The sequence below is a fragment of the Nicotiana tabacum genome, chromosome 13 (assembly GCF_000715075.1).
Source record: "Nicotiana tabacum cultivar K326 chromosome 13, ASM71507v2, whole genome shotgun sequence".
NCBI lineage: Eukaryota > Viridiplantae > Streptophyta > Magnoliopsida > Solanales > Solanaceae > Nicotiana > Nicotiana tabacum.
In genome coordinates this window covers 131,060,779-131,132,867 of record NC_134092.1, presented here as the reverse complement: position 1 = coordinate 131,132,867, position 72,089 = coordinate 131,060,779, and the positions used below count along the sequence as shown (strand labels likewise).

Here is a 72,089-nt window from a genome sequence, read left to right as displayed (position 1 = left end):
TTTTGAATTTTCTTTTCAATTTTGAAAGAAGTATCAAAATATTTTCGGATTTTTTTTTTTTAAAAAAAACATTTTTATTATTTTTGTTTTATCAACAATGGAAAATAAAGATATTTATATTATTTTTTGCAAGACATATCTTTTTTGGAATTTTACTTTGAATTTTCTTGGCAAGACAAATACTCTTTGCAACAAATAAAGATATATATATTTTTTGGAAATAAAAAAACTTTTCAGATTTATATATATATTTGCGACAAATAATGAAAGACTTTTTTTTTATTTTTTTATTTTTTGCATTTTCATAAGCAAATAAATAATAAAAAAAACCCATTTTGAAAATAAGACTCTTTTCATTTTCATTTTCATGGCAAGACAAACTATATATTTTTTCTATTTTTTTTTTGAAAAACACAACAGAACAACGACTCTTTTTTTTCTTTTCTTAGCTTTTAATAAAACAAACTAATAAGACATTTTTTTTCATTTTCTCAAAATTTCGGCAGAGTTTTGACAGTATTTGGGCATTTGTTTTCTTTTCAAAATAAACAATCAATTCCCTAACCACTATTTCTTTTTTTTCAATTTCAAAATATTATTCCTGATATTCACAAGTCAGTCAACACACAAGTCCGAATCAAATTAATGCGCAAGTAGTAACAAGTAAGATGCATCAGGATGGTCATTTTCATTTTTGGTGCACCTGTCCTAGACAGACCCAACCCCTGTGTTGAGCCTCCAAAGTCAGATGCACGTGATGCAAACAAACGTTCCTACTAGGGATCCGGCATGTGGCTTTGTTATACTAGGTTCAGAACCTGGGTGTTTGTTCTATACCTGGCTTACCCGAGCGGACAGCTCGAGCCGAGGGGGGTAGCGTACCGGGAATACAGAAGCTTCACCGGCTTAGCAACTTGTCCGAACCTCGTTCTAAATTGGGATTTGACACTATACAGAAAAGAAGTCGTACGAAGTACACCCTTCTTCATGATTTAGAAGACTCAGAGAGGAGATGGGTTTCGGCACAGTTTATACACAGTTCACGTAATATCAAAGCGGTAAAAGCAGCATTTAGCACATTAGGCTCAAACATGTAAAAATCAGATAAAACCAAATATAACAATTTATATGAGCTCGAATTTCTAACCCTGAACCACTGGTTCTGGGCTAGTCCCCAGCAGAGTCGCCAGAGCTGTCGCACCTCCTTTTTCCGCCCCCGCGAGGGTGCAAGGGAGTTTTTCCAATTAAAGGACAATCGAAACGGGATTGGTTTATTTATTTCAGAGTCGCCACTTGGGAGATTTAGGGTGTCCCAAGTCACCAATTTTAATCCCTGAATCGAGGAAAAGAATGACTCCATATTACAGTCCGCGAACCAGAAATCCGGATAAGGAATTCTGTTAACCCGGGAGAAGGTGTTAGGCATTCCCGAGTTCCGTGGTTCTAGCACGGTCGCTCAACTGTCATATTTGGCTTATTTATCTGATTTTAATACAATTATGAACCGATGTGCCAATTTTAACTCTTTACCACTTTATTATTATTATTATTATTTTTAAAAAAAAATTGTGAACATCGTTTTAAAACATGTCTTTGGATTACGTCACATGAAATGCACCCGCAATCCGGAACACATTTTTATTCAATGTTTTAGGATTTAGATTTGGGTTGCATGAAATGCGCATCCGAGTTTAAAAAGGTAAAATTAATTAAATCGCGCCTAAAGAGTCTAGCGTATCATTATTTTGGGTAGGGCCGTGAAATTTGCTAAAACGGCTCCTCCCTAATTCTAAGCGATTAAATGTACATTTATTGAGGGCCCCGCAATCTATACATTTCATTAAGCGAGACTCATCTCATTTATTTGGACAAATCTTAAAACGACTACATTTTTCAATAAAAATGAGTCTCTAAAATAAAGAAAGAAAATTCTAATTTATTACTAGCTTTTATTATTTAAGAAGACATGACATGCTAATTGCTTGATTAATACAAATATTGATGAAAAAAGAATTTCACTCTTAATTTCGAAATTATAAATAAAATAAAAATTCAACAACTAATATTCAAAATAAACAAATATAGCTAGATTAAAACTCAGCATTGTTATTTTTTTAAAAAAATTATTGAGATTAATTATTCACAATCATTTGAAACTAGATTTAACCATAATTACTAAAGCTTATTAGAAAGTTTATTAGACTTAAACGTTCTCTTAATCTTGCTTAAGCTCAAGTCATGCCTTAATGCCTAATTTACGATGTTTAATTTAAATTCGTGTCTTAGCTAAATTTAGCTACTTGTTCATGATCAACCTATAATCTTGAAGCCTTCATAACTAGTGAATTAACCTGTTTTGCCGAACTGATTCATTAAAGACTAACTTATGTTATTTTTTCTTATTCCAATTATTATTTAGTAATACATGAAATAGCTTAAATACAATCAACAAAATGAATAAAGAAAAACGAAATTAAAACTTCAAAATTTCATTCTTCATATGTATTCATGCTTCATATTTCGGATTACAATAACCAGCGTGTCAGTTGTGTACCTGATATTGGAAGCAAAAGAAAATGAATATGAGAATCAGCAACAGCAGTAAAATCAGTACAACACAGCAACAATAGCCCAGCAACAGTAACAACCCAGTAACATACCGGTGGAGTAGTAATCCAAAAAAAAACAAAAGCTTCCAGCTTTTATGAAACAACAATTAATTCTGATTTCAAACAACAAAAGAAAACAGAATATATTTTTTTAGTTTTTTTTTTATATTTGAAAGCTTAAATATTTTTCGGAATTTTCTATCTCTTAAATGTTCAGCCCTTTTCTCTCTCTCTTATTTTCAGATTTGTTTCTCTCTCCCGTTTTTTTCTGTCTGTGTATTTCTCCTCCTGTATTCTTGTTCTTTTTTCTTCAAGACTTCACATATATAACACATCTCATAAACCTTTTAATCAATTAAATCAATACTTTTTCTCTACCCAACCCATTATCTTTCCACTCATCCCCATTACATTAAATAAACATATCACACCACCCCATTATATTTTGTCCCCCATGCTTTATTTAAAATAATGCAAGATTCCCCTTTAATTTAAATCTTGTCCCCCCTTTATATTAAATAATCATATCACAACCCACCCCATTTCATTTTGTCCCCCATGCTTCAAATAAACAATTTCAAAATGTACAATTCCTAAACTACCCCTTCCGACCTTACTGAAATTACCAAACTACCCCTAAACGTACTACAAATTTACCAAACTAACCATCAGCTATAACACATCAATTAATCAAACTTAACCAAAATATAGACAATATGATCAATTTCTAACAATGTTCAAACAACAATATGAACATGGATGAACATCATAACAACAATATCACATGAACACGATTTTAACAACATTTCAACAACAAATCACATGAACACGAATTGAACAACAAAGAACAACTAAAATTTGATTGAACAATATTTTAGCAACAAACAATCCTATTTTCGGATTCAACAACAACAACAATCAAAGTATGAAGATTTCTAAATTCAATCATATTGAACTTAAAATCAACTCTAACAACATTACAACAAACAATTCTTATATTAAACTTAAAACAAGATTATGAGAACAATTCAAGCAATAATCATAAATGGTAAACAAGAAATCAAACTATATAAAATTCGGATTCAAGATCATCCAAACAAAGTATGAACATGAATGAATCTATTTTAAGACAACAAACATGACGGATTAAACGATTAAAACAATATATTCCTTTAATACAACTAAATTCTTTAAACAAATAACAAGATCGACGAAGAAACAATTATGAACTTAAACTTGAACTTAACAATATTAACAATTTCTAACAATACATAAACACATGAAACAAATTGAAGAAATAGTTGATTAAATTTCAATTTGAATCTAACAAACATCAAACTAACAAATACTTACTTAAACAATAATACAAACATGAAATAAACATGAAAACAACTAATTAAACTTCTATTTTGAAATCTGAAAATTAATTTAACAAACAACATGAACACAATAGAAAATTATTTCAAAGATGAACAACGAACAAAACAAGGATTAAATCATTTAACGATTTTGGATCCGGAAAATATCAAACAAAATATGAACAAAAATAAAACTCAAAAACAACTAACCGGAGATGAATCAACGACGAACTTTGATTGTAAACAAATCTGTCCAAGCCTCGACCAAAGCTCGAACGAAGGACGACGAAGACGAAGAAGAAGTAGAAGCAGCGGCGGAGGAAGGAGGAGCAGCGGCAGCGTCGCGGACAGCCATGGCTGCTCGTCGCAGCTGGACACGGGCAGCAGCTGGTCGTCTACTGCTGCTGCGTTCAGCAGCTTATGGAGAAAATGGAGCAGCAGTTCGGGAAGCCATGGACGACGCAGAGGCAACAAGAAAAAGCAACAAACATGGCGATGGGTTGACGACGAAGACGCAGCCATGGACGAGCCTTTTGAGCTTGACATGGAGAAGATGGGCTTCTTGGTGGTGTGTGCGCTTGTGTCAAAGGAGATTAAGCTGCTGGAGCTTAGCCATGGCAGCCATGGATGTGTGTTTTAGAGTTTGGAGAAGAAAGAAGAAAAGAAGAAGAAGAATGATAGGGGGGCGGATGACTTAGGTCATTTTTAGGTTTTTTTTTTTTTTTTTTTTTTGTTTTGTTTTGTGTCTTTGAAATGCAAGATAGGGGTATTGGGTCTTTTGGGTTATGGACTGGGTCGACCCAGTTCGAAATGGACTGGGTCGTAGGGAAGATTGGGCCATTTTTTGGGCCTATGTCTTGAAATTGAAGAAGAGGCCTAATTCCGACTTTCTTTATATTTTCGCTCTCTTTTCTTCTTTTATTTTTTCTAAAACTAAATTATAAAAATACTTAAACTATTATTAAAAACTAAATTAAGTTATAAAAGTGCAAATTAACTCCCAATAACAATTAACGCACAATTAAGTATTAATTAAGCATAAAATTGTATATTTGGACATTAAATGCTAAAAATGCAAACGATGCCTATTTTTGTAATTTTTAATTTTTGTAAAACAATTTTAATTACTAACAATTGTAGAATTAAATACTACATGCAAAATGCGACATATTTTTGTATTTTTTTATTAATTTAGCGAATAAACACGCACAGACAAATACAAATAATTCTTCAAAATATCACAAAATATCACAAAATTACACACCAAAGAAAAATCATTTTATTTTTGAATTTTTTGGGAGTAATTCTCATATAGGGCAAAAATCACGTGCTTACAAATCTCACTTCATTTAGTAGGCTGCCTCGTTATAACTTGCAGCAATAGAATAAATAACACCAGTTTCCATTTCAGCCTTATAAATGTTGGGCCTGAGTCGAATGAACTAACAGGCCCTTATCGGAAAAGGAATGACCTAGGTCCAGTCAATACAGTGTGCGCTGGGCCCGGGCCGTAATATCCAAATAACTGCCCATATACGCGTTCATGTTTCGGATTTTGCAAATCATATTCGGAGCCCAACTATAACTAACTTGTGAGCATGTAAATAAAGTTGGACCAGTTTTCTTCTTTCATTATTAGAGACAAACTTAATAGAAAATATAGCCACTATAGGACGACCTTTAAAAATAAAAACGAGACAAGCCTCGCCAAATAAAACTCACAGATTGCGGGGCCCTCACAAAAATGTATGTGTTAATTACTTAGAACTCGGGATAGGCCGCTTAGCGAACTCCACGGCCTTACCCAAAATAATAATACGCTAATCGCTTTAGGCGCGCATTTTAATAATCTTACCTTCTTAAACTCGGGTGCACATTTATGTGACCCAAATCCAAATCTCAACAAAGTTGAAATGTGCCAACAACCACGGGTGCATTGATGTGACGTGGTTCGAGACGTATTTCCACGATGTTGCAATTCTTGATAAAAATAATAATAATGACAAAAACGGTTAAAAGTTAAAATTCGCACATAGGTTCAACATGTATTAAATCAGATAATCAAGCCGAATATGACAGTTGGGCGACCGTGCTAGAACCACGGAACTCGGGAATGCCTAACACCTTCTCCCGGGTTAACAGAATTCCTTATCCGGATTTCTGGTTCGTGGACTGTTAAACAGAGTCATTCTTTTCCTCGATTCGGGATTAAACCGGTGACTTGGGACACCCTAAATCTCCCAAGTAGCGACTCTGAAATAAATAAACAAATCCCGTTTCGATTGTCCTTTAATTGAAAAAACTCCTTCACCCCTCGCGGGGGTGGAAAAAGGAGGTGTGACAGCTGGTCCGTCGTGGGCTGGTGGACGTGAGGGAGCTGGTTGCTCCGACGAAGAAGAAGGCGAAGCAGAATGGGTGGTCGACGGAGCAGCTGGGGTTGTCGGTAGGACAATGGAGGTCGACGAAGAGGGGGGGTGGTTCGCTGGTTAAAGAAGAAGGGAGAGGGGGCGGGCAGCCATGGGAGGTGATGGTGGAGGGGGAAGCAGCGAGGGCAGCCATGGGAGGGTTGATGGGGAAGGGGGGTGGTTTGGAGAAGGAGAAGAATAGGATGGGGGCGGGTGTTTTTTAGGGTTTTGGGGTGGAAGAATGAAAAATGGGAAGGGGAGGGGGTAACTCGTTTGGTTATGGGGCGGACCGGGTCGGGTTGACCTGGTAGGGGTTTAGTTAAGGGGTTATCCGGTTTTGGGCTTGTGGTTTAGAATTGAAGAAAAGGCCCAATCCGATTTTCTTCTTCTTTTATTGCTTCTTTTTTCTTCTTTTATTTTTTCTTAAACTAAAACGAAATTCTAAAAATCCTAAATTATCCTATAGAACTAAATTAATTTATAAAAGTGCAAATTAACTCTTAATAACAATTAACACACAATTAAATAGCAATTACGATAAAATCACACAATTTGGACTTTAAATGCTAAAAATGCAACGTACATTATTTTTATGATTTTTGTTCTTATAAAACAAACTTAATTGCTCCTAATTGTAGAATTAAATCCTAAATGTAAATGTGACATATTTTTATATTTTTTATTAATTTAACAAATAAACATGCACGGACAAATACAAATAATTATCAAAAACTGCCACGAAAATTCTCAAAATTGCACACAAAGAAAAATTATTTTATTTTGAATTTTTGGGAGTAATTCTCACATAGGGAAAAAATCACGTGCTTACAATTATCATGCTTATAGTTATAGCAAGATACATATGTGCACAAATTGCACTTAGGATGTGGTACTTCAAGACCAAGAATTGTATATGCTTTAAGCAACTTATATCCTTCATGGATTGTCATATAAGTTAAGTCATATAAGCCATCTAAAGAGACTTTAGATGCATATCAAGTTTTCATGTCATGCTAGACATATAAGATATCGAAAACTGATTGCACATATCATTGACTTTATACTTTCAAGTGTTTGAACTACAGGTCCAAAACTATATGTCTTTCATATGGAATCAATTCTACTTGAATTGTTTCTCTTCCATTTGGCCAATACTTTTGTATCTATATTCGATAGACTTAAGATCCTCATCTATACTTAGCGCTATGATAGATGTCGTCGACGAACATTTTATATCGGTTCCAATAATTTTTCATAAAGACATAACATAGAGATCTCTTCATTCATATATTCAGGTACCTAAATCTCTCATGAGATTTTATGAAGTGTTATGTTATGTGATCTTCTAGATTACTTGCCTCCTTTATTATGATCATTTTGATCATTTGCTCATCTTCTTTATCAAGAAGTTTATTTGAAACCGATCTGTCTATACGCTTTAAGCGTACCATAGACTTTGTCCTTCTAGGCCTTAATATGAGCATTTGCAATAAGAATATAGTTACTTTCTTTGGGTCAGCAAATGCGCATGACATGCTTTGCAATATATTGCGAATGAATTTTTTTTATGAACTTCAAGTTCATATTATCGTATTCGAGGATCTAGTTATACAAATGTAATTCATTCCACGTAACTTTTCTCTCAATTGTTTATCATATCTTCCCCTCATGTTAGAAAAACTAACTTGTTTCTTCAACTTTGAGAACCCATCTTTGTGCGTTATGGTGTTAATCAAAATGTACACCGCACATCAATAATAATAAGATGGAATTATTTGGTTCCTGACCCTGAACCACTTGTGAGGGGAGAATGTACTATACTTTCGTATATAACCTATATCAAACTTATATAGATAACTTTGTTCTCATAAGCAATAGTTTAGCTATTAAGTGGAGGCACTTAATAAATTATTTTGCTAAAACAACTGTAATGTAAACCAACTTATCAAGATGGACTTCTTGAATAGAAAATATAGAAATTATGCTCAAAATTAAATTATTGAGCAAGTTACCTCGCAAACACCGGCCATGTTGCGGGTTAATAATAATCGCACATGTAACCATCTCATACATGCATCTTATGTGGTATACATGGCAGGTGAATGAGCACATATTCACCTTTGATATTTCCAGCATTCATGGGATTCAATCCCAATTTTAGCTGGTCAATTAATTAATGAGAACAAGCAATATAAGAGATTTCGTAAAGAATTTTCTAGTTCTTTAATATTTACCCATGTGAATTCTCTATTATTTTTGCACATCATACTTAAATTGGTATGGCTAAACTAATTATTCAATTGAATAAATTATCAATATTGATAAACTTCAGATTTACACCATGATGTGTGCAATTATCAATAAACTTCAAGTTTATTATGATATGGGTTTTTATATCAATAAACTTCTACTTCATTGTGGCATTCTTTTATTTGTGTAGTACAAAATGGAGAATAAAGCGGGTAACTTTTAATATACATATTACCCCGCTACAAGTTATAGTAATAGAAGATATTAAATCTTTCCTTTATTTATAGACTCAATATAATCAACCGCTTTCGCGTATACTTTGGAAACTGAATAAGTTTCTTTAAGACTTACTACAACATAATACTTTATTGGTAATCAATTGTGTTTCTCCAAAATAGTATAATTGGCTCTTCTAGAGTTCTCAATTAATTTGGTACTACCACATATTCATCAATATCCATATGGTGAATATCTTTTTTAAAGAGAAAGTTATACCATTATAGTTATAGTCAAAATTATATGCAAAATATGTTTCTTGCATTAATGCTATTCTTTAATAATCACATTACCAAAACATTTTGGCGTGCAATAGGTACATAACCAATGACCATTCATGCCATAATAATGATATTATTTTCTTATATCATCTCAAACCTCCTTCTGTAGGTGAGTGTGGTATATTCACTACCACCAGCACGTTCATATTTTTTCAAGAATGAATATGTATTCATAAATCAAATGTTGTCACATTCACATCATGAATGGACCATAATCATCTATATGTACTTTATAAAATCTCATGTTAAATCGATGACAAATATTACTTTCACAGAGTGAAAGATTATTTTGAGAATTCTTATTATTCTCATTATCACAATGATGACGATTATAATTTCGTTTATTCCCATATCCACATCCATTGATACATTCATAGTAGTAATTTTGTCTTCTTTCAGACTTATCACATACTGCTATCACATTCTCTAAAGGGAATGAGAATGGAGCAAATTCAATGGGACGGGTTTTCAATTCTTTGCCCACATTCATACATGAATTTGATCATGACAAGACATAGAAATTTTACCACTTTGGGTGGTTATAATTTCTTTCAAACTCCATTAGAGTTACAATCAAAATTTATCGTCTTCATTTGTATTTAAAATCAAATTATAGAATAAAAGAGAAAAATATGGTAAAATACATACCTTAAATCCAGAATTTAATCACGAAGGAAATTCATGGAACAATTGACAATCATTATGCTCAATCCCAAAGCTTCTACTCAATTGTTTAGAGTCTCGTGCTGATAACGTGTTATGAAACTATAAAAGAAGAAGAGTAGTATTGCAGAGAAAAGTAGGGAGAGAGAATTCTTATTGAATTTTGGGATGAATTACAATGGAATAGAACCCTCTATTTATAGGGAGAGAGTGACTTAGCCACCAAGTAATAAACCCTAGAATCTCTCTAAATATGGACATTCACCATAAATAAAATTCTATTTATAACACAAGCATTAAAGTCCAAACTTGTATGAATTTTATAATCAAATTCATATATATGTTTTAATTAATTAGTAGAGTTTTTTTATATTATTTCAAATATGCATATAAATTATGTTAATTAATGAATTTTAATTAACATTCATCAATGTTAGGAATTTACACTATTTTCTTTAAATTCTATTTTGTAACTCAAAATACAATTCCTAATTTATGTGGGTTTTTAAAATCTTTTACTCAGCGCCACAAGGTACACGCGCAATGCGCGTACCATAAGACTAGTAAAATAAAAATGATAGATTTTAAAATGCCATTAGTCCCTCAATCTAATAGTGGCCATTCACACTAGGCACAACTCCATCACGTGAATCTTCTAACAAACGTAAAAGGAAAACTCAAGAGCAAATAACAAAAATGGTCCCTTAAACACATTCCTAAGAAGTATTGAGCTATTAAGTTTGTCAAAAGTGAATATTTTGGGTCCTTGTCAAATATTTAACAAATTATGGTATGAAAAATATGATAAAGACACCAAAACTAGATTTAACGGGCACTTTGCTGACCAGAATACTGTGCCCCCGCCGCGTAAAAATCGTGAATCCGCCTCTGGATCACTATACAGACACTAGCATTAGATTAAAAATATTTAAATTTACACCTTGAAAAGCTGCAACAGAATCCAAAAATAGACCCAAAAAAAATAGCAAAAACTGAAAAAATGCAAATTCAAATGTGAGTTCATATAAAATCATACATATTTTTCTTAGTTCCAATCAAATCTAACAATCAAAGTTGAGACTAAACTGCTCTCCTTTTACAAATTTAAAGGGCCGTTTGGCCATAAAAAATATTCCTTTCCTTTTGATTTTTTATTTATTTTTTTCTAAATCAGTATTTGACCATGAAAATTTTAAATTTTATTTAAAGTTGAATTTCAAATTTTTTTCGAAATTTGAAAAACTCCAAAAAACCGTTTTTCAAAATTTTCAACTCAAAGCATTCACAAAAATGTAAAAATAGCTCCAAATTGTTGTCCAAACACACAAAAAATCACTTTTTTCGAAAATTTACTGTCCAAACGCCCACAAAGTACCAAAACTATAGTTAGGGGTATTCATGGTTTGGATTGGATTTTCCCTAAAAAGAAACCAAATCAAGTAAGTCAGTTCTTTAAATATTGGAATCAAACCAATTAAGTCGGTTTTTGTCGGTTTTTTAGTTTTTTCGGTTATTTATCAGTTTTTTCTTAAATATGAGATATACACTAACAAATACATATTCCGACGACTACATTTTCAGCGTAACACTATCAAACCAATTACTCTTTGAGAAATCTATCATTTACCAAGGTATATTAAAGATAAGTGAACCAAATAGTGATAAATAATTTAAGTACTCAATTAAAAATCGATTATTTTTAACATAAAATAAATTCTTGTACTTAGCGAAAGAAGACTATAAATCAAACTAGAATATAAAGAATTAGATTATTATAGTAGCAAATAATTAGACTGAAAATATAAATGACTAATATGTACCATAAAATTTTAGAAGCTTTATATATATATATATATAGGTGTAATAATTGTCGCACCTCCTTTTTCCGCGCCCGCGAGGGTACAAGGGAGTTTTCTCCAATTAAAGGACAGTCGAAACGGGATTTGTTTGTTTGTTTCAGAGTCGCCACCTGGGAATTTTAAGGCGTCCCAAGTCACCGGTTTTAATCCCTGAATCGAGGAGAATATGACTCTGTCTATTTAACAGTCTGCGCACCAGAAATCTGGATAAGGAATTCTGTTAACCCGGGAGAAGGTGTTAGGCATTCCCGAGTTCCGTGGTTCTAGCACGGTCGCTTAACTGTTTTTATGTATTGGCCAAGGCCATGGGACAGGCAAGGCGCGCTTAGCAAAGGCTTGACAAAGCTGCGTGGGCAAATGTTAGGGCGGCATGGCACGACATGCACGCCAAAGTCAGTGGCACGACACTTTGGGTTGTGGCAGCTAAGGGCAGGCTAAGCTAAGGCAAGGCGGAAATACGGGATGATGGCAAAGGCTTTCAATAGCTAAAACAAAGCTATGTGAAGGAAAATACAAGCAATGGCACGAGGGAAATGAAGGTTGACACGGGCAAGGCAGGAACTCGGCCAAGGCAGTGTGCGTGCGGCAGCGACGTCGGGCATGTGCTGCAAAATCATGGGCGGCGGATTGCGGTCATGGAATTGGTGCGGAGAAATGTCAATATGAGCCAAGGCTGGGCGCAATGCCAACCTTGGGCATGATTTAGCTGGGCAAGTGAAGATGGCACATGCAATGCACATGAAAAGTAGTTTGGCAGTTACCTTGTCATAACCTCTTTGTACCATGACTGATTTATGCTTGTATAATTATACCATTTCGTGTATATCATGTCCTAAGTAGTTGGGGATGTCAACTACATGTTAGGAACAGATTTAGTCTTAGCCCGACAAGTGGCAAAAGCTGTAGACGACAAGTGTCATTGTGCTGTCAAGTTTTAAGGGTTGCCTATATGTTATAAATAGGGCCTTTGGACTTAGTCAGATGGGTGTGGATAATTTTGTGTGAAATTATAAGTGGAAAACAAGAGCGAAACGTGAGGGTTTCAAGGTGTTTCAAAAGGGACTAAGGCTAGGCTTGGGCAGGTCTTAGTATTGGCCAAGAACGACTTGTATTCTTCGTCAAGAGTGGGCTGTGAACGACTTGTGTTCATAGCAAAGTGAGGGGTCCTTTGTATATTTTCAAAATTAATGTAAAGGTTGGGATTTTCCCGTATTTGCTGGTGTTCCTATTGAATTGCTGCCTAAAAATCGTTAAGGCCGAACTTGCTGAAAATTGGCTAAGTGTTTAGGGAAGGCTGAGTCAAGTGCGCCACTTGACTGCCGCGCGAGTATGACTTTGGACTGACCAAAAACTCCCCCGTGACAACTGGTATTAGAGCGGAGCAGGTTCGTGGCAGTGGCAAGACGATCGGTGGCAGATTTCGTTGGGCTATTTGAGAACATGGCTGGTGGCACAAATGCTGAGCTGCGTCAAAGGGTAGAGCAGTTGGAAGCACTCGTTGGGCATGCTCTTGAAGTAGATGGCGATTCTTCTGTTCTTGCGAGAATGACACGTTTGGAGGCAGATTATGCGTCGAGACATGAGACAACGCTGGCAGAAATGGCCTTGGTACGCAAAGAAAAGAAAGAACTGCGTGAGGAAGTGGTTTAACTTTGAAGGGAATTGCAAACTGTTGCCCCTAAAAGTGATGAACGCACAAAATTGAGGATTCCGGAGTCAAAGGCATATGGGGGTGCAAGAAGTGCCAAAGAACTGGAAAATTTCTTGTGGGATATGGAGCAGTATTTCCAGGTTGCCCGTGTGCCGGATGATGAAAAGGTAACGATCACACCAATGTATTTGACTAACGATGCAAAAGTGTGGTGGTGTACACGAGTGGCAGAAGTGGAAAGTGCTGGACTGCCCAAGATCAAAACTTGGGAGATGCTGAAGAAGGAATTAAAATCCCAATTCCTTCCAGCTAACGCGTCATGGATTGCACGAGATGGACTGCGTCACTTGAAACAAAGTGGCACGGTGAGGGAGTATGTCAAGGAATTTTCGTCCTTGATGCTGAATGTAAGTAATATGGTAGAGGAAGACAAGCTGCATTACTTCATGAGTGGACAGAAGGGAGTTGAGAAGGCAGAATGTTCAAAGCCTCTCTACTGCCATTACTGCGGCAGATGCGTTGGCTGACCTAAACATAGGTGATGACCCTGTTGAAACTTCGCATTCAAAAGCTGACGGGAAGAAAGACAAAGCTAGGGAATGGAAGAAAAGTGGGAAAGGCCAAGCTATCGAAGATGAGGGATTTGCCAAGAATGTGAGACAGGAGATTCACAATGACAAAGAAAGGAGCGGCAAGTTCAAGGCTGCTTTACTTATGGGGGACCGCACTTATATAAGGACTATCTAGTGCAGGCTAGGGTGAACACTATACTGGCTGCAGAAAAATAGGAACAAGTGGCGGAGGCGAATGCCATTGTGGCAGATGGGAATGGAGCACCAGGGGTGATGTATGTCAACAACCCCTTGGGGCTGCTTCATTGAGTTGGCTCGACGAGGACGTCGATTGCAAAGGGTGCGGGTGGTTTGTTAGGGCCTGACTCTTTGTCATCGAGCGTGGCACGGCTGTGGCAAGGATTTGGGCGTGATGGCCTTGTCATTGGCCTATGTGTGGGCAAAACGATCATGCGGACGACGGACAAGATATTGCATTGAGGGCTGTTGTGGGCAAGTATTTACCAAGGCCTTGAGACAGGCAAGACGCGCTTGGCAAAGACTTGACAAAGCTGCGTGGGCAAATGTTAGGGCGGCATGGCACGACATGTACGCCAAAGTTAGTGGCACGATACTTTGGGTTGTGGCAGCTAAGGGCGGGCTAAGCTAAGGCAAGGCGGAAATGCGGGATGATGGCAAAGGCTTTCAATAGCTAAGGCAAAGCTATGTGAAGGAAAATACAAGCAATGTCACAAGGGAAATGAAGGTTGACATGGGCAAGGCAGGAACTCGGCCAAGGTAGTGTGCATGCGGCAGCGGCATTGGACATGTGCGGAAAAATCATGGGCGGCGGATTGCGGTCATGGCATTGGTGCGGAGCAATGTCAATATGAGCCAAGGCTGGGCGCAATCCCAGCCTTGGGCGTGATTCAACTGGGCAAGTGAAGATGGCACATGCAATGCATATGAAAAGTAGTTTGGCGGTTACCTTGTCATAACCTCTTTGTACCATGACTGATTTATGCTTGTATCATTATCCCATTTCGTGTATATCATGTCCTAAGTAGTTGGGGATGTCAACTACATGTTAGGAACAGATCTAGTCTTAGCCCGACAAGTGGCAAAAGCTGTAGACGACAAGTGTCATTGTGCTGTCAAGTTCTAAGGGCTGCCTATATGTTATAAATAGGGTCTTTGGACTTAGTCAGATGAGTGTGGATAATTTCGTGTGAAATTATAAGTGGGAAACAAGAGTGAAACACGAGGGTTTCAAGGTGTTTCAAAAGGAACTAAGGCTAGGCTTGGGCAGGTCTTAGTGTTGGCCAAGAACGACTTGTGTTCTTCGTCAAGAGTGGGCTGTGAATGACTTGTGTTCATAGCAAAGTGAGGGGTCCTTTGTATATTTTCAAAATTAATGCAAAGGTTGGGATTTTTCCGTATTTGCTGGTGTTCCTATTGAATTGCTGCCTAAAAATCGTTAAGGCCAAACTTGCTGAAAATTGGCTAAGTGTTTAGGGAAGGCTGAGTCAAGTGCGCCACTTGACTGCCGCGCGGGTGTGACTTTGGACTGACCAAAAACGCCCCCGTGACACTAACTATAGTATAGGCCTGGGAACATTTTAAATTTGTTTGGGGGACATTTCTGTCATTCTCTCAGAAAATCTCTGTAAATATCTTTCCTTAAATGGCGACAAATTCGCTGTGCTGTGTTGACTTTTGTGTACTCTTTTAGCAGATGAGAAGAACAGTAGGAGTAGGCTCGTCTCCTCCGGCGATATTCCGCTGTGAGTTGCTTCACCTTTTTCTCCTTTGTAAAAATATGTTATTTTATACTGTTTGAGTTTATTTGTCGGGAACAAGAACAATCAATAATCTACTAAATTGCTCAATCTAAATCGGTCTCTTTTGAGGAAATGAAAGATTGTTACTAAATTCAGGTCAGGTACATCAAGTTGTATATCCAAATGCATTCAAGGATATGGCCTAGTAATCAAATTGCTCGGAAATTACCCTTCTTTTTCTTTGTAGCTTCATCTGCTTGTACTTTTAGCTATCCATTGTGTACATATTACAGGCTTACAGTGGACTAAAGAAGGGTAGTTCCTACTTCCTTATATTAAAGTTCAAAGAAAACAAAATAAATTCAAATCAACTGGAGTAGAGCATTAAGAAGAAGCTTCACAATAATTTCCTACCACATTAAATATTACAGTATGTATCAGTTGACTCGGTCCTATACCAATAATTCTATGGAGTATAGCCCAACTCATTCAAATTTTTCTTATTTGAAGTGGCTACTAATTGTTTATTTCTTTCTCTCCTATTATCATCAGTTTATCTCTTACCACAACACTACAATTTATCCACGTTTGGGTTATTTTTTCTTTTCAGATAATTAATTGAATCAATGGCATCATCTTCTGCTTCTGGTACTTCACAGTTTCCTCGATGGAACTACGATGTCTTCCTAAGTTTTAGAGGTGAAGATACTCGGAAAACATTTACGAGTCACCTGTACGAAATCTTGGATATCAGGGGAATAAAAACCTTTCAAGATGATAAAAGGCTAGAGCATGGCGCATCCATTTCGGATGAACTATGTAAAGCTATCGAAGAGTCTCAATGTGCAGTCATCATTTTCTCAAAAAATTATGCAACATCGAGGTGGTGCTTGAATGAACTAGTGAAGATCATGGATGTCAAGACTCAATTTGGACAAACTGTCATACCGGTCTTCTATGATGTGGATCCATCACATGTTCGGAACCAGAGGGAGAGCTTTGCTGAAGCATTTTCCAAACATGAAACAAAGTATAAGGATGATGTCGAAGGAATGCAAAGATGGAGGATTGCTTTAACTGCAGCGGCCAATCTCAAAGGTTGTGATATTCGTGACAAGTGAGTTAAAAACACATAACTGCTTATAAATATGGAGTAATTTCCATTCAGTTTTGGATGATTATGTGAAGACTAATACATATTCTACTATAGAACAAAGAATCTATACCTCCAAAAATGAGTTAAACGGAATCGACACTAAGCTCTCGTTTGGCCATATATTTTGGCTAGTTTTTTTAAAAAAAACATGAAAACACTGTTTATTTCATGGAACATGACAATTTTTGAAACAAATTTAATTTTTTTTCAAGTTCCCAAAAACTGGTTTAGGACCCCCTTTTGGTGAATTTTTCTCTTCCACGCACAAAATTTCAAGTTTTTTTTTCAAATAAAATGCATGTCCAAACACAACTTCAACTTCTAAAACTTATTTTGTAATTTTATTTTTTCAAGTTTCAACCAAATCTATGTCCAAACTCTAGCTAAATAAATCTATCATATTTACAAAAATAAAAATTAAAAGGCGGAAACATAATATTTTGATTGGTAATTCAAGAGATTGATTTATGTGCATAGTCCTTTTTATCATAATTCTGCACTCTACAGTGTGAAATACCTCTTGTAATTCTTGACTTAATTACCTGTATATATCGGCAATCTTCTTATTTTTGTAGGACTGAATCAGACTGTATTCGACAGATTGTTGATCAAATCTCGTCCAAATTATGCAAGATTTCTTTATCTTATTTGCAAAACATTGTTGGAATAGATACTCATTTAGAGAAAATAGAATCCTTACTAGGGATAGGAATCAATGATGTTCGGATTGTGGGGATTTGGGGCATGGGGGGAGTCGGTAAAACGACAATAGCTAGAGCTATGTTTGATATTCTCTTAGTAAGAAGGGATAGTTCCTATCAATTTGATGGTGCTTGTTTCCTTGCGAATATTAAAGAAAACAAACGTGGAATGCATTCTCTGCAAAATATTATTTTCTCTGAACTTTTAAAGGAAAAAGCTGATTACAACAATAAGGAGGACGGAAAGCACCAAATGGCTAGTAGGCTTCGTTCAAAGAAGGTCCTAATTGTGCTTGATGACATAGATGATAAAGATCATTATTTGGAGTATTTAGCAGGTGATCTTGATTGGTTTGGTAATGGCAGTAGAATTATTATAACAACTAGAGACAAGCATTTGATGGGGAAGAATGGTGTAATATATGAAGTGACTGCACTACCTAATCATGAATCCATTCAATTGTTCTATCAGCATGCTTTCAAAAAAGAGGTTCCAAATGAGCATTTTAAGAAGCTTTCATTGGAAGTCGTAAATTATGCTAAAGGCCTTCCTTTAGCCCTCAGAGTGTGGGGTTCTTTGCTGCATAACCTAGGACTAACTGAATGGAAAAGTGCTATAGAGCACATGAAAAATAACTCTAATTCTGAAATTGTTAAAAAGCTCAAAATTAGTTATGATGGATTAATAGAGCCCATACAAGAGATTTTTCTGGATATAGCATGCTTCTTCCGAGGGACAAAAAAAGAGTACGCCATGCAAATTCTTGAGAGCTGTCATTGTGCAGTTGAATACGGATTGCGTGTCTTAATTGACAAATCTCTTGTGTCCATCTCTGAAAATGATCAGATTCAAATGCATGACTTGATGCAAGATATGGGTAAATATATAGTGAACTTGCAAAAGAATCCGGGAGAACGCAGCAGATTATGGCTCGACAAGGATTTCGAAGAAGTGATGATGAACAATACAGTAAGTAAGCTAAACAATGTAATACTAGTATTTATTTCTAATATTCATATTCCAAAAACATATAGGGAAGTCAATTCCAATTATTTGTTCATCTTACTTCATACTCTTGCAGGTACAACATTTTAGTTGTTCCCTTTAGTTAGGAGAAGCAAAAGTAATATTAATTGCCTAATTAGTAAAAAAAGACATTAATTGCCTATTTCGTTAAGTAGACTCTTTAATTTACATTGTCTAATTCGGTTTTCTTATATTTTTAAGCGATGGATTAGTCTAGTGGCCACTTAATCTGTTTGATCCAATGTCATTCTTTGGATTAACTTGAAAATTTTATGACATTTTATTACATAATAACTCAATCAGATATTCACTTTACCATTATTTTTTATGGAAAGTTACAATTTATTGGTATTGTTTCAATTACAATTACTTTCTATCACAATACGAAAAACTTATACACTTGACTCTAATGAACTTCTAAGAAAAATGTAATAATAGAGAATAAAACTATAGAATTAATTGCAAAAAGTATTTTTCTGAAGTAACATTAGTATTTCTTAAAAAGAATCTAATTAATATTGCATCTTATACTTTGGCGTTGCAAAGCGTGAGAAAGTAGTCATATTAGCAAGCGGATTTTATACAACGTTTGATATTATACTTTGTAGACTAATGATCTTCTTACCAGGGGACCACGAAAATGGAAGCAATCTGGTTTCCTTATTACCATTATGTTACATTACGCTTTGGCAAAGAGGCCATGAAAAATATGAAAAAGCTTAGGATATTAAACATAGAGATGTCGTGGCCTTGTGATGGTTCCATTGAGTATCTGCCCAACAGCTTGCGTTGGTTTGTCTGGACTGACTATCCTTGGGAGTCGTTGCCAGCTGAATTTGAACCCAAAAAGCTTGTTCATCTTGCACTCAAATCCAGTTCACTGTGTTATTTATGGACGGAAGCAAAGGTACAATTGTTGAGTTCTATTTTACTTATATATTTCTCTCTAACTATTTTTGTCCTTTAATTTAGTGATAATGAACAAATATTATTGCTTTTTTCACGTATTATTTGAGGTACTTCCTATTTTTGCTAGAATTATGATGCATGTCTTTGAATGGACAAAAGTTATTAATTGCATAAGCTCAAATTAATGTATTTCCATCTCCAAAAAATTATTGTATTTTGTATTATTTATGGTTGTTCTCATTACTATTGTAAGATCTTTATGTCTTTTTTTCTCCAAATCTTCCCATCATCATTTTAACTAAGAAGCTCAATTTAAAAACTCATTCAATTATTTCTCATAGTAAGATTAGATTCATATAAAATTTCATCCTAGGTTGTACATAGTGGGACCGAAGGAATACTTATTAGTAAAACAAAAGGAGTTTATTCTGTACAACTATTTTCTAGAATGATGTGTACACATTCATACATTGCTTCCGGATTTAACATTTAGGTTTCCCCATTTTATATCACCCTTCTTTGAAGCACTTTTCTTTTTGCTACAGGTTTTTTCAATCAATTTTAATTGAATTTAGCAATATTATTTTAATTATAATTTACTTTTACTTAGTTTCGAAACAAGTAATTTTCCATATATAAAAAATAAATTTCTGATTTCATACAAAATAATGTGTTGCCCCTCAAATGCTATCATTCATTTGTTGTCGAGGGAGTAATAAATGGAGTACTTTTTAGGAACACTAGCAACAAGTAATTAAGAATTCAAGAAAACAGAGGTCATTTGATGCCCACAAATACAAATGAAAAAACAAAATAGTTTCTACATTCATAGATAGCCCCACTAGCCAAATATTTTATTATTGGAATCCAGCGGTGTTTAATCCAAAAATAGATTTCTCGGTCAAAGTCATTGTCAAGAAGAAATCGGATTAATGATAACCAAAATTACTTCACTTTCATGGTAGTCCGAAGAATAAAAAGAATAATGAAAATAATAGACAAGGAAAGAAAACTCAAAGTAGACCGCTAATCTCTCCCAAAATTGCGGTTTGAACCTTTTGAATAAAGTAAAAGAATAATTGCATATATTGATAAAAATTTCAGATCCCATTACAAATGAGGACCGAGTCTTTATATACGGGTACATAATTAAAACAGTTTTCCTACTTAATTCTGGCTTGTTAATGACATTAATTGCCTTGATTACCCGTTACCATATATAATTGTAACGGCAACATTAATGACTGAGGATTTCTCGTAACCACGATCAGCGTCGATATCTCTTCCTTATTTATAACAGATTCATGTACCTTCCCTCTTTATGGTCTTTATCCATTTCGTACCTATATCTTCTTTTCCAGCTGTCAGGGCCGGTACCCTTTTCTAAAGAAACACCGGGGGTGTTTCTCCTGCGCCTTCTTGAATTCTTTAATTTTCTTGATTGAAAGTGCCACTTGTCACCTTGACGGTAGTCCACGTGTCATGCCTTTTTTCCACCAATACAAGCGGAGCAACAAAATAGGTTCTTTTTTTTCTCTCTCTATCTCATTATGTTTGTATTCTGAACAGCAATTGTCGTCTCTACGGACGCTAGATCTCAGATACTCTGAAAGCCTAGTGCGAACACCAGATTTCACAGGGATGCCAAATTTGGAGTATTTGAATCTGGAGGAATGTCGTGATCTTGAAGAGGTGCACCATTCCCTGGGATTTTGCAGAAAACTCATTCGATTAAATTTGGAGTCTTGTGGACGCCTTAATTGGTTTCCATGTGTTAACGTGGAATCTCTTGAATATCTGGATCTAGATTTTTGCTCTAGTTTAGAGAAATTTCCAGAAATCCATGGGAGAATGAAGCGGGAGATACAGATTCACATGAAACGCTCTGGGATAAGGGAACTACCATCATCTATTATTCAGTACCAAACTCATATTACCTTCCTAGATTTGAGCGCTATGAAAAACCTTGTAGCTCTTCCAAGCAGCATCTGTAGGTTGAAAAGTTTGGTTAGTCTAAATGTGTCGGGCTGCACAAAACTTGAAAGCTTGCCAGAAGAGATAGGGGATTTAGAAAACTTGGAGGAGTTTTATGCCAGGTATGCTCTAATTTCACGACCTCCGTCTACCATCGTACGCTTGAACAAACTTAAAATCTTGAAGTTTGGAGGCCTCCATGATGGAGTGCACTTTTTGTTCCCTCCAGTGGCTGAAGGATTACGGTCATTGGAACATCTGGATCTCACTTGTTGCAATCTAATAGATGAAGGACTTCCGGAAGACATTGGATGCCTATCTTCTTTGAAAGAACTGTATCTCAGTGGTAATAATTTTGAGCATTTGCCTCGAAGTATAGCCCAACTTGGTGCTCTTCGAATCTTGGACTTGAGAAATTGCAAGAGGCTTACACAGCTGCCAGAACTTCCACCAGAATCAGATACAATATATGCAGATTGGAGCAATGATTTGATCTGTAATTCGTTGTTTCAGAATATCTCGTCAGTGCAGCATGACATCTCTGCTTCAGATTCCTTGTCACTAAGAGCATTTACCAGTGTGCATCTTGGGAAGAAGATCCCAAGTTGGTTCCTCTATCAGGGAATGGATAGTGGTGTATCAGTCAATTTGCCTGGAAATTGGTATATACCTGATAAATTCTTGGGATTTGCTGTATATTACTCAGGCAGCTTAATTGACACCACAACTCAATTGATTCCCGTATGTGATGATGGGATGTTGTGGATGACCCAGAAACTTGCCTTATCCAACCATTCAGAATGTGATACAAAATATAATATTAATTTTTTCTTGGTACCTCTTGCTGGCTTATGGGATACATCTAAGGCAAATGGAAAAACACCAAACGACTATGGGCTTATTAGGCTATCTTTTTCTGGAGTAATGAAGGATTATGGACTTCGTTTGTTGTATAAAGAAGAACCTGAGCTTGAGGCCTTGTTACAGAATATTGCATTGGAGGAGCAGATATGACAATGGTGAACAACATGACTCCGTGACCAGTGAAGCCAGCTGCTTCGCTTCTAAGAAACAAAGGTCACATTTCTAATATTCATTGGAGCTCTGTCTTTGATAATCTTCAGCAACATGTAGACTGGCCAGCTCTTCAGAAACATTGCAACTCTTTCCTGCAAACCCAGGATTTTAGCTCATATACAGGTATATACCTCATGCCTTGTTTTTTCCCCTAGTTGGTGTTGAAATTTGTGTTTTCTCTTTTTATGTAATTCTCTCCTTCTATTAGCTACTAAGTCTTCTTCCAAACCAATATATTTTTTCTTCTCATTCTTTCTTACTTTTTCCTTTTTCGTTTTCTTTCCCCTATTTACAGGAGCTCATCAATGGGTGATGTAGATATCAACAATGAGTTTTTGTCTATTGATTCTCCATCTTAACCATGGTGAGTTAAAGGATTCCAACAAGTATAACTTTTTATGCTCAAATCAGAACCTGAAATTGTGAATCCGGAGAAAGCTGAGTACGAGATGAAGTTGAGGTTCGTTCTCCCTCATGATCTCTCAGGCCAGGAAGTGATTTATGTTATTAGACAACCTAAGACTACCATCTGTAACTGCCTTTAGTAGGTGGATTTCGTTTCAAAAGTTAATTGGAGTGATGAAAGATGTTATCCAAATAGTATTGAAATTTGAATAGATTGGTGGAAGTTTCTCCTGACTTGTGAATGATGCTGTAAGATGGATTCCAACTAATGCAATTTTGGATAAACTGATGAAGTTGATGTTAGGTTTTGATGGCTTGTGACTCCCCATGATAGCTAGGTGAATTTTCATTAGCTCACAAAACTGCTACAAAGAGAGTAACTTTACTTTATTTCTTCTTGTTGTTATACCATTCTTTGTCTATAACACCAAAAGAGAAAAAGTCAATAATGTATATGAACTGTTGTGTGCATACTTTTTTGTATTTGTGGACAAGGATGCTTCATACTTTTTTGTATTATCTTATCACAAACGAGTCAGTTGATTCAAAGAGGCAAATTACTTTTAGCATGAACTATCTTTGGTGACATATTTTTGTTTGTTTTGTTAGTACTATTCATTCTTTCTGGTTTTTCATAACCAAGTTGGTTTCGTTATGTAGGCATATTATATTAATTAAGCTACTTTTGGGATTGTTCAACTCAAGTATCAATTTTAAGATATGTGTGTATAGCCCAAATTGCTACTCTATTGCAATTTTGCTCTTTCACCTCTATTGCAATTCGTTTGGCTTCTTTAAAGCTTGTGCCTTGATTCTTTCTTGTTTCCTGTCTTTGTTATCTTACTTCCTTTTCTGGTGTTTTGCCGTGTATTACCTTAATGCCAAGTTCAACAGCTTTGTTGAAAATGCAAGTTCAGGCTCAGAGATAAAAACAAATTTCGAGTATCCTTGTCTCACTCCTAAACTGATAAACGCACAGAGACCTGATCCTAGCAGTTTTTCCATGCAGGGAGAACAGTTCCAGGTGGTTGCATTTCATCAGTTAATTTTACTGGGGTTATGTAGGGCGATTCTTTGACGCATAGTAGCTGCAAGAAAACTCGGGCTGTTTCGATTTTTGACTGACAAGTGCAGATGAAACACTTTTGAATAAGTATGTGTACATGCAAAAGAAAACTTATGCTGCAGTCAAATTTACATAAAGAAGGCAGAATTATTTAAAAGTGGTTCACGTAGCTCAGCTGGACTGAAAATCCTTGTGTGGTTCGAAACCACATCCACTTTACGGCAAAGAAAGAGAGTATGGGGTAGAGAAATTGGTCAATTCCTCAGGCTCATGACCCGAAGATTGCAGGTTCTAATCCTGCCCCCGCCTAATGAGTGGAACATTGTTCACCAGGATAGAGGGAAAGTAATGCCATTTGACAAAGTGACGTTAAGCATCCCTAGCGGTACAAAAAGAGGGGTCGTGATAATATCATCTACGTCTGTACTGCTCTTTGTTGAGTAGATTCGATAAGACTTGACTCGCTCCTAGCCACTCCGGGGTACCATAGCATGTCGGGAATAGGAGAGACATACTCGATGTGACCACTCTCTTTGTTGGGGGCTTGTCGCCCTGCTCTTTGAGTTTTGACAAGTATCCATTCACTATTTCTTAACGTGTCAATACAACTTATGTAAAATCATGCGTATGCCACTGGTTGAATCGTTCTTTTATGTCTACTAAATTTGGTCAACCTATTTCAAGTTTTGCTTAGTCTTTTGAGAGAAAATTATTGAATTATAACTCATTTCAGTCTAATTTGATGAAATGGAAGACCGCCTGGACCAAATTACTAAATTCAGATCCATCAAGTATCCAAATGGTATATAGGTAAAGTTAAATTTGTTGTATGCCAAATATAGCTTGGGTTTGGACAGTTTCTCACCTCAAAAATTATGAATTGAGTTCCTAAGTGTGGAACAAGATTATGAACTAGTTAAGAATTTAGGTTAGATTCATGAATTTGGGAATTTGGATGCTGAACATTTATATAGAGTTTGAATAAATTCCACCATTTTTTTTTTGGTTTCCCACCCGGTATCTGGTACCCGCATTGGAGCCCGATTATATTCGGATTCGCACCGCGTAGGGGCCCATTCGAGGGGGAAGGGGGAGCGCTTCCTACCAAAGATTTTTCCATACACTAGACTCGAACTCGAGACCTCTGGTTAAAGGATTTGTTGGTAGGGAATGTAGAAAAAACATGAAATTGAGAAATATTGTTATGGATGTGATGGGAAAAAAAAGTGATACTCCCTCTATTCAATTTTAAATGTCGGTTTTGCCCCAAAAGTGTTTCAAAATATCCGTCGCTTTAAAAAATATAACAATTTTTTTTCTTTCAATTTTACTCTTGCTATTGAAGAGATATGAAAGTAATTATTCCATCCGGTCCACTTCAAAAGGGCCAAAAATACCCTGAACTATTAGAAATACATCACTTTTACCCTCCGTTAGTTTTTGGTATCAAAAAAGTCCTTGCTGTTTGTTATTTTGGGTCACTCTTACCCCTCGCATCAACAGACCTCCAAGTCATATTAAAACTCACATAACAATTTTTTTTATTGTCTATTTAGCACGAAGTCAAAAAAAAAAGAGGAAAAAGGCCGTGCACCATTTTTTTCAACTTTGCAGCTTGGAAATAATCCCTCGTAGACCCAAAAAAAATCTCAACCACTATAACTCCGCCATATCTCCAATAGAGGCGGGATCCAGGATTTAAATCATATGAGTTTAACTCTTAAGGTTTTTTAGCATTGAACCCATTATGCTTTTAAAGTTATGGGTTCATATCCACTATTTTTGCAATTTTAGTGAATTTTTATATATAAATTTTTACATCGTGTCGAAAGTTATGGATTCAGTTGAACCCGTTCGTTGCTAACTACATCCGCCTCTGTCTCCATCATACTTCAACTTTCTCAGTTTTTCTCTCCCTCACCTCTCTTCTTCTTAATTCTTCCTCAAATTTGGTCGCTAGTTTAATTTGATTTTGATGAGTACTTTTAAATTTGATATGAAAAAGTGGAATGCATAAGATGATAACGAAAGTGGTTACGTACTAGAGTCTGTTTGTTTATGTCCTAGTGAGCGTATTAGGTTATTCATCTTTTTTATTTATACAGACAAATCGATCAAATGGAAAAAGTATAATAACTATAACTAATTGACGCAACCATAAGACTTCCAACAATAATATTTATATTATAAATATACATCATCTATTTACAATTATCCTTGACGAGTTTTCATATTTTGAAAACGATCCATAATGACATCATTACTTACATTTGTGAATACATCACGCTTTATGTAACAAACTAAACAATCATTTAAATATTGGTCACCCATGCTATTCGTTCTTCATTCTTTATGTGCTTCATGGATGAGAGGCAGAGAGAAGAGAAGAGGTGGGAGATGGAATCATCAAGTTTTTATCGTTATTTAAATAGTTGAGAATTGGTTCTGGTTTATACATGAATCTTGTTTGAATATTGAAACTAATTTTGTTTTCAATTTCATCCAAAATATTGAAACTGATTATCGTGGTAGGTATATTGTTTAAAGTATCTCTAGTTATCACGTTTGCAGCAACGAGGTAAAATTTGTGAAATTTGTCCAAATAAGCATCCACCTCAGCAAGTATATTATTTTAAAGTTATTTTCAGTCCAAGTTGGAGGTCCGTTAGTTTGAGAGGTAAGAGTGGGCCAAAAAACTAACGGCAAGGACTTTTTTTATACCAAAACTAACGGAGGGTAAAGGTGATTTATTTCCGATAGTTCAAGGGTATTTTTGCCTCTTTACCGTTGATTTTTTGACCTTTTTTTGTGGTCCATAATTATTTAATTTTTTTAAATATCAAAAAAGAATTAACGTCATATTTCCAAAGTTGTCCTTGGCCTAGGAATATTTGTTGTATTTTCAATGAACAAATTATGGTTAATATTTTCAGTGTTAATTAATGCTAAAAGATGAATTGCTTAATATGTGTTAAAACAACCAAAAAATCAATTAAAGGGGACCGGAGGGAGTATCATTTTATAGTCAAGGAAACAAATAAGGTTGATTCAGTAAATTACAGCTAGTACTTAATAATGTTTTCTTAATAAATTTAATTGATGATTCAATTGTATTTAACACTCAGAATTTATTGAGATTTCGGAAAATGGGCGGCATAGCTAGAGGAAAATGCACTGCAATTTTGCAACAAGCGACAAAGGATATAATGCATACATTAAAATTGCTTCTTCTTCCCAAAAGGAAAAAGTGACGATATAGATTTTCAAGTCATCGACATGTACTTTACAAAGGTAATTTTTGTTAAAATCTGCTTCCTCCTCATTTTTTTTTGTTTTAATTAATTACAGTAGTTAATTCTTTTATATAAAAAATTTGAGAAAAGTAAGATTCCTTCACATTTATGGACCTACATTTGTTGTCACTTTCTATATGCGCAAAGAAAAATAGGATCATAGTACTGTTTTTTATTAGTGCAACTGTTGTCTGTGACTAAAAAAATTATCGGGATATTACCCTGCATTTTCGTTGTAGCATCATATATCGGCTTGTACTTTTAGCTGTCCCTTGTGACATATCACAGTGGAAATTGGTGCAGGGAGGGTGGGTGGTTTTTGAAGGAATTTCCTACTTCCTTTTATTACAGATCAAAGAAAACCCTATAATAATAATAATAATAATTCTGATCAACTAGAGTAGAACATTAAGAAGAAGCTTCACAAAAAAATGTTATTAAACTGTATTTGTAAAATAATTCTGGAAAATATAAATAAACATAAACAAAAACAGAATTTTAATTCGAGCCCAATGAATTCACAGTTTTTCCTTAAGGAATTTAATCCCCTCCTAGTACCCAAGGTTATGAATTATTTCCTCCCAGGATAGAACGAATTACACACTGGTGTAGTAGTACTTCAAACTCCAGTGTTTCAGCGAACACAAAGTTCGGTAGCAAATCACACTTACTGTTGCTTTCTTTGAAGTTAAAATATGCAGAAGGAAGGAGAAGAACTTAGAAAATTCGTATGGAAATTCTGAGCAGAATAGTCTTGTATTTATAGCCAAAGTTGGGCTGAAATCTGAAGAGGTACAACTCTTCAAAATGGCTGTTTATGCAAAACGGCCATAGCATAAATGCCATAACATAAATGGCTATTTACTCAACAATAAAGAGGTAAAATAAAGAGGGTAGTTTAATTTTCAGTTACACAACTGAAAAACGGATTGGATTTAATATTAATATTTATTTTAATTGTTATTAAAATAAATATTTAATAACATTTCTGTTAATATTTTACTATTAACAAATAAATTTGGTCCAAAAAACCGAAACTTTTTAGCATTCGGAATGCTCTTATGCAATCATTTGACCAAATCCGAATCCGAATCCGAGCCGAGCGACGACGACGACGATGGCGCGAGGCTTGCCTTCTTCTCAACTCTTTAAGAGCTAGAAGAAGAGCAATTGCTTCTATACCCATAAAAAACCTCTTCCTCTTCCAATATGGGACAATGTCCCTTTGCCAAGGGGGAGAACTTAAAATTTCACTCAAAAATTTCATTTTCCTCCATTTCCCATTCACCATCTTTTACATATTTAATATATTTAAATACATAAAACCCCAACAATTCCCCACATGAATGGGGAATGACTATATCACGGAAATATGTATGAAAAAACGGTGTGATTCACAAGCAAGGATTAATTGCATCTGGATAAGTAGGTTTCCCTTTGAACTTTCCGAAGTGAACTTATGTCGGATATACTCGGTCAATCGGTAGATTTGATATCTTTGAACCGTCGAAATTTGGTGTATACCTAGACGACCATAAGTCACACAACCAACCATTAACCGTTTTTGGTTCTCATTGTTGTGTTCATTTCAGCCATGAACACCGCCTGGTTTCATAAGTGCATAGAGAACTGGCCTTGCAAGATTCTCCTTGAAGCGGCTAACCCTTCACACTTACATAGGTTATTCCTAAATGTGTCATCCCGTAGATACACTATTTGATATACCCCGTATCAAATTTAGAAATCATTAAAAAACCTTAATGTTTTATCCTTGGTACTAAACATTATCTCATCACGAGAATGGACAAAAAGTTTAGTTGACAATGTTGAACCGTCATTAATGACTTTGTTTGATCTCCTTGAACCTAGATCTTGGGATCTCCAGTCTTCTAGGTAGAGTTACCGCCACTATAACTTTTTCTCGGCCACAGTCTCATTCCCCTTGATGATTTCTCAACTACCTCTCTAGTTAGGTCTTTTGTAAGTGGATCCGATACATTATCACTTGACCTTACATAATCAATCTTGATAATTCCTCTAGAGAGTAATTGCCTAACGTTTTTATGTCTTCGTCGTATATGACGAGATTTACCATCATACATAACACTCACAGCCCTTCCAATTGCCGCTTGACTATCACAATGTATACATATTGGTGCCAACGGTTGGTCCAAAATAGAATATCTTCGAAGAAATTCCGGAGCCATTCGGCTTCTTCACTGGCTTTATCTAAGGCTATGAATTCAGCCTCCATTGTAGAGCGGGCAATACAAGTTTGTTTGGACGACTTCCAAGATATCGCTCCTCCACCAATAGTGAATACATATCCACTTGTGGACTTGGAATCAGTTGATCCGGTGATCCAATTTGCATCACAGTATCCCTCAATGATCGCAGGATATTTACTGTAGTGCAAAGCAAAGTCCTGGGTATGTACTAAATACCCCAAAACTCATTTCATGGCCATCCAATGAGATTGACCTGGATTGCTCGTATATCGACTCAATTACTTATAACACAAGCTATATCTGATCGTGTACAATTCATGATCTACATTAAGCAACCCAACACACGATCATAATCCAATTGTGATATGCTTTGGCTTTTGTTCTTTGCTAATGCAAGATTCACGATAATTGGAGTCTTTGCAACTTTAAAGCCTAAGTGCTTGAATTTTTCAAGTACTGTCTTAATATAATGAGATTGTGACAATGCCAGAGGTGACGAATGAGATTGTGGGGGACCTTTCCCTTAAGATTGGTATATTTGGTAATTGAAATGCCTTGTACGTGAGGTGACGAGTGCGTACTTGTGCTAATTGTTGAAAATCCGATTTTCTTTAAGTAATTACTAGTATGTTTCCTTTCATGTTTCTATTACTTGTACTATTAATCCTGTTGTTAGTTTAGGAAAGCATGTCTATGTGACTTAATTGCTTTATTTGCTCAACCTGCCTTACGTGAATTCTGTGCAGCATGCTAGGCTAGAATCACTTGTTGCCTTAATATGAAGTTTTGCCATTTATGTATATTTTCCTGTTGCTGCTGTGTATTTATTTTGGGACTACGAATTTGGGATTCCGGTAGCTCCCCCTTGTCTGTTTATTTTGGGACTACAGATGTGGGATTCCAGTAGATCCCCCTACACAGTTATATGGAACTACGGGAATGCACCCGGTAGATTCCCTCAGTACTAGGTATTTACATTTGGGACTACAGAACGAGATTCTGGTAGATCCCCGCGCACTATGAGTTGGACTACGGGACGGAATCCCGGGAGATCCACTGGATATGTATATATGGGACTACAGGACGGTATCCTGGGAGATCCCCAATTATTATTATTGGTGCTGAGCTGTATTTCCTTTCCGTGTTTACCTTGTTTCTGTATAGTTGTTGCTGTCCTGTACATCCTGTGTTATTTTACTACCGTACTTTTTATACTGTTCTATTTTATATTGTTGATCCTTATATTTTATTTAACCTCAGTAGGGCCCTGACCTTCCTCGTCACTACCCAACCGAGGTTAGGCTTGGTACTTACTGAGTATCGCTGTGGTGTACTCATGCCCATTCTGCACATGTTTTTCATGTGCAACTCCAGGTACCGCTACGCAGGCCTACCATCCTTGAGGGAGGCGATTGCTCTAGAGACTTCGAGGTACATCTGCCGCGTCCGCAGACCGAGGAGTCCCTTTCTATTCCAGTTGTTAAACATTGTCCTTATGTATTTTTCATTCTTGTTAGATATTCTGGAGTTAGACTGTTAGATATTCTAAAGGCTTGTGGCTCTGTTAGTTTTCGGGTTTTGGATGTGTATGCCGAGCAACACTTTTTAACACTGTTTTTATCACTCTTCATTCTATTTTAATTTGTTTATATTCCGCATTTTGGTTATCTTCCGCAATTTATGCTTACTTAGTTGTAGAGGACTAGGTGCCGTCATGATAGTTCACGGAGGGCGAACCGGGGTCGTAACAAGTTACCGCCACTATGACTTTTTCTCGGCCACGGTCCCATTCCCCTTGATGATTTCTCAACTACCTCTCTAGTTAGTCCTTTTATAAGTGGATTTGACACATTATCACTTGACTTTACATAATCAATTGTGATAATTCCTCTAGAGAGTAATTGCTTAACGGTTTTATGTTTTCATCGTATATGACGAGATTTAACGCTTCCAACCCTTCCAATTGCCGCTTAACTATCGCAATGTATGCATATTGGTGCCAACGGTTTGGGCCAAAATAGAATATCTTCTAAGAAATTTCGGAGCCATTCAGCTTCTTCACCGGCTTTATCTAAGGCTATGAATTTAGCCTCCATTTTAGAGTAGATAATAAAGTTTGTTTGGACGACTTCCAAGATACCGCTCCTCCACCAATAGTGAATACATATCCACTTGTGGACTTGGAATCAGTTGATCCGGTGATCCAATTTGCATCACAGTATCCCTCAATGACCGTAGGATATTTACTATAGTGCAAAGCAAAGTCCTGAGTATGTAATAAATACCCCAAAACTCGTTTCATGGCCATCCAATGAGATTGACCTAGATTGCTCGTATATTGACTCAATTTACTTAGAGCACAAGCTATATCTGGTCGTGTACAATTCATGATGTACATTAAATAACCCAACACACGAGCATAATCCAATTGTGATATGCCTTGGCCTTTGTTCTTTGTTAATGCAAGATTCACGTCAATTGGAGTCTTTGCAACTTTAAAGCCCAAGTGCTTGAATTTTTCAAGTACTGTCTTAATATAATGAGATTGTGACAATGCCAGACCTTGAGAAGTCTTATGGATCTTAATTCCCAGAATTAAATCAGCAATTCCCAAGTCTTTCATATCAAACTTGCTAGTTAGCATACACTTAATAGCATTTATGTTGGCAATGTCATTACTCATTATCAACATATCATCCACATATAAGCAAACAATGACTATGTGATTTGTAATATTTTTAATTTACACACATTTATCACATTCATTTATCTTAAACCCATTTGACAACATTGTTTGGTCAAATTTCGCATGCCATTGTTTGGGTGCTTGTTTTAGTTCGTAAAGGGACTTAACAAGTCTACATACCTTCTTTTCTTTACCTGGAATCACAAACCCTTCAGGTTGTTCCATGTAAATTTCTTCCTCCAACTCTCCATTTAAGAAGGTTGTCTTAACATCCATTTGATGAATTTCAAGACTATAAACTGCAGCTAACGCTACTAACGTTCGTATGGATGTAATTCTTGTAACTGGAGAGTATGTATCGAAATAGTCAAGACCTTCTTGTTGTCTATACTCTTTGACCACAAGTCTTGCCTTAAAATTTTTAATAGTGCCATCATCTTTCATTTTCCTCTTAAAGATCCATTTAGAACCCAACAATTTATTTCCAGGAGGAAGATCAACCAATTCCCATGTATGGTTGTTTAGTATAGATTCTATTTCACTGTTGACTGCCTTTTTCCAAAAAAATGATTCCGAAGAAGACATAACTTCTTTAAATATTTGAGGATCATTTTCCAATAAGAAAGTTACAAAATCTGGTCCAAATGAAGTAGACGTTCTTTGACATTTACTATGTCTTGGATCCTCCTAGTTAAGTGTACATTCTTTTGTTTCTTCCCGAGGTTGTTTAGATCCTTCACCGATCGACTCACATTCCTTTTTATGCGGATATATATTTTCAAAGAACTCAGCATTATCTGATTCTATAACCGTATTATTATGAATGTCGGGATTTTCTGATTTATGAACCAGAAATCGATATGCTTTACTATTAGTCACATATCCTATGAAAACACAATCAACGGTTTTCGGTCATATTTTTATCCTTTTGGGTTTAGGAACTTGCACTTTTGCCAAATACCCCCACACTTTAAAATAATTCAAGTTGGGATTCCTTCCTTTCCATTTTTCATATGGAATGGATTGTGTTTTGCTATGGGGTACTCGATTTAGTATTCGTCTAGCCGTAAGAACGGATTCCCCCCACAAGTTCTGTGGCAAACCAGAACTTATCAATAATGCGTTCATCATCTCCTTTAATGAACGATTCTTTCTTTCTGCAATCCCATTGGATTGAGGCGTGTAAGGGGCCATTGTTTGATGAATAATTCCATATTCTAAACATATTTGTTTAAAAAGAGATTCATATTCACCGCCCTTATCACTTCTTACCATTTTGATTTTCTTATTAAGTTGCGTTTCAACTTCATTTTTGTATTGCTTGAATGTGTCTATTGCTTCATCTTTACTATTAAGTAAGTAAACATAGCAATATCGAGTACTATCGTCAATAAAAGTTATGAAATACTTCTTTCCACCGCGAGATAGTATTGACTTCAAATCGCAAATATCTGTGTGAATTAAGTCTAAAGGATCTGAATTCCTTTCAACTGACTTATAAGGATGTTCAACATACTTAGATTCCACACATATTTGATATTTTAATTTATCGCATTCAAATTTAGGCAATACTTTCAAATTAATCATTTTCCGCAAGGTTTTATAATTAACATAACCCAAACGTATATGCCATAATTCATTTGACTCAAGTAAGTAAGACGAAGTTGAAATATTATTATTGTTTTCAACAACCATTACATTCATCTTGAAAAGACCCTCAGTGAGGTAACCTTTTCCTACAAATATTTCGTTTTTACTTATTATAACCTTATCGGAAATAAAAACACATTTAAAACCATTCTTAACAAGAAGTCCAGCAGAGACTAAATTCTTCCTAATCTCGGGAACATGAAGGACGTTGTTCAAAGTCACCACTTTACCGGAAGTCATTTTGAGAAATATCTTCCCACATCCTTCAATCTTGGCCTTTACAGCATTTCCTATGGAAAGCGTCTCATCGGGTCCAATAGGAGCATAAGTTGTAAAAGCTTCTCTAACAGCACAAACATGGTGAGTGGCTCCAGAATCAATCCACACTCTTTAGGATTTCCCACCAAGTTGCATTTGGAAAGCATGACACATAAGTCATCAACATCATCATGCTTTTCAACCATATTTGCTTGACTCTTCTTCTTGTCTTTCTTTGGTGCACGACACTCCGTAGATTTGTGTTCGGCATTTCCACAGTTGTAGCAATTTCTACTGAACTGCTTCTTGCTTGGGTTGTATTTTGGTCTAGAAGCCTTCTTCCTCTTTTTGTTCTCTTCAACAATATTTGCTCCCATTATTATTGAGTTTACATGGTGTCTCTTTTCAGCAGCTTTGTTGTCCTCTCCGATTCTCAACCGAACAATGAGATCTTTAAGGGACATCTCCCTGCGTTTGTGTTTCAAGTAGTTTTTGAAGTCCTTCCACAAAGGATGCAACTTCTCAATCATCGCTGCTACTTGGAATGCTTTATTGATGACAAGACCTTCAATAAAATTTCTGTTAGTAATTACTACTCTCAACATCAATATTAATTTAATTTATACCTTCAGCAAGGAGATCGTGAATAATCACTTACAATTCCTAGACTTGTGTAATAATAGACTTGCTATCTACCATTTTGTAGTCCAAAAACTTTGCAGCAACGAACTTCTTCAACCCGACATCTTCGGTTTTGTATTTCTTTTCAAGCGCAGTCCACAGTTCTTTTGACGTTTCTATGCCACTGTAGACGTTATACAAAGCATCCTCCAGCCCGCTTAGAATATAATTCTTGCACAAAAAATCTGAATGCTTCCACGCCTCAATCACGAGAAAGCATTCAATTTCTGGAGTTTCATCGGACAACACAGGAACATCTTCCTTGATGAACTTCTGGAGACTTAAAGTATTCAAACAAAAGAACATCTTTTGCTGCCAGCGCTTGAAATCAATCCCGAATTTTTTTTGGGTTTCTCCGCCGGTGCTAATGCTGCCGGTGTTGTTCGGCTCGTTGAGGCATTGGCAGTCACCATTGGAACATCTTGGTTCACATTATCGTTAGTCATTTCTGTAAAAGAATGTCACAAACGTTAAAATTACGTAGATTTTAATCTCCAATAGAGTACAAACCACAAAGATTTTACTCTCCAGAAAGAGTGAGTACAAATACAGAAAATATATTAAATTCCTTAAGCTTGTTAGTAAACTGTATTTGTAAAATAATTCTGGAAAATATAAATGAACATAAACAGAAATGAAAAACAGAAACAAAATTTTAATCCGAGCCCACTGAATTCACAGTGTTTCATTAAGGGATTTAATCCCCTCCTAATACCCAAGGTTATAGATTATTTCCTCTCAGGATAGAATGAATTACACACTGGTGTAGTGGTACTTCAAACCCCAGTGTTTCAACAACACAAAGTTGTGTAGCAAATCACACTTACTGTTGCTTTGTTTGATGTTTAAACTATGCAGAAGAAGGAGGAGAAACTCAGAAAATCGTATGGAAATTCTGAACAGAATAGTCTTGTATTTATAGCCAAAGTTGGGCTGAAATCTGAAGAGGTGCAACTCTTCAGAATGGTTGTTTATGCAAAACGGCCACAACATAAATGCCATAACATAAATGGCTATTTACTCAACAATAAAGAGGGAAAATAAAGAAGGAAGATTGAATAGGGTAGTTTAATTTTCAGTTACACAACTGAAAAATGGATTGGAGGATTTAATATTAATATTTATTTTAATATTAATATTCTGTTATTAAAATAAATATTTAATAACATTTCTGTTAATATTTTACTATTAACAAATAAATTTGGTCCAAAAAATTAATCAATCAATCATTTGACCAAATCCAAATTCGAAGCCAAGCCGAGCGAGCGACGACGATGACGGCGCGAGGCTTGCCTTCTTCTCAACTCTTTAAGAGCTAGAAGAAGAGCAATTGCTTATATTCCCATAAAAAACCTCTCCCTCTTCCAATATGGGACAATGTCCTTTTGCCAAGGAGGAAACTTAAAATTTCACTCAAAAATTTCATTTCTCATTCACCCTCTTTTAAGTATGTAATATATTTAAATACATAAAACCCCAACAAAAACTCCTACTATTTACTTTCTATTAGCGGTAGAACGAGGTGGATCCAGGATTTTGCGAGGATGAATGCATTATTACGGAAAGGTAAATCTAGGATATAAATTTACGGGTTCAACGTTTAGTTCTTAGTATTGCATCAATTACGCTTTTGGAATTATAACTTCAAAATTATTATTTTTTAATAGTAATTTTCTTACATCTTTATTCATACTCCGTGCTAAAAATGTTGGAATCAGTTGAACCCAATAGCATACTATATGTTGCATCATCGACTAGTTTAATATGCACATTTTATTTAATCATATAAGATTTTTCGGTGACAAACAAAAAATTGGAATTTCAATTTTTGAAATTTTTGAAAGAATAAATCAAAAGAAAGAAAGAAACGAAATGTACTTAATTAATATACACCATGTGATGCCTAGTTTTAGAAGAAAAAAGAATTGACATAAGATTTGAACTCACAATCTCACTTAGAGAGTTGCATCCAATATTATATATGATCTAGCGAGAAGAGTATGAGTTTACGCCCTTAGAAGTAATACTCAATGAAACCCTACCACATATAATGCTACATTATCCAATAACAATAATTGTATGGAGTAGAGCCCATCATTTTTTAGAAACTTTTTATTTTTGGAGTGATACTTATTTATTTCTTGTCTCCTCTTTATAACTTAGTTGGAAATATCATCAATTATCTTACTACAACAACCACAATATATTTATACAGTTTTCTTTTTCTTCTTTTAGACAATTAAGTGAATCCATGGCATCTTCTTCTGCAAATGTAGAATGCTCTTTTCTATTACTATTTAGTACTCTTCAATACAACACTTCTTTAAAAATTAAATAGAAAAGATTTAAATCTTAATAAACTTCAATAAAATAGTTGAGATGGAACGAGCTAACCCAGACAATATAGTCATACTTCAAAGGGTAATTTGTATAATTTCTTTATTTGGAACTTATCTCTGAAGAGCAAGGCAAACTTATATTTCTTTACAAGCAATTACTATATTGTTCTCTGTTTTAACTTTTAAATTCACAATTCCCGTAACAATAATACTTTTTTCGTTGCACCATTAACTATATCGATTTAATGGGATAACTAGTGTCATGTTTTTCATAACATTTTCTACCAACACATGGTGGAATTTACTCAAAATCTATATAAATGTTCTTGATTACACTACAAATAACCAACTTCTATTTCATAGCTCAAATCAGATCGTATTTTTGTTTAAGAAATGAAAATAAATCACTTGGAACCCATATAAGAGAAATCTAAATTGGAAATTGTGAAAGTTAGACCCCATGGAATTCATATCTACGACTAAAATAATAGAACAAAACAAGCAAGAGTTATTTTGAAATTTCAAAATATTTTTAACAAATTATAGTTATTATGTTACTATTGTTTATCCACACTCGATGTTCATATCAAAAGATCAATAAAACTTATACTTTATAAACATTGTGACATTTCACTATTATCATTTCAAGATAAGAAAGGACAACAGAAAGGACTAATATGCTAGGCTTCACTAATTTTTTTTTTTATATGTATAAAGAATTTAATTTTAAACTAGGAGTATTATATTGAAACAAGAGGAAAATATTTGTGAAAATTTTCGCCCAGAAGGGTCACACTCATCTAAGCTCACAGGAAGAGAAAAAAAAATTATGTAGCTCTAACAAATATTTTAAAAAGTCAAAATATAATTATAAATTCATATTTAAAGAAAAAGCTATTAAGAAAAGTCAATGTTAAAAAAAAATTCTCTATCATTAAAATTAAAGAAGAACTCTCTCTCTTAATTTATTTATTGCAAATTTTCACGCATTTTAAATATCAAAAAAATCAGTCATGATTTTAAATGCGTTTTATGTAGTTTTTAAATATTAAAATCTTATTTAAAACTAAAATAATCAATATCCGAGTTATCCAAATTTTTTAAAAATTCAATCCTCATACTCAAAACCCTGCTCTATTATTCAATTTTATTTGTGTTTGTGCTTTGGAGCATATATTCTACCTTATTTAAAATCTTATTTGTGTTTGTGCTTTGGAGCAATAATTCAATTCAATGCATCCACTTGATACATCCTATCAATTTGATTCCTTGAGGATATTAAAGAAAACAAATGTAGAATATATTCTCTGCAAAATATTCTTCTCTTTGAACGGTTAAGGGAAAAAGCTATGTTTGTGCTTTGGGATAGGTAGACTCTTTCTTTCTAGCTTCATCCGCTTGTACTTTTAGCCGTCCATTGATAACAGGGGTGGTTTTTGAAGGAATTTCCTACTTCCTACTATTAAAGTTTAAAGAAAACCCAGTACCAATAATTATTCTACAATTTATCCACATACAGGTAAGATAATTAACTGAATCAATGTCATCATCTTCTACTTCTGCTAGTACTTCACAGTTTCCTCAGTGGAACTACAAAGTCTTTCTAAGTTTTAGAGGTGAAGATAATCGAAGAACATTTATAGGTCACCTCTTCAAAGGCTTGGAAAACAGTGGAATATTCACGTTTCAAGATGATAAAAGGCTAGAGCATGGCACATCAATATCAGATGAACTCTTGAAAGCTATCAAACAGTCTCAAGTTGCCCTCGTCGTTTTTTCAAAGAATTATGCAACATCGAGATGGTGCTTAGATGAGCTAGTGAAGATCATGGAATGCAAGGATCAATGTGGACAGACTGTCATACCAGTCTTCTATGATGTGGATCCATCGCATGTTCGGAACCAGAGGGAGAGCTTTGCTGAAGCCTTTGACAAACATGAAACAAAGTATATGGATTACGTTGAAGGAATGCAAAAGGTGCAAAGATGGAGGACTGCTCTAACTGCTGCCGCAGATCTAAAAGGATATGATATCCGTGACGGGTGAGTTAAAACACATAGTAATTGTATATAATAAAAAAGAAGAGAAAACGACAAGAGAGGGTCTGCTCAAGTGTTAAGCACCCTCCAACTCCAACCCTTAGGTTGCGGGTTCAAGTTACCATAAGAGCAAAGTGAGGAGCTCAAAAGGAATATTTTCCTTTCAAATGTGGTTGCTTATGTGAAGACTACATATTTTACTATAGAAAAAGAATCTGTACCTCAAAAATGATAAACAGAAAAGACACTAAATAAATTTATCATATTTACAAAATAAAAATTAAAAGGTGGAAGCTTAATCAATTTATTTTGTTAGGAATACTGCTTACACAATCTAATTTCATTGATTGTCATTTAAACGTTAAAAATATTTTTATTTTTTTTTCCGAAAAAATGATGGTTATTATATATGATACTATCAGTAAGAAGGTATCGTTCCTACCAATTTAATTAGAGAGAATAAATAAAAAGTTAAAAACCATCTTAAACTATTCATATTTTGCAGTTATCCCTGAAATCTGAAGTGTTGTCAAAGGCACGCTTTAAGCGTGCTTGAGCCTTGAAGCGAGGCTCAAAATATGTTGAGCGCTTCGCCTCGCTTAGCGGGCACTTCAGTGTCATCATCAAAGTTCTAAGGCATATTTTTTCTTGCCAATGAGTATAACATTAAAAAAGCGACATTAAACAATTGATATTTTATTTTATCATAATTGTTTTTTTTCAATTTTCTCGTTCATATGTTTGCCATTTATGCTTATAATTATTAGTCTTGGACTACAAATACATATTTGTATTTTTCTCCTTTTGCGCCTTTCTTTAGTAAACCACATACTGTATTTGCGCTTTACGCTTATAGCCCCAACGTGCCTTAGAGTTTTTTGCGTTTTTCGACTTTGATAACACTGATATCATGTTTCCTATTTAAAACCCTCATGGAGTGCCACTGAATGGAGAGTGGCATCACTAGAGCTTAAAATTAACCTAAAAACTGTTATCCAATTTGTATTGATGTAATAAACAATAAAACAGTAAACTTTCTCAAAAAAAACAGAAACAGAAAGTTAGTAGAACCAGAACGATAAAATAAATTATGAAAAATAATATAGGAATAAATCGAGCCTACTGAATACACGATGTGTCCTTAAGGAAATTATTTCCCTCAAGTACCCGAGGCGCTGGAATACATTCTCCCACGATAGAACGATTTAACTCATCAACGTATTGGTACCAAAAACTCCGGTGAATGGCGAACCACTCAATGGTCGTAAAACACACTGGAAAATATTGTGCAGAACAAGAAGAAGATAATTAGAAAATTTAGTAAGTAAAAATTCTGGGATTTAAGGCATATTTATAGCCCATTTGGTCTTGTTTCTGAAAAGGTTTGCAACCTTTCAGAACAGCCATAGCTGTTGGAACATGTGAAAATATTGCGGGAAAATTAGAAAACGGATTTAAATTAATCCGGAAAATAAAACGGACCGGAGCGGACTGCGTCACGGGTCATGAGTTATTTCGGATTGAATTTTCGTTAATTAATTTAGTCAATCTGTATTGCTGTAATAAACAATAAAACATTAAACTTTCTGGAAAAATAGAAATAGAAAGTTAGTAGAACCAGAACGACAAAATAAATTCTGAAAAATAATATAGGAATAAATCGAGCCCACTGAATATACAGTGTGTCCTTAAAACAATTTATTCTCTCAAGCACCCGAGGTGCTAGAATATATCCTCTCAGGATAGAACGATTTAACTCACCAGCGTATTGGTACCAAAAACTCTGGTGAACGGCGAACCATTCAATGGTCGTAAAACACACTGGAAAATATTGTGCAGAAGAAGAAGAAGATAATCAGAAAATTTAGTAAGTAAAAATTCTAGGATTCAAGGCATATTTATAGCCCATTTGGTCTTATTTTTGAAAAGGTTTGCAACCTTTCAGAACAACCATAACTGTTAGAACAGGTGGGAATATAGTGGGAAAATTAGAAAACAGATTTAAAATAATCCGAGAAAGAAAATGGACCGGAGCGGACTGGGTCGCGGGTCATGGGTTATTTCGGATTGAATTTTTGTTAATTAATTTAGTCAATCTGTATTGCTGTAATAAACAATGAAACATTAAATTTTCTGGAAAACAGAAACAGAAAGTTAGTAGAACCAGAACGACAAAATAAATTCAGGAAAATAATATAGGAATAAATCGAGTCCACTAAATACACAGTGTGTCCTTAAGAAAATTATTCCCCTCAAGTACCCAAGGTGCTGGAATGTATCCTCCTAGGCTAGAACAATTTAACTCACCAGCGTATTGGTACCAAAAACTCTGGTGAACGGCGAACCACTCAATGGTCGTAAAACACACAGAAAAATATTGTGCAGAAGAAGAAGATAATCAGAAAATTTAGTAAGTAAAAATTCTAGGATTCAAGGTATATTTATAGCCCCTTTGGCACTATTTTTGAAAAGGTTTGCAACTTTTCAGAACAGCCATAGCTGTTGGAATAGGTGAGAATATTGCGGGAAAATTAGAAAACGGATTTAAAATAATCCGGGAAAGAAAACGAACCGGAGCAGACTGGGTCGCGGGTCATGAGTTATTTCGGATTGAATTTTCGTTAATTAATTTAGTCAATCTATATTGGTGTAATAAACAATAAAACATTAAACTTTATGAAAAAACAGAAACAAAAAGTTAGTAGAACCAGAACGACAAAATAAATTCTAGAAATAATATAGGAATAAATCGAGCACACTAAATACACAGTGTGTCCTTAAGAAAATTATTCCCCTCAAGTACCTGAGGTGCTGGAATATATCCTCCCAGGATAGAACGATTTAACTCACCAGCGTATTGGTACCAAAAACTCTGGTGAACGGCGAATCACTCAATGGTCATAAAATACACTGGAAAATATTGTGCAGAAGAAGAAGAAGAAGATAATGAGAAAATTTAGTAAGTAAAAATTCTGAGATTCAAGGCATATTTATAGCCCATTTGGCACTATTTCTGAAAAGGTTTGCAACCTTTCAAAACAGCCATAGCTGTTGGAACAGGTGGGAATATTGCGGAAAAATTAGAAAAAGGATTTAAAATAATCCGAAAAAGAAAATGGACCGGAGCAAACTGGGTCGCGGGTCATGGGTTATTTCGGATTGAATTTTCGTTAATTAATTTAGTCAATCTGTATTGCTGTAATAAACAATAAAACATTAAACCTTCTAAAAAAACAGAAACAAAAAGTTAGTAGAACCAGAAAGACAAATTAAATTCTGGGAAATAATATAGGAATAAATCGAGCCCACTGAATATACAGTGTATCCTTAAGAAAATTATTCCCCTCAAATACCCGAGGTGCTGGAATATTGTCACAACCCGGATTTCCCACCATCGGGTCTCGTGATGGCGCCTACTCATGAAAACTAGGCAAGCCAAGTATTATAGATTCACTAACTCTTTTATTTAGCCCTTTTTTTACAGTTTTAAAATAATATGCGACCAACAGTAAAATATTAACAATAATTAAATACACGCGGAAGACGTAATCTGATAACTTAGCCAAAAACAAGTATGACAATACCAAGTACATCTCTACTCGGAACCGGTGTCACAATATCACGGACTGTCTACGAATACTACACACAATTGTCTGAAAAGAAATATACAATCTGTCTCTGAAGTAAATGAAAACAGAATATAAAGATAGAAGAGAACGTCAGGGCCTGCAGACGCCTGCAGGACTACCTCGGGATCTCTGACTGGACTGAAGGCAGCCACCCAAAACTATGGTCCAAAAGTTGCCGCTCCGGGATATGCACACAGTGCAGAGTGTAGTATCAGCACAACTGACCCCATGTGCTGGTAAGTGCCTGGCCTAACCCCGACAAAGTAGTGACGAGGCTTGGACCAGGCCACCAGATAAACCTGTGCAGTTATATAATATACAACGAAAAATAAAACAGAAATAAACATGTAAAGATGGGAGGGAGACATGTTGCAGTGGAATATCACTTACCAACAGTAATTTAAGAGACAACATAAAGAACAATTTAGAATTCACAGCAAAATAATAAAGAACTCGTAACCAACCAATAAGCACTTTTATTATCTATTATTGCGGCGCGCAACCCGATCCAAATCATAAAAATACTGTTGCGGTGTGCAACCTGATCCATATCATTTATCACTGTTACGACGTGCAACCTGATCCAGATATATTATTGTTGCGGCGTGCAACCCGATCCAAACATAATATTGTTGCGGCGTGCAACCCGATCCAAATATAATATTTTTGCGGCGTGCAACCAGATCCACATATGCAGTTCAACACCAATCACAAAGAGAGTCCCGGCAAGGGATCAATGAAGAAACAACACTATCCCGACAAGGGAATCGACAGTTTAAGTAAATACGTCCCAGCAAGGGAAAATCAGCTATAACCAAACTTGTTCCAACCTCTAACTTCCTCAACTAGCACCAATATTCAATCATAAGTAATTTCCACGAGAATAATCATAATCCTTGCTCAACACAGAGAATCAACAACTTAGGCATTCAAAGTATTTGTTAAGAACACAACAATTTCAATTTAAGACTCACGGTCATGCTTGACACTAACGTATAGATACTCGTCACCATGCCTATACGTCGTACTCAACAAGTAACATGTAGCAAATATGACACAACTCCTAATCCCTCAAGTTAAGGTTAGGCCAAACACTTACCTCGAACTTCCACGACCAACTCAAACCTCAAACACCACTTTTCCTTTAGAATTCGTCTCCGAACAACTCGTATCTAGTCCAAATTGATTTAACAACATCAATAAATGCTAAAAAATTCATACCCAATGCTTAATTATAGATTTCCTATCATTCTTCCCAAAAAGTCAAAAATTGACCTCGGGCCCGCTTGGTCAAAATATGAGGTTCGGACCAAAACCCGATCACTCATTCACCCACGAGCCCGAATATGTAATTAGTCTCAAAATCCGACCCCAAAACGAGGTCCAAATTCCAATTATACAAAAAAAGCCCTAACTCTACCCAAATCCCTAATTTTCTACCCTTAAAAATATGATTTAAGCCTAGAAATCTAATGAGTGTTAATGAAAATTGAAAAAAATGAGTCTAAAATTACATACCTATGAATTTGTGGTGAAGTTCTCTTTAAAAAATCGCCCAATTTGGAGTTTGGAAGAAGAAATTATTAGTTTTGGGTTAAATTCCGTTTCTGGTACTGTTTTAAAATCACTGGGCAGACCTTCATCGCGTTCGCGAAGAGCATCCTTCCTTAGGCTTACGCGATCGCGAGATCCTCTACGCGTTCGCGAAGGATAAGCCCTCTGGCCTTCACGTTCGCGGACAGCAGTACGCGTTCGCGTAGAAGGAATGACAAGTCTCCAGCCCACCTCCATTTTACACTACGCATTCGCGATGAGCAACCCCCCCAGTGCTCCACGTTCGCGACTGTGACTTCACGTTCGCGAAGAACAAATGCACCCCTGCCCAATTTCCCCTTTCGCAATCGTGTGATAGGCTTCGCGATCGCGAAGCATAGAAGGTCTGTGCATCAGAACAACAGTTTCTGCAATTTTTCTAAGTTCAAAAACCTTCCGAGACCTATCCGAAACTTACCCGATCCCTCGGGGCTCCAACCCAAACATGTACACTACCTCAAAAACACCCTACAGACTTATTCGTGCATTCAAATCACCAAAATAACATCAACGACTCAGAACTTCAAACTTTCCAATTTTCTCAAATACGGTCCGATTCACGTCATTTCAAGTCCGTTTCTCACCAAATTTCACAGACTCAACTTAAACCACATATAAGACCTGTACTAGGCTCCGGAACCAGAATACGGGCCCGATACCATCAAATTTTAAACACATTTCATTCTCAAATGCTCATAAATATTCCGGAAAATAATTTTCTTTAAAAATTCATTTCTCGGGCTTGAGACCTCGGAATTCGATTCCGGGCATATGCCCAAGTCCCATATTTTCCTACGTACCCTCCGGGACCGTCAAATCACGGGTCTGGGTCCATTTACCAAAAATATTGACCGAAGTCAACTTAAATTTATTTTAAAGTCAAAATTCATCATTTTCATAGATTTTCACATAATGGCTTTTCGGTTACGTGCCCGGATTGCGCACGCAAATCGAGGTGATGCTGAAAGAGGTTTTTAAGGGGTCGAAACACAGAATTTATTTCTAAAATAAGTGATGACCTTTCGGGTCATCACAAATATATCATCCCAGGATTGAACGATTTAACTCACCAGCTTATTGGTACCAAAGATTCTGGTGAACGGCGAACCACTCAATGGTCGTAAAACACACTGGAAAATATTGTATAGTAGAAGATGAAGATAATCCGAAAATTTAGTAAGTAAAAATTCTGGGATTCAAGGCATATTTATAGCCCATTTGGCACTGTTTCTGAAAAAGTTTGCAACCTTTCAGAATAGCCATAGCTGTTAGAACATGTGGGAATATTGTGGGAAAATTAGAAAACATATTTAAAATAATCCGGGAAATAAAATGGACCGGAGCGGACTGGGTCGCGGGTCATAGGTTATTTTGGATTGAATTTTCGTTAATTAATTTAATCAATCTGTATTGCTGCAATAAACAATAAAACATTAAACTTTCTGGAGAAATAGAAACAGAAAGTTAGTAGAACCAGAACGACAGAATAAATTCTGAAAAATAATATAGGAATAAATCAAGCCCACTAAATACACAGTGTGTTTTTAAGAAAATTATTCCCCTCAAGTATCGGAGGTGCTGGAATATATCCTCCCAGAATAGAACGATTTAACTCACCAGCATATTGGTTCCAAAAACTCTAGTGAACGGCGAACCATTCAATGATCTTAAAACACACTGGAAAATATTGTGCAGAAGAAGAAGAAGATAATCAGAAAATTTAGTAAGTAAAAATTCTGGGATTCAAGGCATATTTATAGCCCATTTGGCATTGTTTCTGAAAAAGTTGCAACCTTTTAGAATAACCATAGCTGTTAGAACATGTGGGAATATTGTGGGAAAATTAGAAAACAGATTTAAAATAATCCGGGAAAGAGAACGGACTGGACCGAACCGGGTCGCGGGTCATGGGTTATTTCGGATTGAATTTTCGTTAATTAATTAAATTAGTAAATTAAATAATTTAAAGGAATTTTGTCCAAAAAGATTAATCAGTCAATCGTTGACCGAAGCCGAAGTCGAGCCAAGCGAGGACGACGGCGCGAGACTTGCTTTCTTCTTAACTCTTTAAGAGCTAGAAGAAGAGCAATTGTATATATACCCATGTCCTTTTGCCAAGGAGGAAAACTCAAATATTTTATTTTTCCTACATTTCTCATTCACCCTCTTTAAGCTACACCAAGCTTAAAATTAAGCTACACCAAATTTAAAGCCCAACTAAAACCACAACCACTGACATTTTTCCTTTATTATTTTTCAAATTAATTATTTTTTCTTTTTTTTCTTGTTCAATTTTGTTGAAGTAAACCAAGTTGAAATTCGTAGCCCTAAAATAAGAGCAACACCAAAAACAAAAAGTTGGAGCAATGCTCTAACTGCTACCGCAAATCTAAAAGGATAGACATCCGCCAAGGGTTGACTAAAAGATATATGCAACAATTTATTTAAAATGTAGTACTTTAGACGTCAGAAATGTTTTATTTTAAACGATAACAATCCAGTATAATCCTGAGAATTGACTAATATGTTTCAGCGAGAAGACACTATAGTTCCTATCACTACAATTCCTCAATAACATTCTCGCACATATGTATTTTGATTGCTCCTTCAAGCGTTTGTTTTATGTGCATAGTCTTTTAATTATATCTATGCACATTAACAATGTTTAGTAGCTGAGTTGGTTGGCGATTCACCAAGTTGATGAGAGTTCGATTCCTCATCTTGTAATCTTCACTCCTTTTAAAAATACAAATACAAAAATATTATGAAATGCTTACTAATACTTGATTTTCTTACATTTATCCACAATTAATCTTCTTATTTTTGTAGGATTGAAGCAGAGAATATTCAGCAGATTGTCGACCAAATTTCCAAATTGTGCAATAGTGTTACTTTGTCTTCTTTGCGAGATGTTGTGGGAATAGATACTCATTTGGAGAAAAGTCCTTACTTAAGGTTGGAATCAATGATGTTCGGATCATATTGGGGATCTGGGGCATGGGCGGTCTAGGGAAGACGACAGTAGCAAGAGCTATTTTTGACATTTTATCTCATCAATTTGAACCTGCTTGTTTCCTTGCGGATATTAAAGAAAATGAAAAACTGCATTCTTTGCAAAACACCCTTCTCTCTGAATTGTTAAGGAGAAAAAATGATTACGTCAATAATAAGCATGATGGGAAACGGATGATTCCGGATAGACTTTGCTCTAAGAAGGTGCTAATTGTGCTTGATGATATAGATCATAAAGATCATTTAGAGTATTTAGCAGGTGATATTGGTTGGTTTGGTAATAGCAGTAGGGTTGTTGTAACAACTAGAGACAAGCATTTGATAGAGAAGAATGATATAATATATGAAGTGACTACACTATCTGATCATGAATCCATTCAATTGTTCTATCAACATGCTTTCAAAAAAGAGGTTCCAAATGTGTGTTTTAAGGAGCTTTCATTGAAGGTAGTAAATTATGCTAAAGGCCTTCCTTTAGCCCTCAAAGTGTGGGGTTCTTTGTTGCATAACCTAAGCTTAACTGAATGGAAAAGTGCAATAGAGCAAATGGAAATTAATTCTAATTCGGAAATTGATGAAAAGCTCAAAATCAGTTATGATGGATTAGAGCCCAATCAACAAGAGATGTTTCTAGATATAGCATGCTTCTTGCGAGGGACGGAAAAAGAATACGCCATGCAAATTCTTGAGAGTTGTCATTCTGGAGCTGAATACAAATTACGGGTCTTAATTGACAAATCCCTTGTGTCCATCTCTAAAAATGATGAGATTCAAATGCACGATCTTATAGAAGATATGGGTAAATATATAGTGAATTTTCTAAAAGATTCCGGCGAACGTAGCAGACTATGGCTCGCCGAGGAAGTCGAAGAAGTGATGAGCAACAATACAGTAAGTAGGCTAAACAATGCAATAATATTTGATTTTTATTTTTATATTCCAAAGACACACAGAGCGGTCAATTCCAATTATTTATTCATCTTGCTTCATACTCTAGCAGGTACGTCATTTTAATTGTTTGCTTTAGTTAGTAGGAAAAGCAAAGATAATATTAATTGCCTAATTAGTAAAAAAAAAAAAACAGACATTAATTGCCTAATTCGTAAGTAACCTCTTTAATTTACGTTGCCTAATTCGTTTTCTTGTATTTTTTAGCGATTGATTAGTCTAGCTAGCGGCCACTTAATCTGTTTGATCCAATTTCATTCTTTGGATTAAATTGAAAATTTTATGACATTTTATTACATAATAACTCAATCAGAGGTTCACTTTACCATTGTTTATTTTTTTATTTTAAAAAGTCACTACAATTTATTGGTAATGTTTCAATTGTAGTTTCTTTCTATCCCAACATGAAAAGCTTATAAACTTGACTCTAATGAACTTCAAAGAAAAATATAATATTAGAAAATAAAACTATAGAATTAATTGCAAAAAGTATTTCTCTGAAGTAACATCAGTATTTCCTAATTATCTTCTTACCAGGGGACCATGGCAGTGGAAGCAATTTGGGTTCCTTATAATTTTGGTATACTACGCTTTAGCAATGAGGCCATGAAAAGTGTGAAAAGGCTTAGGATATTATACATAGACAGCAATTTGTCCGATTTTGGTTCCTATATTAGCCATGATGGCTCCATTGAGTATCTGTCCAACAACTTGCGTTGGTTTGTCTTGAATGGCTATCCTTGTGAGTCGTTGCCAGCTGAATTTGAACCCAAAAAGCTTGTTCACCTTAAACTCTCCGACAATTCACTGCGTTATTTGTGGAGGAAAACAAAGGTACAATAGTTAAGTTTTATTTTTCTTTCTAACTATCATTGTCTTTTAATTTAGTGATCATGAACAAATATTATCATGAACAAATATTATTGCTTTTATCACGTACTATTTGAGGTACTTTCTATTTTTCCTAGAATTCCTATGCATATCTTTAAATGAACAAAAGTTATTAATTCCATAAGCTTAAATTAATGTATTTCCATCTCAAAAAAATTATTGTAATTTATATTATTTTGGGTTGTTCCCAGTATTATTATAAGATCTTTATGTCTTTTTTTTCTCCAAGTCTTCCCATCTTCATTCAATTATTTCTCATAGTAAGATTAGATTCATATGAATCTCATCCTAGGGTTGTACACAGTGGGACGGAAGGAATACTTATTAGTAAAACAAAAGGAATTTATTGTGTACAACTATTTTATCTCGAATAACATATGCGCTTTCATACATTGCTTCCGGATTTAATAAATACTTTTCGGAAAGTTAGTAATAAGTAATTAAGAAATAAAAAAAAAACAGAGGTCATTTGATGCCCACAAACACAAATGAAAAAACAAAACAAAAAAGGTTTCTACATTCATATTAGCCCCACTAACCAAATATTTTATTTTTGGAATCGAGCTGAACACCAAAATATGTTCTTTCTTTTTTCTCATTATGTCTGTGTTCTAAACAGGATTTGCGGTCTCTACGGAGGATAGATCTCAGGCTGTCTAAAAGACTGATGCGAACACCCGATTTCACGGGGATGCCAAATTTGGAGTATTTGAATCTGTTATATTGTAGTAATCTTGAAGAGGTTCACCATTCCCTGGGATGTTGCAGCAAACTCATTCAGTTAAATTTGAAAAATTGTAGTCGCCTTATAAGGTTTCCATGTTTTAACGTGGAATCTCTTAAATATCTGAATCTAAGTGATTGCTCAAGTTTAGAGAAATTTTCAGAAATCCATGGGAGAATGAAGCCAGAGGTACAGATTCACATGCAAGACTTTGGGATAAGTGAACTACCATCCTCTTATTTTCAGTACTAAACTCATATTACCAAGCTAGATTTGAGCTATATGAAAAACCTTGTAGCTCTTCCAAGCAGCATCTGTATGTTGAAAAGTTTGGTTAGTCTAAATGTGTCAGATTGCTACAGACTTGAAAGCTTGCCAGAAGAGATATGGGAATTAGACAACTTGGAGAAGCTTGATGCCAGATGGATTCTAATTTCACGGCCTCCGTCTTCCATCGTACGCTTGAACAAACTTAAAATCTTGAGTCTCAGTTACTGCAATTTAATATATGGAGGACTTCCGGAAGATAGAGTGCACTTTGAGCTCCCTCCGGTGGCTGAAGGATTACGGTCATTGGAACATCTGGATCTCTGTAACTGCAATCTAACAGATGGAGGACTTCCGGAAGACATTGGATCTTTATCCTCTTTGAAAGAATTGTTTCTCGATGTAAATAATTTTGAGCATTTGCCTCGAAGCATAGCCCAACTTGGTGCTCTTCGAATCTTGGACTTAAGATATTGCAAGAGGCTTACACAACTGCCAGAACTTCCACCAGAATTAGATACAATACATGCAGATTATTGGATGAGTGATTCCATCTGTAATTTGTTGTTTCAGAATATCTCGTCTGCTTCAGATTCCTTGTCACTAAGAGTATTTACCAGTGAGAATCGTTATGGTGGGATCCCAAGTTGGTTCCACCATCAGGGTTGGGATAATAATGTATCAGTCCATTTGCCTGAAAATTGGTAGATACCTGATAAGTTCTTGGGATTTGCTGTATGTTACAATGGCGGATTAGTTGACACCACAACTCAATTGATTCTCGTATGTGATGACGGGATGTCGTGTATGACCCAAGAACTAGAATCATCCGATGATTCAGAAAGTGATGAATCTGATTTTTTCTGTCCAGAATATAATATACATTTTTTGTTTGTACCTTTTGCTGGCTTATGGGAGACATCTAAGGCAAATGGAAAAACACCAAATGACTATAGGATTATTAGGCTATCTTTTTCTGGAGAAATGGAGGAGTATGGACTTCGTTTGTTGTATAAAGAAGAACCTGAGGTTGAGGCCTTGTCACAAATGAGGGAAAATAACAATGAACCAACAGAACATTCCACTGGGATAAGGAGGACCCGATATAACAATAGCGAACACCATGACTCCGTGACCAATGAAGCCAGTTCCTCCTCCTCTTCCAAGAAACAACGGTCATATTTCTAATATTCGTTGGATTTTAGCTCAAATACAGGTATATACCTCATGCCTTGTCTTTTTTTTTTCTCTAGCTCCTCGGGTATTGAAATTTTGTGTTATCTCTTTTTATGTGATTCTCTCCTTCTATTAACTACAAAGTCATTCTTCCAAAACCAATAGTTCATCAATGGGTGATGTACATATCTAGTCTCCGCTTGTTTTGAGCCATGATTTTCCATCTTATATGTGCTTGTTTTGCGCCACGATTAACCATGGTGAGTTAAAGGGTTCCAGCAATTATTTCCTAAAAGTACTCGATATTAAAAAATTTGAACTTGAAATGTAAACTCTAAAGTGAAAAGATAATACTACAGATTGAGGGAAATGGAGATGAAGTAATAGTAATAGCCCATGTTGAAAAGATGCCAAAATTGCAGGCAACGCTAATGCAGTCACATAAAAATGAAAATCCTTGATATTCCACAGGCTTTTACTTTTAGCGTAACCCTGAAGAGACTACACTAAATAATTGATACGTATATCAGTTATCGTAATTTTTTTTTTCAATTTCTTTGTCCATATATTTGTTATTCATGTGTATAATTATTAATTTTGGACTGCACATGCATATTTGTGTTTTTTCTCTATTTCTCCTTTCTTCAGTATAAAGTTACGCTTTATTTGCACTTAAGCCTCAACAAACCTTAAAGCTCTTTTGCACTTTTCGCATGTGATAACACTGTTGATATATCATGTTTCATTTGAGAAGATGAATAGTTTAATTCTTATTTCCTTTGTTCACACTGATTAATTGGAGTCTTTAGCAAGGACATGCACCTAAACTTCTTTGGCTCTCTGATTGTTACATTTGGGGAGATCTTTGCTTTACTCTGATTTTTATATTAGGGGAAAATCTCTGATTTAAATTTTAAATACAAATATTTCTCTTGTTATGGTAGGGAGGTCCGGAAAAAGATGAAACAATTGATGTTGAGACTGTGGAGAAAGCTGAGTATGAGAAGAAGTTGACTAATTTTGTGGTAGATTGCTAGATTATTATACCAAATGTTACTTGGAAGCCTTTTCCTTTCAAGACTGTTTGCACTAATTCATCTAATATGACCGTTTCAAATTAGGAATATGCAATCTCTTTTTATCTTGACTTCTGTTGTTACTTGTTAAAATGGATCTTGATAAAGCAATAACATCTATATCTCTATATTACTTATAAGTGGTTTTAACAAGTTCACTCTTTTGCTTTTGAGAGCTAAACCGATGACACTGCATATGAAGGAAGGGCACAACTAGATTCTTGCAGATGCGCATTGAATTACCAGAAACAGTGATTTTGGAAAATTATTGCATTGAATTATTGCATGTTTTCTTTGTTTTCTAATTCTTTTTCCCCACATCTCTACCATTCTTTCATTCTTCGTCTTGGTGAAGAAGGATACAGTCATTAACCAATTCCCGTAATACTCTCACCTTTTCGTCAGAAGAGCCGGCCCAAGGCTCGGCAAACGAAGTAATGGGGAGAAATTCAAAAATAGTCATATTTACGAGTGATCATCCAAAAATAGCTACAGTTTTAAAAGTAATCGAAATTTAGCCATTTTTTATGTAAAAATAAATCTGAAGGAAAACATTGTTCAAAATCCAGAAAATACTTCAGTATAATATACTGGAATTCCAGTATAATATACCGGTCCAACATAATATGCTGGAAGTTCATACACATGTGCTTCAATTTTTAGTATCTTTCTTTATTTTCTTTCTTGATGTAACATAGGTTTGAGCGGGAGATTGATAGGACCAAACCTATTGTTGTATGTGAAAGTAGACAAAACAAAAGAAAGAAAAATCAAAAAGAGATGAAAATATGATGTAAGCGCTTACATCGACATTCTTGTGATGTAAGCGCTTACCTCAGCATTCTTATGATGTAAGCGCTTACATCGACATTCTTATGATGTAAGCGCTTACCTCGGCAGGACATTCAAATGCCTATAAATAGGGGTCTACATTTTCATTTGTAGAACATCCCAAAACTTCTTCTTTCTCTCTTCAATTAATAAAGAGCTATTCTTTGTGTGGCCGTGGAGTAGGCACAAATTGCCGAACCACGTAAATCTTATTCGTGTCTTGTCTTGTGCAATTTATTACTTTTTTCTCTTAAATATTATTTTCCTTCTATTAGCTTGAAACACTTCCTAACAACTGGTATCAGAGCACAGACAGTGTATTTCTGGCAGAAAAGTACAGTATTGGTGCAGGTACTATTCACAAGAATAGTGCAACACTATTGATCATCGTTACTATTCACAAGCACTATTCACATAAATTATTTTTTGTGAAAAATGGCATCAGAAGAAGGGAAGGTTAAGATTGACAAATTCAATGGCAAAGATTTTGGATTCTGGAAAATACAAATAGAGGATTATTTATACCAGAAAAAATTACACTTACCTCTGACCGAGGTGAAACCAGAGACTATGGCCAAAGTGAATTGGGATCTATTAGATTGCCAAGCTCTTGGTGTGATTCATTTGATGCTAACACGAAATGTGGCATTTAACATCATTAACGAGAAGACCACTGCAGGCCTGATGAAGGCGTTATCAAATATGTACGAGAAGCCATCTACTTCAAATAAAGTCTATTTGATGCGTCGATTGTTCAACTTAAGGATGACAAAAGGTGGATCAGTCATGGAACATATCAATTAGTTTAATATAATATTAACTCAGTTGAGTTCTATTAATAATAATTGATGACGAAATCAGGGCGTTGATTCTACTATCATCTCTACCGGAGAGTTGGTCCGCAACAGTAATTGCAGTTAACAGTTCATCAGGAAGTACCAAACTCAAATTGAATGATATTAGAGACTTGGTTCTAAGTGAAGATATTAGCCGAAGAGAATCAAGTGATTCCCCAGGATCTGCTTTTAATACCGAAGCAGGGGAAAAAGCAACCAAAGAGGACAGAGTTATGGTCGTGGTAGATCAAAGTCAAGGAGAAGAGGACAATCCAAAATCGCAAGGACATTACTTGTTGGAATTACGATAAAAAAGGTCACTATAGTAGTCAATGTAGAGAACCAAAGAAGAAGGAAGAAAATTCAGCAAATGTAATTGTTGAACAAGTCGGTGATGCACTAATTTGTTGTGCAGACAGTCCAGTCGAATCTTGGATTCTGGACTCAGGTGCATCCTTTCATTCTACATCATGCAAAAAATTATTGCATAATTATATTGCTGGAAAATTTGGGAAAGTTTATCTAGCAGACGACGAACCTCTCGACATTGCCGGGAAAGGTGAAGTTCGTATAAAGACTTCACAAGGCATGCTATGGAAATTGCAAAATGTACGACATATTCCTGGCCTCAAGAAAAATCTGATATCTATGGGTCAGATTGATAGTGAAGGATATATAACAACATTCGGCAACAGATCGTGGAAAATACTATAGCAACTGCAATACAAAGAGATACTATAGCAACTGTTGATCATGGTCGTGATACAACATTGTGGCACCGGAGGCTCAGGCATATAAGTGAGAAGGGAATGAAGCTGTTGGCATCCAAAGAAAAGTTGTCAAACCTAAAACATATTGAATTAGGTTTGTACGAAGATTGCATTTACGGGAAACAAAAGAGAGTTAGTTTCTCAAAGGTGGGAAGGACGCCAAAGAAAGAGAAGCTGGAACTAGTGCATACAGATGTGTAGGGACCATCTCCTGTAACTTCTCTAGGAGGCTCACGCTATTATGTCACCTTCATTGATGATTCCACAAGAAAGGTATGGATTTATTTTCTGAAAAATAAATCTAATATGTTTGTTACCTTTAAAAGATGGAAAGCTGAAGTTGAAAATCAAACAAGTCTAAAACTAAAATGGGTGAAGTCTCACAATGGAGGAGAGTATGATAGCAAAGAGTTCAAAGCGTTTTGCTCGGAGAATGGGATCAGAAAGATCAAGATAGTTCCTGAAACACAGAACAAAATGGCGTTGCTGAGAGGATGAATAGAACCTTGAATGAACAAGCCAGAAGTATGAGAATACATTTTGGATTGCCGAAGTATTTTTGGGCTGAGGCTATTAACACGACAACTTACCTCACAAATAGGGGACCCTCTGTACCGCTGAATTTTGAAATTCCTGAGGAGGTATGGACAGGAAAGGAGGTAACTCTCTCACATCTGAAATTTTTTGGTTGTGTTGCTTATGTGCATGTAAACTCTAATGATAGAGATAAGCTTGATCCTAAAGCCAACAAATATTTCTTTATTGACTATGGTGATGATAATTTTGGTTATCGATTTTGGGATGATCAGAATAGAAAGATCCTAAGATACAAGAATGTCACATTTAATGAAAATGTGATGTACAAGGACAAGCTTGAAATAGAACCAACCAGCACCAACAAACAGACATCTGAAACAGTTGAGTTAGAAGAAATCTCAGAAAATGAAGTGGCTAGAGGGATTACAACTGATTTTGAAATTGAAGATGAAGAACCAGAAGCAGAATTTGAAGAGAACTAGAAGCCGAACCTGGATCAGAATCAGAACCGGAACCAGAGATAGAATCAAATGCAGAACCAAATTTGGAATCAGGTCCTGAATCAAATTCGGGTTCAGTTACTCATGAACCTACATTGGGGAGATCTAAAAGAGTCGCGAATGTTCTAGATAGGTTAACTCTCTCTCTTCACTATTTACTTCTAACTGATGCTGGAGAACCATAACATTTTGTTGAAGCAATGCAAGTAATAGACTCTGATAAGTGGAAGCTAGCCATGAAAGAAGAGATGAATTCTCTTCAAAAGAATAAAACATGGATACTTACGGAGTTACCAAAAGGAAAGAAGGTATTGCAGAACAAGTGGGTGTACAAAGTTAAGGAAGAGCATGATGGTAAGAAGAGATACAAAATATGATTAGTAGTAAAAGGCTTTCAACATAAGGAAGGAATTGACTACACCGAGATCTTCTCTCCTGTAGTCAAATTAACTACTATCAGGTTGATCCTAAGTATCATAGCTACAAAAAATTTGCATTTGGAGTAGCTAGATATTAAAACTACTTTATTACATGGACCTTGAAGAAGACATCTACATGAAACAACCTGAAGGTTTTCAAGTTTCTGGAAAAGAAAACCTTGTGTGTAAGTTGAAGAAGAGTTTGTATGGTTTGAAACAAGCTCCCCGACAATGGTACAAGAAATTTGATAGATTCATGCATAAAAATGGTTTCACACGATGTGAGATGAACCATTGCTGTTATATAAAAAATCTTGATGAATCCTATATCATTTTACTATTGTACGTTGATGATATGCTAATTGCAGGATTTAGCATAAATGAGATCAATTTGGTTAAGCAACAACTGGCGGAGGAGTTTGAAATGAAAGACTTAGGACCAGCTAAGCAAATGCTTGGGATGAGGATTAGTAGAAACAGGTCGGAAGGAACCTTAAAGTTATCTCAAGAAAAGTACATATAGAAGGTACTAAGCAGGTTCAGTCTTAATGATGCAAAGACCAGAAGCACTCCACTTGGAAGCCATCTAAATCTGTCAAAGGACCAATCACCTAAGACAGATGAAGAAATGAAGTACATGTCCAAAGTTCCGTATGCTTCAGTAGTAGGAAGTTTGATGTATGCTATGGTTTGCACTAGACCTGACATAGCCCATGCAGTTGGAGTTGTCAGTAGATACATGTTAGATCCAAGAAAGGAGCATTGGGAAGGTGTAAAATGGATATTGCGATATCTCAAAGGCACCTCAGGTATGACACTTTGTTCTAAAAAGAGCAATATTATCTTACAAGGTTTTGCTGATGCAAATTTAGGTGGCGAGCTGGATAGTCGAAAAAGTACCACGGGCTACGTGTTCACCTTGGGTGGTACTGCTGTTAGTTGGATGTCCAGACTTCAGAAAAGTGTTGCTCTATCAACCATTGAAGTGGAGTACATGGCAATCTCAGAAGCTGGAAAAGAGATGATTTGGCTCAAGAATTTTCTTAAAGAGCTAGGTAAAGAGCAAGACAATTGTGAGCTTTTCAGCGATAGCCAGAGTGCAATTCATCTTGCCAAGAATCTAGTGTTTCATGCAAGATCGAATCATATCCAGTTGAGGTATCATCATATCCGAGAGTTGATAAATGAAGGAACTCTTTCCTTGTAGAAGATACCAGGATCAAAGAACCCATCAGACATGTTGACCAAAGTTGTCGGTGTTGACAAACTGAGGTTGTGCGTTGCCTCAGTTAGCCTTCAAGACCGATAGCGTGAAGGCACCACCAGAGAATAGCAAATTTTTTTCTTTCTTGATGTAACATAGGTTTGAGGGGGAGATTGATAGGACCAAACCTATTGTTGTATGTGAAAGTAGACAAAACAAAAGAAAGAAAATTCAAAAAGAGATGAAAATATGATGTAAGCGCTTACATCGACATTCTTGCGATGTAAGCGCTTACCTCGGCATTCTTATGATGTAAGCGTTTGCATTTACATTCTTATGATGTAAGTGCTTACCTCGGCAGGGCATTCAAATGCCTATACATAGGGGTCTACATTTTTATTTGTATATCATCCCAAAACTTCTTCTTTCTCTCTTTAATTAATAAAGAGTTGCTCTGGCGAAACTCCATTATTGTTGACCATTTTGACTGTTCATACGTTCTTACTGAATCATGCCCATTGCTCCCTCTAGTTGTAGCTCTGTTTCTGTTATTAAACACATGAGCTTTTTCTGATTTACTGCACAACTATTTTGGAATCTCATCAAGTACTTTTCGTTCACGAAATATGTACGATGTATATTCTGTCTTATGGTTTTATTCTTTGTTGTTGTGTAGTTTGTTACTGAGAAGACATTGTGTGATGCTCCTGGAGTGAAAGACGAATACCTCTTGTGCTTGAAGCATCTAGTGGATCTATTAAGTGATAAAAAGACCTCGAGCACTGATCGATCTAGCAAGCCTGCTTTACAAGAGTTGAAAGATGAAATTAAGAGCGTAGAAGTTGAACTCTCTAAGAAAGGAGGGCGTAGAAGTTTAACTCTCCACGAACGGAGAGTGTACAAGTAAGCAACTATATGTATACGTCCACAGCATGTGCAGTAAAAGACAGAAGAAATGAGTAGAAAACCAGTCGGAGATGGAATGTAAATATTTGATCAAGCCAGTAGCAGAGATGGGATGTACACTATTTTCTAATCCCTGAGATTTGTAGGGAAAAAATAAAATAAAACAGGAAGGAGAAAGAGAAGTTGGTGTGCTATGATTTGACTGTAAAATGCTATATTTAAATATAATTATACATGCAAACAGAGTTACTATTAGCAATATTATTGAAATATGTCACATATCTATTATATTTTTCGGTGTTTATTTTGTGTCGATGTTTTCGAAAATAACCTCTCTACTTTTCTAGGATAGGGATAATGTCTGCGTACACATTACCCTTCCTAGACCCTATTGGGAATAAACCCCCACAGAAATAATATTCACGGTAATAAAAGTGGAATAATAACATAGCACCGAGATACGGTAATTAACAAGAATAAAAGAGTAAAACCGACACCAAGATTATTACATGAAAAACCCTTTTAATAAGGGAAAAAACCATGGCCCCGAGAGGAGCAACTGATATCACTATAGGAAGGAATTTTACACTTTGTAGGTCCGAGTAAAATACTCCAAAGACCACTACAACACTCAAAAGAAATAACCCTCTTTTGATATTTACACCTCACTACAATATCGCTCTCTCTCTATTTTTCTCACAAATTATTTTCTTATACATTGTTTGTGAAACCTCACTCTTTCTTTCTCTCTTTGTTGGTGTATCTTCAACTGAAACAAAACCCCGCTATTTATAGCAGAGAAATTACTCATGTGATGTCATTAGTGACCTCACTATAGTATAAACACAAGAAAATTCGTCTTCCATTTTTTCTACATTCAAAGAAAACACAATTCTCAATTCAAACTTTCACACATGGGGCTGAACCCCACAAATCTCCCCCTCCAGTCCCATTTACCTGAAAGAGGTAACATCGGAGATTCTAGTTTGAGTGCATGCTGACAAGTTCTTTGCATAGCTCGAACTTGTCTCTTGGTACTACCTTAGTCAGCATATCCGAAGGATTCTCACTAGTATGAATCTTTTTGACATGCATAGATCCATCCTCTATCCTTTCTTGAATCCAGTGATATCTCATGTCAATATGTTTCGTCCTTGCATGATACATGGTGTTTTTTCTCAGGTCTATTGCACTTTGACTATCAAAATATAAGACATACTCCTTCTGATGTAATCCAAGCTCTCGATGGAATCGTTTCGGCCAAACCATATTCTTGGCAGCTTCAGTAGCGGCAATATACTCTGCTTCAGTCGTAGAGAGTGCAACACTGATGGGTTTACAGTACCTTAGCTTTATATTTTGATGATCTAACAAACTTATTGTCAAAGAACTAGATAAGGAACCTGATACACTTGGTACACAACTCAATTAACAGACTCAAGCTAATGTGAGTTGCTGTGACTTCAGAAGATTAAGAATCAACACAAGGACATGATCCCTTTGGGTTCCCCTGACAGCAGTACGAAGTCAACTATCTACAGCTGGAAAGTGACTGTCTGCACTATACACGCAAACAGTGCAGCACAGTACAATAGTCACTTCTCATTGACCAAACAAGTGATTACATCATTCAAGTGATGTCATCCATGTTGTATTAACAATAAACATTACAACAAAATATCACTTAAACACTTGAGAATTCATTCAAGCATCTGACAATCAAGTATTCAATTCTCAAGTGAATCAAGAACAAAGAACAACACTACTACGGACCAGTTCCTACAGCAAGTCTCTTGTATGTCCTTTGTTGAGTTATAACTTTATAATTGTTCTTCATTGTAATTCCTACTTTACTTATCTAGAAGCTTTAATTAGGAACCCTTTGTAAACCATAAATCTTTAGTGTTTGTGTCGTGACTAGAGTTAGTCATGAGTTGAAGTCTTTGTAATAGGTGTATTGCAATGCGGCTTGTAATAAGTGTATTACAAGTTAGTGAGGGATTAAGAGTTTAATTCCTAGATTGTATAGGTTGTAATCTAAAGATTGCTCATAGTGAAATTGAAATCTTATCAGTGTAGGTCATGGTTTTTTATCCCCTTGAGCAGGGATTTTCCAAGTAAAACTTCCCTGTTCCATTTACTTACTGTTGCATTAGCGTTATTTGTGGAAACCTATATATGACCTGGTCTCTATATAGTTTAGTGGACTCATATATTCTATTAATTGGTATCAGAGCGGGTTCTTTCTATCAGGTTAACACCTAGAAAGGATCCTCATGGCTGCTCCACTGAACTTTGAAGAGGGTCAGTCTACCTACAGACCACCCAGGTTCAATGGCCAATATTATGGGTGGTGGAAGACAATGATGCATGATTTTATCATGGCTGAAGACTCCGAGTTGTGGGATGTTATATGTGATGGTCTTTATGTTCCTACAAAAAAGGTCAGAGATCCTGCTGTGATAGTGCCTAAGACGAGGAAACAATACAACGATGCTAACAGGAAGGCTGTGGAGAAAACTTTTCGTGCCAAGATAATTTTGGTGCGTGGTATAGGTCCTGATGAATACAACAGGATTTCAGCTTGCCAATATGTCAAAGAAATATGGGAAGCATTACAAACAGCACACGAAGGAACTACTTAAGTAAAGCAATCTAAGATTGACATGCTCACCACTGAGTATGAGCTCTTCAGAATGAAGGACGATGAATCCATTTAAGACAAGCACAATCGATTCACTTCCAACATAAATGAGTTACAATCTCTTGGTGAAATCATTCCTAGGAACAAGCTCGTGAGGAAAATTCTCAGTGTTTTGCCAGTTCACGGGAGAGTAAAGTGAATACCATTCCTCAAGCAAAGGATTTTCAGGAGCTGACTATTGATGAGTTGGTTGGGAATCTGAAAACCTATGGAATGAATAAGAAGAAGGACATTAAAAGAAGAGAACCAAAGAAGGAAAAAAACCTAGTACTCAAGGCAGAAAGCAATGACTCAAGTGGCGAGATAGTGACATGGCTTACTTAACCAGAAGATTTCAGAAAATAGTTAGAAAGAATTGAGGTATACCAAAGAGAGGCAGTTCTAGCAAGCCAAAAAACTATGACCTCTGTCATAAGTGTGGAAAGCCAGGGCATTTCATCAAATATTGTCCTCTCCTGAAGCAAGAACACTTCAAACACAACTCTGACAAAGCATCCAAGAGGAACTAGATTCTTGATAAACGTTTCAAAGAAAGAACGCCGCTGACAATGTTGTGAAGCAAGTTCTTGCAGCATGGGAGATTCTTCCAGTGGTCTGAAAAAGAAGATGATGTAGGTGACAATTCAATGATGGCAGTTGAAAGTGAAGCAAATGAGTATGACTCAATATTTGCTTTGATGGCTCAATCAGATGATGATGAAGGCGATGACAATGATGAGGTAAATTTTTGGGATGTTCAGAGAAATCTGAAGTCCTACTCTTCTAGAAAACTCATGTCATTAGCTAATGTGTTAATTGATTCTTACCATAGTCTTGTAAATGATAAGTATGCCTTAACTATGGAGTTAGGAGATGCTGACAAACTAGAGATGACTTGGTAGTTTGTGTGGTTGATTTGAAGGAAACCATAGGTAATCTGGAAAAATGAAAAAGAGGTTCTAACTGAGAGAATCACTAGTGTAGAATACGAAAGAGATGATCTAATGGTAGTAGTAGTTGATCTAAAAGAAACCATTGAGAACTCCAGTAAAGAAATAGATGCCTTAGTGGAGAAAGTGGTTGTTATTGAGCAGGAAAGAGATGACTTCTGAGTGGCTAGTAAGGCACATATTAAACTTGAAAACGAGTTAAATGCTGTAAAAACTAGTCTGTGTGCTGAACTTGAGAAAAATAGACAACTTCAAGCAGAATTGGAAAGAGTAAAAAATGATCTTGAGAAGTCTCTTAAGTGGACCTGGTCCTCAGATGCTATTACTGCCATGTACGTTAACAATGGTGGAAATAGGTAGGGAATAGGATTTTAAAGGGAGAAAACTCTTTATAACCCTCATAGCAAGTACGTTACTATGCCCGATAATTGGCTGTGTACCTACTGTGGGAACAATGGGCACTTCAAAGAAAATTGCCAAGCCAGGGTTCAGTCTCTTTAGAAAAATAAAGTTTTTACTGAAAGAGTAACTGCTGAAAAAGGACCAGGTGCCACCCATAAAAAGCGCATGATACCTGCATGGACTAGAAGAGCACTTATTCAACATTTTATTTATTACAATGGACCCAAACTTGCTTGGGTTCCTAAATCTAACCCTTGATTTCCTTATGCATGGAACAGTGAAAGGAAGCAGTCAACAATGGTTCATGGATAGTGGATGCTCAAAGCACATGATCTTAAGTACAGTCTCTTGAGTGTTTCTCAGATATGTGATAAAGGAAATAAGGTGGAGTTATTGTCCAAAATATGCATAGTTACAAATATAGTAACGGGTGAAGTGGTACTTGTGGCGAAAAGATACAAGAATTTCTACGTTGCTGATTTTGAGTCCCTACAAAGTGGTGATCTAAGCTGCTTAAAAGCAGTTGATGATGATGCTGAACTGTGGAACAGAAGGCTGGGGCATGCAAGCTTCTCTCTACTGAATAAACTGGTTCAGAAGGACCTGATCTATGGTATGCCCAAGTCGAAGTACAAAGAGCACAAGGTTTGTGATGTTTGCACTAGAGGAAAGCATGTGAAATCCTCATTCAAGCCAAAAAAGGATGTCAGCACCTCAAAACCACTTGATCTCCTTCATATGGATCTGTGTGGTCCTATGACAGTACAAAGCAAGGGAGGAAAAAGATACATTTTTGTAATAATGGATGACTATTCCAGATTCACTTGGACTCTGTTCTTTAGAACAAAAGATGAGACCTTTGAAGTTTTTGTAGCCTTTGTGAAGAAAATTCAAGTGAAGATGGAATCAAAAGTAGCATGTATTAGATAAGATCATGGAATAGAATTTGACAATGCTAAGTTTGTTGAATTCTACAACGAGAATGGCATTACCCACAACTTCTCATCCCCAAGAACTCCACAACAAAATGGAGTTGTAGAAAGGAAGAACAGAGTGGGATTGCTAAGAACTTCTGGGTTGAATCTATCAACACTGCCTACTATTTGGTGAACAGGTGCATGATTAGGTCTCTCTTGAACAAAACTCCCTATGAGTTGCTGAATGGAAGGAAGCCCAAGCTGACTCACTTAAGAACATTTAGGTGCAAATGTTATGTTCTCAAAAATGGAAAGGATCGGCTTGGAAAATTTTATACCAAGAGTGATGAAGGAATCTTTTTGGGATATTCTTCTCAAAGTAAAGCCTACAAGGTATACAACAAACGGACTCAGTGTATTGAGGAGAGTGTACATGTAATCTTTAATGAGTCCTACCTCTCCTGTAAGAAAAGCAACAATGATGATCAAGATAGAGAGCCTTTACTGGTTCCAGGTGAGGTCATTGATATGGCAAATAAAAAGACAGATATGATGAGTCAAGTGAAGGAGACAAGTGAAGACAATGCAGTCTCTTCCTCATCAGCTGGGGAGGAACCAGGTACTACAATTACAACCACTAAAGTTGAAGAAAGAGTGGTTGATGTAGTTCAAAGTACTCTACAGGTAGCTGAAAGAAGGATACAAAGGAACCAATCAGGATTACCCAGTTCCTCTACAAATGAAGCTCAAGTGCCCAATTGGAAACACAAAAGCTCTCATCCTCTTGACAACATAATTACTCCTCTGAATTCAGGAGTCCAAACCAGATCAAAAGCTAGAAATTCACTTGCCTTCTCAACATTTCTCTCCCAAATAGAGCCCAAAAATATTAAGGAATCCTTAAAAGATGCAGATTGGATCACATCCATGCAAGATGAGCTACATCAATTCGAATGGAACAACGTATGGCACTTGGCACCTAGACCCTCAGATCGAACCATTATAGAAACCAGGTGGGTATTTAGGAATAAGCTTGATGAACATGGAAACAATACAAGGAACAAGGCAAGGTTAGTTGTCCAAGGCTACAATCAGGAGGAAGGAATTGATTATGATGAGACTTTTGCTCTGGTTGCTCGCATGGAAGCAATCAAAATCCTCATTGCCTTTGCATCACATATGGAATTCACTTTGTTCCAAATGGATGTCAAAAGTGCATTTCAGAATGGTTTCCTCAAAGAAGAAGTGTATGTAAAACAACCTCCAAGTTTTGAATGTCATGAACACCCTGCATATGTGTTCAAATTGGACAATGCATTGTATGGATTGAAGCAGGCTCCTCGAGATTGATATGAGAGGTTGTCAAAGTTTCTCTTTGAAAATGGTTTTGCAAGACAAAAAATTGACAACACTTTGTTTATGAAGAAACGAGGGAGGAACCTGCTTATTTTTCAGGTATATGTTGATGATATCATCTTTGGGAAAACAACTGATTCACTATGTGAGGAATTTGCAAAATTCATGGGAAGTGAGTTTGAGATGAGCATGATGGGTGAGTTAAATTTATTCTTGGGTCTTCAAGTGAAGCAGTCCACAAATGGGACATTCATTAGTCAGTAGAAGTATATCAAAGAGCTTCTCAAGAGGTTTGACATGGAAGCATCAAAAGTGATTGACACTCCTATTGCCACTGCTACTCAACTTGACATGGATGAATCTAGCTCTCCGATGAATCAAACACTATATAGAGGCATCATTGGATCTCTCCTCTATCCTACTGCAAGCAGGCCAAATATTGTTTTCAATGTGGGACTATGTGCAAGGTTTTAGTCAAATCCCAAGGAAACTCATCTGAAGGCTACCAAAAGAATTCTAAGATATCTTAAGGGAACACAGGACCTGGTTCTATACTACCTTTCAGGTGACAATTTTAAGCTTATAAGGTATGCTGATGTTGATTATGCAGGTTATCTTGTGGACAGGAAAAACATATCTAGAATGGCTTACTTCCTAGGAACATGTCTTATTTCATGGGGCACAAGGAAGCTAAATTCAGTAGCTCTTTCAACAGCTGAAGCAGAATATGTTGTTGCAGCTTCCTGTTGTGCTCAGGTCTTATGGATCAAACAACAATTGGAAGATTTTGGTGTGCACTGACTGTGTGCCTCTTCTTTGTGACAACACCAGTGCACTCAACATGGCTAAGAACCCGGTCCAGCATAAAAGAACCAAGCACATTGATGTGAGACATCATTTTCTCAGAGACAATGTGGAGAAGGGGCTTATCTACATGAAGTACTGTAGTACAGAAGATCAAATTGCAAATATCTTCACCAAAGCCCCGAGTAGAGAATATTTTGAGAGAAATAGGATGGCACTGGGGCTAATAAAGCCTAACGGATAACCTAATTCCTTCCATATGGCTATGAAAGTTACATTCAGGTGAAATTAGCTAAGGTGTTTTCTGGTCAAGTCTAACTCACTTCTATACCATTGCAGGTAGACACGCATGATGATTATAGAAGCTGTAGAAGCACTGCATAAGCGGTAAAAGAGGGTTGAGAATTTTTGAAAGACCGGTCAAGAACCTGGTTCTTGTACCACAGGTTAGTATTCTTGTGTCTTTCTCATATATATCTCAAAAGAAACAAAAAATTGAGTGCCACGTCATCAACCATTTCAGACCTTGTATGTCACGTCTTTTTGTTCAAATCCTTTCACTTCCCTCTGAAATGTTGCATCTTCCCACACATCTACCATCATTTCAGAACTCATTCCTCTCTCCCTCATAATTGCCTTTTTCCTCATTAAAGCCCTCTCATTTCCAAACCTTGAACGACCACCTCTCTCTTTCTCAGCCTCCACAGAACTTTCAAACTAATCATCTACCATGACTGAAGATCAAACAATCCTTCCTACCATTGAAGAGAAAACCCTCGACTCCTCTGTTCCTAAAGGAACACCTCTCAACACTCCCCCTTCCACCACTATTGAAATTGAAGCACCTAAACCTGATTCTACTTCACCCTCCATCTCTCTCACCACTCCCTCATACCACACTCTCTCTTTAAGTGTTAAGAACTCAGAAATCCCTAAAATCGATAGTATCTCTTCTCTGTCGCCTAAGATTCTCAAAGAATAGAGCAAAGACGAAGAAAATAGTGAGACTCCACATGCAGAAAAGGTCTCTGAGGACGGTGTTGATCAGTCTACAGGTACTCTTGTCTCGGACAATGTTGCACCCATGGAATCTTAGGAGAGAGAGGCCATAGAAAATATGTTGGCCATCTCTGCTGAAGGAATAGTGGATGAGGAAACCTTTACTATGCCTGAGTTTTAGGGGGAAGAGACTCAGTCGTTGGTGGGAGAAGGGGCAATGGTGCTCTTTGAACAACCTGCACCAGAAGAGACTACTAGGACCCCTCTTGAAGGACCTGACCCCTCTCCTAAGGAAATAGGTCAGGTATCTTCTTCCCATGTCAGTTTCGACCATGCTCCTTCTTCTCACTTTAATGCTGAGCCTTTGGAAGTAGTGGCTCCTGTTATAATGTCCAGTGATGAAGAAGATCAGGATGATGTTGGTTTGAGTGCGTTCATTGGTAGAAGGAGGCCAGTAGCCACTCCTGAGCCCTCTCTTAAGCGACCTACTATAAGGTTGCAGAAAAAAGAGGCTCTTGAGTCTGCCTTGAAGATGGTAAAGGAAGTAGCAGGAGGAAAAAAAAGAGGTTGGTGAAGGATGGAGAGATTGTTTGTGACAAAAATATTCTGGTAGTAGAAGTGGATGAGGTAGCTCATAAGGAACCAAGTTCTTTGGTCAAGAGATCTCAGAAAAAGAAACATTCTACTGAAAGTGCTTCAAAGGAGGCTATTGGAACGCCCAGTAAAAAGTCCGTGAAAAGTAGTGACAAGTTGAAGCAAGTGGTGGTTGAAGAGTCAATGTATGATGATGATATTCTAGTGAAATCGAGTGGAAAGGGTAAGTCTAGTGGAAAGTCGAGTAAAAGAAAATTGGAGAATGTGAAGGAACCCGATTTTGTGAAGAAAGTGAAAAGTGGAAGTGTGTCTGGTAAAGAAATGTTGAGGTACCATAAAGTACTATAGGGTCGCACATTTAAACCAGAGATATCTGAGATGGCTGGTATGAGGCAAATACTTGAGATGGTCGAATTTCAATAGTGGGGACATCTGTTCAAAGTGGATGTGCCCAAGGTTTATGAGGATAAAGTCCAAAGTTTCTATGTTGACCTCTTCACTGTTGAATCCGACAATATATGTGCTCTAGTAAATGGTGTAGACATTATTATGGACTCTGATCTGCTAGGCGACATACTTAAGGTTTCTGCTGACGGTCTGTCTTCTGTTAGAGATGTCTGTGGCTCAAACTTTAGGCATGTTATAGTTAAGGAGGGAGTAGTGCAGTGGGGGGAACAAGTGCATAAAAAAGCTTTGCTTCCTATTTATCAGCTCTTGTTTGAGTTGGTGAACAAGTACCTGCTACCTCGCGTTGAGAGGAGGTCTATCATATCCAAGTCTGATCTATATCTGATGGAAACACTGGATAGGTTCTGAGCTGTTAATCTGCCAGCCATAATGATTGAGCATTAATGATCTGCCAGCCATAATGATCTGCCATCAAAAGGTGGCAGCATTCAAAGATGGATATCATGGTCTCCCCTATGAATTTCTTCTCACACATGTCTTCAAATTCTTTAATGTGTCTTTGGGATAGCCCAAGATGGGGAGCCAAGAAGTAGACCTTGTGAAGTTCCTGTTACGTTATCTGGTTTATTTTGCTCTGCATATGGTTGTCAATTTTTAAGTTTGTCATCATCAAAAAGGGGGAAATTGATAGGTTTACAGTACCTTAGCTTTATGTTTTCATAATCTAACAAACTTACTGTCAAAGAACCAGATAAGGAACCTAATACACTTGGTACACAACTCAATCAACGGACTCAAGCTAATGTGAGTTGTTATGACTTCAGAAGATAAAGAATCAACACAGGGACCTGATCCCCTTGGGTTCCCCTAACAGTAGGACGAAGTCAACTCTCTACAACTGGAAAGTGACTGCATGTACTGTACACGCAAACAATGCAGCACAGCACAATAGTCACTTCTCATTGACCAACCAAGTGATTACATCATTCAAGTTATGTCATTCATATTGTATTAACAATAAACATTACAACAAAACATCACTTGAACACTTGAGAATTTATTCAAGCATTCAAGCATCTGACAATCAAGTATTTAATTCTCAAGTGCATCAAGAATAAAGTACAACACTACTACGGACCAGTTCCTACAACAAGTCTCTTGTATGCCCTTATTTGAGTTGTAACTTTGTAATTGTTCTTCATTGTAATTCCTACTTTGCTTATCTAGAAGCTTTAATTATGAACCCCTTGTAAACCATAAACCTTCAGTGTTTGTGCCGTGACTAGAGTTAGTCATGAGTTGAAGTCTTTATAATAGATGTATTACAAAGTGGCTTATAATAGGTGTATTACAAGTTAGTGGGGGATTAAAAGTTTAATTCCTACATTGCATAGGTTGTAATATAAAGATTTCTCATAGCGAAATTGAAATCCTACCAGTGTAGGTCGTGGTTTTTTATCCCCTTGAGCAAGGATTTTTCCACGTAAAGTTCCCTGTTCTATTTACTTACTGTTGCATTAGCGTTATCTGTGGAAACCTATATAGGACCTGGTCTCTATATAGCTTGGTGGACTCATATATTCTGTCAAACACACTTCTGCAACTTTGATTGTCATGATATAGCTCCTCCTGAAAATGTGAACAGGTATCCTGTAATAAATTTACGATTATCAAGATCACCTGTCATATCAGCATCCGCATAACCCTTCAAGATTAGATCAAATCTTCCAAAACATAAGCATTCTCCTACAGTACCTCTTAGGTACCTGAATATCCACTTGATTTCTTCCCAATGTTCCTTTCCAGGATTTTCAAGAAATCTGCTAACAACACCGACTGCATGAGCAATATCAAGTCTGGTGCATACAATTGCATATATCAAGCTTCCGACTGCTGAAGAATAAGGAACTCTACCATATTCCCTTTCTCCTCCTCTATTGTAGGACACAACTTCTTGCTCAACTTTAGATGACTAGTAAGAGATGTTCTGACAGGCTTAACATTCTCCATATTGAAGCATTCCAGTACACGTTCAATGTACTTCTCCTGAGACAGCCACAACTTTCTTCTTGTTCACTCTTGAACTATCTTCATACCAAGAATTTGTTGTGTTGGGCCCAAGTCCTTCATATCAAATGACTTGGACAAATCACCCTTCAACTTTGCGATCAGCCCCTTGTCTTTTCTTATAATTAACATGTCATCCACATATAATAACAATATAATAAAGTTATTCTCAGAAAATCTTTTGAAGTATAAATATGGATCAGAATAGGTCTTTATGTATGTTTGACTTTTCATGAATGAGTCAAACTTCATGTACCACTGCCTTGGTGCCTGCTTCAACTCATAAAGACTCTTATTCAATTTTCACATCATGTGTTTCTTTCCAGCTACTTCAAATCCTTCTGGATGCTCCATATAAATCTTCTCTTCCAAATCTTCATGAAGAAATGTAGTCTTCACATCCAACTGCTCCACTTCAAGATCTAGGCTAGCTGCTAAGCTCAAAATTGTTCGAATATAAGTCATTTTGACAACTGGTGAGAAAATTTCGTCAAAATCAATGCCTTTCTTCTGTTCGAAGCCTTTAACCACCAATCGAGCTTTGTATCTGACCAGCTTGCCATTTTCATCTTTCTTGAGTTTAAAGACTCATTTGCATTTGAGTGGTCTTTTACCCTTTGGAAGTTCAACCAGCTTGTACGAGCCATTTTTCTATAGAGATTCCATCTCTTCTTGCATTGTTTTCATCCACTGGTTCTTTTCTGGACAGAACCTCCTTAAGACTTCCTGGCGTCCCTTCATCACTGATGAGGACATACTCTATGGAAGGGTACCTGCATGACTCTACCCTTGGCCTCTCTGATCTCCTCAAAGGTTGAGGTTGTTCTTCTTCCTGAGTGGGGTGCTCCACTTGCTCGACACCTTCATCAAATTACTCCCCCTGCTCAATAACCTCACCAGGTTGCTCCTCCTGCTCGGCAACCTTATCGATCCTACTTTCTGCACTTGTGGGATTGTAAGAAGTAGAAGGAATAGTAACAAGGTTAGGAATTATACCATTCTTGGCCTTCTCTGACATATCAGCAGCAGTTCCAACTTCACTTTCTCGGAAGACTACATCTCTGCTTCTGATGACCTTTTTTTTATAGGATCCCACAATTTGTATCTGAACTCTTCATCTCCATATCCAATGAATATGCAGGGAACAAATTTATCATCCAGCTTTGTTTTCTACTCCTTTGATACATATGCAAAAGCTCTGCAACCGAACACCTTCAGGTGTGAGCAGGACACCTCTTTATTGGTCCAAACTTTCTTTGGGATGTCAAATGCCAATAGAACTGATGGACTCCTATTGATTAGGTAACAGGTTGTCTGAACTGCTTCACCCCAGAATGACTTAGGCAGTTTTGCCATTCTGAGCATGCTTCTCACCTTCTCCACAATGATGCGGTTTATCCTTTCGGCTATGCCATTGTGCTGTGGGGTTCCAGGAACTATCTTTTCATGTCTGATCCCGTGACTTGAACAGTAATCTTCAAATTCCCTTGAAGTGTACTCACCTCCATTGTCACTTCGGAGACGCTTTAACTTTTGACCCATCTCCCTTTCCGCTAGAGCATGAAACTTCAAGAAAACTTGAAACACCATATCTTTGGTTTTCAGGATATAAACTCACAATTTACGTGAAGCATCATCAATAAAAGTAACGAAATATTTGTTACTACCCATCGATTCAATTTTCATTGGACCATTAACATCAGAATATACTAAATCAAGCACATTTAATTTTATTTCAGACGAGGTCTGAAATGAGACTCTATGTTGCTTACCACATAAACAGTAGTCACAAGGTTTTATCGTTCTACCTTTGGCAAAAGAGATGAGTGATTTTCTGGCAAGAATCTGCAATCCCTTCTCGCTCATATGACCCATTCGTTTGTGCCACAAATCTGCAGAAGTCTCATCTTGTGCCGTGTTTAATTTACCTTGGCATATTTCTACATTTGTCCTGTATAACGTGCCACGAGCAACTCCCTTTACAATCACCAATGATCCCTTGGTGAGTTTTCACTTTTGATTTGCAAAATAATTCTCGTATCCATCTCGGTCTAAAGCAATTTTCGAGATCAAGTTCATCCGCAAATCAGGTACATGTCGCACGTCCTTTAGAACCAATGTGCACCCGACATTTATCTTGATACAAATGTCACCGATCCCCGCAATCTTTGAGTAAGTCATGTTATCCATTCTCACAGTTCCAAAATCACCTGCTACATATCTGCAAAAGAATTCTCTTACCGGTGTAGCATGGTAAGATGTTGTTGTATCAACCACCCATTCCAACTCTTGACCTGGCAGGTGCATGCATTCATCTTCCTCATTTATACATAGCACAATATTATCATTGTTTTGCACCATGACAGTTGTGTTGTCGTCATTCTCCTGGCCACTTCTTTCACCTTTGTCCTTCCTT

The 72,089-nt window shown here is 36.2% G+C and overlaps 3 protein-coding genes and 1 pseudogene across 6 annotated transcripts; all 4 read left to right on the top strand.

The window, feature by feature from the left end:
- The first annotated feature begins 15,547 nt into the window (after positions 1–15,547).
- Positions 15,548–24,690, top strand: LOC107818550 (TMV resistance protein N). Of its 4 annotated transcripts, none has more exons than XM_075228538.1 (7): positions 15,548–15,687; positions 16,295–16,801; positions 17,416–18,511; positions 19,197–19,475; positions 21,047–22,651; positions 22,824–22,892; positions 23,943–24,690. In XM_075228538.1, exons 2-5 carry the CDS (start codon positions 16,311–16,313, stop codon positions 22,463–22,465), a joined length of 3,285 nt encoding a protein of 1,094 aa, XP_075084639.1. In that variant the 5' UTR covers positions 15,548–15,687; positions 16,295–16,310; the 3' UTR covers positions 22,466–22,651; positions 22,824–22,892; positions 23,943–24,690. The 4 variants fall into 4 exon arrangements, with proteins under 4 accessions (XP_075084639.1, XP_075084637.1, XP_075084638.1 ...); XM_075228536.1 differs by having other exon boundaries at positions 22,824–22,988; XM_075228537.1 differs by having other exon boundaries at positions 22,824–23,271.
- A 13,853-nt stretch (positions 24,691–38,543) lies between these two features.
- On the top strand, positions 38,544–52,557 carry LOC107793418 (TMV resistance protein N-like; annotated as a pseudogene).
- Positions 52,558–57,011: 4,454 nt separating this feature from the next.
- Positions 57,012–58,494, top strand: LOC142168359 (secreted RxLR effector protein 161-like). Its single transcript, XM_075229038.1, has 2 exons — positions 57,012–57,380; positions 58,264–58,494. The coding sequence occupies exons 1-2, from the start codon at positions 57,012–57,014 to the stop codon at positions 58,492–58,494; spliced, it is 600 nt and encodes a 199-aa protein (XP_075085139.1).
- Positions 58,495–63,646: 5,152 nt separating this feature from the next.
- Positions 63,647–65,989, top strand: LOC142168358 (uncharacterized). Its single transcript, XM_075229037.1, has 4 exons — positions 63,647–64,515; positions 64,840–64,997; positions 65,412–65,557; positions 65,945–65,989. Exons 1-4 carry the CDS (start codon positions 63,647–63,649, stop codon positions 65,987–65,989), a joined length of 1,218 nt encoding a protein of 405 aa, XP_075085138.1.
- The last annotated feature ends 6,100 nt before the right edge of the window (positions 65,990–72,089 follow it).

Excerpts from the sequence above, each read along its gene's own strand:
- LOC107818550 (XM_075228538.1), top strand. The coding sequence starts at position 16,311 with ATGGCATCATCTTCTGCTTCTGGTACTTCACAGTTTCCTCGATGGAAC. Across the intron at positions 18,512-19,196 it reads AAGTGATGATGAACAATACA|GGGACCACGAAAATGGAAGC; the intron begins GTAAGTAAGCTA and ends TCTTCTTACCAG. Across the intron at positions 19,476-21,046 it reads ATTTATGGACGGAAGCAAAG|CAATTGTCGTCTCTACGGAC; the intron begins GTACAATTGTTG and ends TATTCTGAACAG.
- LOC142168359 (XM_075229038.1), top strand. The coding sequence starts at position 57,012 with ATGAAGTACATGTCCAAAGTTCCGTATGCTTCAGTAGTAGGAAGTTTG. Across the intron at positions 57,381-58,263 it reads CCATTGAAGTGGAGTACATG|TTTGTTACTGAGAAGACATT; the intron begins GCAATCTCAGAA and ends GTTGTTGTGTAG.
- LOC142168358 (XM_075229037.1), top strand. The coding sequence starts at position 63,647 with ATGATTAGGTCTCTCTTGAACAAAACTCCCTATGAGTTGCTGAATGGA. Across the intron at positions 64,998-65,411 it reads GTTTGAGATGAGCATGATGG|GTTATCTTGTGGACAGGAAA; the intron begins GTGAGTTAAATT and ends TTGATTATGCAG. Across the intron at positions 65,558-65,944 it reads CAGCTTCCTGTTGTGCTCAG|GTAGACACGCATGATGATTA; the intron begins GTCTTATGGATC and ends ATACCATTGCAG.